A 50,486-nucleotide genomic window follows, 5' to 3' on the forward strand; every position below is an offset into this window, starting at 1 on the left:
AGGCTGAACCAATACAATTCACCCCATCTCTGGTGCTTGAAACTTGCCAGAGAGAGGTGTCCAAAGGCCATCTAGCAAGAGAAAAATCTGGGGTTGGTAGGATGGATATAGTTCTTAGACGAGAACTTACTCCTGTCTGCTATTGTTGAAGAGTAGCTTGAAATGATCACATTCACAGGCAGTGGAATGAGAGAATGAAACCAAGAACCAAAATGAAGCAAATGGTTTTGCTTGCCATAGGAAAGAGAAATTTTCTGATTAATGAGAGAATATGTGAGATGAGAAAGGTGAAATCCAATACTATTTATACTTAAGAAAGCTGGTCTGAATCTGTCTCCTCACTTTTGGCACCTTTTAACTAAGTGTTAGGTGAAAAACACCAAAAGCGTTGCTCATTCTGAAACTCTTTATTACCTTCCTTTACCGTTTCACTTATTTGATACAATATCGGTGAAACTAACACATTTTTTTTATTTAATCCTTTTATTTTTTAATCTACACTAAAAAATATGTTCACCCAATTAATCTCGCTTATAAAATTTAAAAATTTTATTATAGTATGATAATTTTTTTTTATTTAATAAGTCCATTCATTCTAAAAGCTTCCATTTTTATAGATCCAAACTAGCATAGCTAATTATACATTATTCATGTTTGGATTAACATGATATATTTAAAAAAAAAAAAAGCTATTTAATAATTTTAACCCTTACATATCATTTTTAGATAAAGCTCATTTATAATCATAGCAAAACAACAAAATCAAACAGGAAATGGTAAAAAGTGAAGGAAGAAGCTCTGACCCTCGTTTTTACCCGATTTGGTTCAGCAACTTGACCCGACTCGACCACTTCAGCAGACCCTTATGGATCCAATTTGAGCGGTAAACAAACCTGGTTTTTGGGCTTTTTAGATCCTTAACTTTGGGCCTTATTCAAAAGGCCTAGTGAGATGTATTTTTTTTTTATTATTTTGTTCTATGTTTATTTATTTATTTAATATGTCAAGTTAATTAAAAGTTTTTTAGGTAGTAAGTGAATTCATTGGTAGATTTTTTTTTTATACAATTATGGTATAAAATTTATGATTATTTAAGAAATACTTTTAAAAGGAATATTTAGAAAAAAAGTTGAAAATACCATTTTTTCTAATTTTCTAGATAAATTGGTTAGTTAATTTTTACCAAAAATGCCGGAGATTTTAGAAATTATTTTTACATAAAAATTTATTTTTAAATAGACATGAAATTATGATTTTAAAAAATAAAATAAAAAAATCAACTATCATTTGAATCAGTTGACATATCATTAAAGCTAGTATTAGGAGATTACAAATTTAAAAGAATTTAAACAAGTAATATTTTTTTAATTAAATATATAGTTGGATAAAAAGTTTAACGGTAAATTAAAATTTTAAAAAATAAATAAAAATAAAAAATAGCATGCGAAAATAAAATTACAAAAATTGAATCATGTGCACATTTTTTGCTTGCATCCATGTGCATTTATTAAAGTAAAATTTCGTCTTTCAATGATGAAATTATTAGAAAGTTGTAACTAATAATTTTTTTGAAAATTTTTAAATAAATATTTTTTAATTGAACCGAATAATTTTTTTTAAAAAGACTTATTATTTCAAACTATAGGCAAAGTTGACTCCACAATTCTTAATATTCAATAATATATATATTAAAAAAGCTAACAATAAAGAAAAATAAAATTATACAATTGTATTCTCTCAAAAAAATACAAATTTAATTATCTAAACAGAAAGAATAATTATTAAAGAACTATGTAAAAGAATAATTTTAATCCTTACTTATGATTTTTTTAAAATACATTCACTTATAATTTTAAATCATTGCAAGAACAATAAACCAAATTGAGGAAAATTTTTTTAAAATGTTAAATAATTTTAATAGTTACATATCATCTTTAAAGGTATATTTGGATGAAATTTTTTTAAATTTTAAAAAAATTTAAAAATACTAGCATTTTCAAATACATAATTCCAAATAATAAAATTTATAATTGCATTATTTGAATAATTATTTTTTAGAAAGAAATTTTAAAAATTAGAATTTGATAATATAAAAATTAATTATAACAAATAATGATATTAGAGAAAGAAAAAAATATATATGCAATATGTGTATCATTAGATTTATAAAAATGTGTAGATAATACCAATAATATGAAAAATTAAAAAAATAAATTTTATAATGAATTTTTGTAATTAAAATTAAAGAAAGCACAAATTATTTTAAAAAAATGAAACATAATAAATATTGAGATTTTGACTATTCAAAACTCTTAGTTCAAATTCCAAGAACTTTGACAATTCCAATTTTACTTTGCCAAATAAATCAATTTCATTTTAAAATTTTAAAAATCTTGTTACAAATGAAATTCCTTTTTAAAATCCATCATCCAAACATGCCCTAAGAGAAAAACTTACTTATAATCATAGCAGAACAATAATCGACGTAGCAAAACATAAACGGTAACAAATTAATTGTTTCAAACATCTTTTAAAAAACTTAATCATGATTTCAAATCACAGTAAATCCAAAGTCAAACATAATCACTCCTAATAAGGAATATGTTTAAAAAAAACTAAACTAAATATTTAATTTAAGATTTAACATTTAGTCGAATTCTTATTAAGGATATAGCATTTAATTTAATTTAAATCAAGATCAAATATTTTAAAAATTATTTAATTAATGATTTACGGAAATGAATAACACGCGCATGAGAATCGAGTGATATCTCAAAATATTGGTGGTCGGGGGTAAAAACATCTAATCTTTAACTCACTTCTTCGGTGTTCCGCTTTTATACTCGACCCTTACCTTAACGTCGCTTCTCCCTCTGAACCTATCGCACCGTCGTTTACCATCACAGGCGTCAGTGTTGCTCTTCGAGTCCCATCAACCTCAGCGTAGCAAATTTTAACACCGTCAATTTTCAAATCGAAAACCCTATGCCCAATTTCAAACCCTGACCATACACATTAATTTCCATTCTTTTAATTCAAATTTCTATAATTTTTCTAGTCCTTCCTTGTTAATGTTGTCTTAAATCATCAATACCAATAGCATCACAATCTCGGCCTCAGATGACAAATCCAATGAACTCGATCGAATGCGAGTTCTAGTTTGAAAGTCCTGTTAGAAACATGGTCACCACCAAGTCAGGACCGAGTTGACTCAACGACTCATCTGTTGGTTCGTCAAATATTGGACACCCCTCAGATTCCCTCCAACTGCTGTGTTGTAAAATTTCGAGGCCACCAACCCTTGAATTCCTTAAGTTGATTTCTAAAGCACTTTGCCTCTGGTAGGGCTCTTCCCTAACTGCCAAAGTGACTTTCACTACTAGGGTTCTTGAATCCCTAAGCTAAAGCTAAGACCTTTGCATTTAATAGAATTATAGATATTCCGCTTGTGATAGTCTTGTTTATGCTATAAGGTTTGGATTTTGTTTGAATTTTTAGAGCTAGTGTTTTTTTTTTTTTGGCTTTCAGACACTTCAAAGCTTTTAAGTTGTTCAAAGGTTTCCTGGCTATCATGAAGGACATACATAAATTAAGATTTTTTTTGCAAAAGTTTTAGACTTAACGGCGCCGTTAGAAAGTCCTGCTTTGATAACATTCTAAAGTTTTAAATCCTTAATTGAATCAAATTAAAAATTATTACCTTCAATTGAGAAAATAGTTAAATCTTAGGTTCTAAATTAGAAATTTAACCAAAAAACTATAATAAAGGAAAATAAAATATAAAAATGTTTATGTCAATAAAATATACAATTATATGGTATGTTAATAAAATGTTAAATTTTTAATTTTAATGATAAAAAAATAACAAAAATGATTGACAAAAAAAATAAAATTAATACCAAAATAATTTTAACAATAAGATATTGTCCTTCAAAAACTTACAATCATAGTAAAACAATAATATTATCATGATAAAATGTACAAAATAACAAATTAATTGTATTAAGGAAGTATATCACCTACAAATTTTTTTATTATAATACTATATTATATAATTAGAATAAAAAATTATGTAAAAATTCATCATTTATAAATGTAAATTTCACATAAATTTTTTATCAATTTTATATAATTTTAAATTATAATTGATTAATTATACTAAATGAAATGCTCTCTTGTACGGTGCACCTAAAAAAAAAAAAAACTTATATCAAACACTTAAAAAAATTACTAACCCATTATTTCAAATTACAAAAAAAAAAAAAAAATTGACCTCTCTACTACTACTCAAAAATATATGTAGCCAACTATATATATATATATATATACACACCTAAACAAGAGCTATAAACTAAAGGAAAATAAATATTAATACAAATATGTCCTCTGAAAAATATACAAATGTAATTATCTATTGAAGAATTACATACAAAAACTATAAATGTAATTAATAATTAATGAAAAATACTCATAAAATCATTTTAAATAATGTAAGAAAATTAGCTTTTTTATTAAATCATTTCCATAATTGACTAATTGAGAATAAGGTTGAAGAATTGCATAAAAAACTATAAATGTAATTAATAATTATTGAAAAAAACTCATAAAATAATTTTAAATAATTAAAGAAAATTAGTGTTTTATTGTTAAATCATATCCATAATTGACTAATGCCCCATTTGGACTCAAATGTAATTCCAGTAAAAATACATTTTCATGAAAAATTATGCATGCATGCATGCAGTCGGTAAACAACATATCCCCTTTTTTCCACTGCCCATTCCTTCAGTGAAAAATTCTTATTCCCACCATATTTTCCTTTCTTTTAATATTCTTACCCTTTTTTTTTTTTTTTTTATCTTACTTATCCCTCAAACAATAGTGAAGGAATAAAAATGTTCCTTACACTTAGTAGCTTTTAGTTTTTTATTTTTATTTTTATTGTTTGTTATTTTATATAAAAATAATATATATAAAAATAATTTTTAAATATTTAATAATAAAATATTATTCTATATAAAAATAATTTTAGTAATTTTTAATTTATTAATAAAAATATTACTTGATATAAAATAATTTTAATAAATTTTAATAATTTATTAATTTCACAAATATTAAATATATATTATAAATTTAACATCTTTAATGATCATTTTATCTTATTATAAAAATTTATTTTGTTTCTATTATTATTTTTATATTTAAATATATATTTCATCATTAACTTTAATATCATTACCATAATAATCAATCTACCTTTATATTTAAATATATATTTTATTATTAATTTTAATTTTGTTACTATATAATCAATCTTATAATTATAATAATAAATTTCACCTTTTACCACTATTTGATATTAATATCAAATAAGCGAATCTCACCGTCATCTATGGAATTGAGACCAATAAAAGAATATTAAACATGAAACGCACTTCCTATGATGCTTTATAGTTGGGAGCAAGACATTTCTGTTGATTCCACACTCCACCAACCCCCCTCTTCATCACCTAACTCACCCACCACGGGAAAGTGCGAACCAATCTTTTTTTTTTTTTTTTTTTAAATTTTGCTCTATATGTTCCCTTTGTTTTTTTTCATTGACTCAGTGTGTTTCAAAAGCTTCAAACTTTTGCTTCTTTTTTCTGTTTTTCTTTCCAAAAAGTCTTGTCTTTTTCTCTTCATCTTTGAGATCAATGGAGGCTAAGCTGTTAAGTGCTTCTTCTCCAGCCTTACCTGCTGTTAATGGCACTACCAAGTTTTTAAAACCTAGTTGCCTTTTACCCTTGCAAGCCAGGAAATTTCCCAGGTTTAAGTTTGATTGCTCTGCAAGGTTGTCAAAGAAAGACATTCAATCTGTTCATGCTTCCACCAACTCTGTCGGGTATAAAACAATCAACCCTTTTGGGCGTTTTTGTTGTTTACCACAATTATGCTTTTAGGTTGTTGAAAACAGAGTCTTTCCTTCATTGTTTCTTTGAAAAAAAAAAGCTTTGGTTTTTTACTTTGGCTGTATTTGAAAATGGGTAGTTTATTACTGGATTAGCTCAATCTGCCTTAATTTTGAATGCCCTATCTTTGATTTTCCTGCATGTTATTAATTCGGGTTTATTCTATGCTTCAGTTGCGATAATTCCATTGCTAGATTGCTTAGAATCTGGGGTTTTAATTGTTTTCTTGGTGTTTTTCAAAAAATAATAATAATAATAATTTGAATTCCTTTTTCTCACTTTTTTTCTTAAATTTTGGAATGGATTTTGCTTCCTTTAATATTTCACTGCTGGAGTTCTATTGGAATTTAGTACCGAGTATTAGTTGCTTTTTTCTCTTCTTTTTTTTTTCCTTATGGAAAACACCAATTTGAGTGCAGCAGCCTACACGTTACCCTTTTTGTCGGCTTCTTTAACTGAATGCATTGATTTCTGTAATTTTTAACTTCGTTCTGCTACTTATGCACAGGAATGCAAATAATTGTCTTCTCTAATTTTGTTCCTGTCTGTGGAATCTGGAAACATAAACCTTGAAATGATCATGATATGGAAAATTGAATGATTCTTCTTAACATGCCTTTTTGTAATTGTACTTTTTTTTTAAACAAATCATTGATTCTTGAACACATGTGAAAATCTTATAAATGAAAGAATATCTTACCAGCATGTATAAGCATAAAGAGAAAAGACTATGGCTGTCGCTATGGTACTAGAATGAACTGTAATAGCTCATAAATCATATTCAGAAAGATGTTAGGATGACTAAATTGAACTTTTACCGGCCCTTGTTGGAAAATCTTCGGCAATTTTTTTTTCTGTGGTATTATTGTGCTGCAGTAGCTGATTTCTTTTTGACATCTGATGGAGGCTTTTCATAATTTAATGTTTTGGTAACATCTCTATAGACAAATAAAGCAAAGGGTGGATGAAAGCGAGAACTTGACCCTGGAGGCCGTGAGGTGTTCGTTAATTCGACAGGAGGACAGCATAATATTTAGCCTTCTGGAGAGAGCTCAATATTGTTATAATGCGGATACATATGACCCTGATGCCTTTTCAGTGGATGGGTTCCATGGCTCTTTGGTGGAGTATATGCTCAGAGAAACTGAAAAGCTTCATTCAAAGGTGTGTTATATTCAATAGTCTAGTTGGGAAAGTGATAATTCAAGTAGAGAGAAAAAGGAAAGAGGTACAGCAAAATCAGTGCTGGTTTTCTGATAAACCTTTAATTGCACATTAGGTTGGCAGATACAAAAGCCCAGATGAACATCCTTTCTTCCCAGATGAATTACCTGACCCGATGTTGCCACCTTTGCAATATCCACAGGTAAGATAGTGGGATGCAATAGGAATATATTTGTTGCTTTTTGTGCAGCGAGCTTGGACTTATGATTCATTGCTATATATGTGAACAATTTCACTTATACGTGAAATATTTGGCCAATTACTTGTTTTATTGGAATTTTAAGTACTTGTTACTGCCATCACTCTAGTTGTAAGGGGATGGGGAACGTTGAGGTAGGTCTTTGATTCAAATCTAATGTTGTAAAATGAGAAATCAGGGGAAAACATAGTCCTCTGCTAGGAAATCAGTATAAGATAGCCTCCGGAATGACTTGGGGAGTACTTTTCTCTAACACCTCATACCTTTTTGGTGATGAGTGATGCTCTTCATGCCAATGCAACATATAAACATAACTTATCTGTGAGTGACAGTTCAGTTTTATACTTTCTTTTTTTTTTTATCATCATGAGAATATAACATTTAAATTGTTACGGAGAGGAATGCTATCTTCTGATTTAGTATGTTACTATATGGCAGTCTATTCAAAGAATTTATGTGGACATTCGGATTTTCTTATTTTGGTGCTAAGTTTTAACTTCTTATTGGAGCCTTTTTCTGCCAATCAAACAGGTACTACATCCCATTGCTGATTCAATAAATATAAATAACCAAGTCTGGGAATTGTACTTCAGAAATCTTATTCCAAGATTGGTAAAGAAAGGAGATGATGGCAATTGTGGATCTACTGCTGTTTGTGACACAATGTGTTTGCAGGTAAATGTTTTAACTGATGTCTTTATTTGGACAGACTAGTTACAAACTAGTCAAAGCATATTTAATGTTTTGTCCTTTGGATAAGTCTTACGGTCATTTCTACTTCAGTTTGTGCTTTGTTGCACACACACCCATAATATGTTCCTTACATTCCTTTTGTCTAAAATGCTGATTGACTGGTTGTAGTAAATGTTGCTTCTGTCTTCTTTCCCTTCTATGTACTTTTAATTTAGATTTATTATGTGCATGATGTCTATTGTTGTTGTTTTCAAAACTTCCTCTAGCAGAATGGGCAGCAGAAGTTTAGTAGACTTTCTGGAAATAGGTAGTTCATCCCTTGGTATTTGAAGGGGTTAAGACTTTCTAGATGCTGATAACATATGGTCACAGATGCCTAATAGTAGATGGGTGCAGGTGGCAAAGCAAAAAATCATTTGCACTTATTGTCTAGAACCTTTTCTAGCACTCAGTGCACTTTGTAACATCACTTTAGGAGACGGGTACAGGTGCAAAGCAAAAAATCATCTGCACTTATTGTCTAGAACCTTTTCTAGCACTCAGTGCACTTTGTAACATTGCTTCTTCGTTGGTTTGGTTTTCTTGAATTTGACAGCAGACCAGTATGCTAATTCACCTGCCAAACTAGTCTTCTTGATTCATTACAGACTATATAGGACAGTAATTCATGGAGAGTTGAATATCACGGTAACATCATCTTTTAGTAAGAGGTCCCTTACTGTGGAAAGTTACTTCATTTGGATTTTCTAAGTGTGAACCAAATTTTGGAAATCGATGATGAGTTAGTAATGGTAAGTGTCTTTTGATCCACAGAAAATTTTGAATATACTAAACTGGATTTATCTAGAGTAACAGGTAACTGCATTGTTGTTTAGCATACGTCTATACTTTAATCCATGTATCCATTCCAACCATTTATGCTACAATTTCTTGACCTTCCTGGATCCCACTCAAAATCTTGGAGAGGGATTGTTGGTTGTATAAGGTTTTCTTGGCATGCATGTTCAGTTTGTTCGTCTAACTGGTGATGTGTAAACATTTATGTGTCTCTGCAGGCTCTTTCAAAGAGAGTTCATTATGGAAAATTTGTGGCAGAGTGTAAATTTCAGGCATCTCCAGATGCCTATAGAATTGCCATTAGAGAACAGGTATCATTTCTTAGTTTCATTCCAAGTACAGTTTGTTGAAGGATCTGTTAGGTTGTGTTTCATTATTTGGTCTTGAATTTGCAGGACAGGAAATGGTTGATGGAATTGCTCACATATCCCTTAGTTGAAGAGTCAATCAAGAAAAGAGTCGAAATGAAAGCCAGAACTTACGGGGAAGTAGTGTCTGCTAATATAAACCGAGATGGTGGCGATCCGATTTACAAAATAAACCCAAGCTTGGTAGCTGACTTGTATGGTGACTGGATCATGCCATTGACAAAGGAAGTCCAAGTTGAATACCTGTTGAGAAGGTTGGACGGATTGGAAGAGAATATACATTAGCTGTTTATGATAAAATAGAAATCTTGAGATATGGAGCAAAATAATTGCTAAGGGGTAGTTGTAAGTTAATCAAAAGAAAATACAAAAAGGCTCATTTGGAACTTCTATCATGCCATTTGCCCCTAATATTTTTTCTCCATATAACTTTTATATTTTCTTTGTCCATATAGATATTGGCTTTTTTTTTTATTTGAGATTATCAAAATTTAAATTCTGATCAACTATAGATTTCGCGACAGGTGGTGGATATTGGCTTGATAATACCGATGTTTTTTATGTTTATGCGTGTAATAAGACTAAAAGATGTATTGTTATTATATGTCACCATAATGTAAAGGGATTTATAGGCTTTTTTTGTGTGTTTTATCAAACCATGCCAATATGATCATGATTCTGGAAAACCAATGTTCATGAACAAAGAATATGCTTCCACAATTGCTAAGCGGTGAGGGCTATGCTCATGTCCCGTTGAGCCTTGGTTGATGAATTATTCCAAACCCTATCGCTCAGATGGCTAACTATTTAAAGTTGGGCTTAAAATGAACCAGGCTTCTAGAATTACAACAATCTGCCATCAGGCCCTGGCCTGAAATTCTTCGACTTACGTTGAGTTTTGGCCACTTTCTCGGCTAATAAAATTGTATGACTCAATAGTAAATGATTCTCGGTTCGAGTTTCATTAATGTCTTCAAGATTTTTCGATGAAAAATACATAAAGATCTGTTACTTAAAAAAAAAACACAAAAATTAAAGACAAGATTTTACCAATCCTTTTGTTAATTTATTTTGCTTTGTCATAGGTCAATAGAAATATATATATATATTATAATGTTTGAATTTGAAGAATTTTTTCTAATAAATTTATCATGTTTGTACTTTGTATTTGTAATATATAATTTTAATATGAATTATTGTGAATTTGGACTGTAATTAAAATTTTTATTTATAATATTGGAAAAATATTATTTATTTTATTTATTTTAAAACATTTTTAGGATCTAAAGTTTACCTTGGACCCACCAGTTCGATTTTGTAAGATGCTTCACACATGGATCAATCAATGATCCAAAAATTTCAAAATCGATCCTGTATGAATGATCCATAATCTTAGTTTCACACTGTCCATCTAGATCATATTCACCCCTAATCGGATCTCTTTTTTTTGAAGAACAAGATTGACGGATATAAAAAAGATCAAAGCAACTTTTTTTTGGTAAATCAATATGGTTAAAGAAATATAACTTTAATTATACTTACTAATATGATGATCCTACAACCATAATCATTATGATGAACACATGGGGAAGATCTACTTGATTTTTTTTTTTTTGTTTTTTTTTGGGGCAAATTTATAGCATTTATTTTCTTTCAAAATTTCCAGGGGAAATCATGTTTCTATTCTACAAGCAAACATCAAATTATTATACAATTCATCTACCCCACTAAGGATTTGAAAATGACATGAATTTTGTCAGATTGGGTTATGGGCAAAAATATATTTATCATTATCAATGTTAATTAAGGGATATCTTTTAAGGGTAAGCCAAGTGGGCAAGTACAAGTGTTTAAGGGGCCATTCCTCAATTCATGGCCATTTCAATTGTCCTATATATTATATTTTTGTCTTTTTATTCAAAACTAATATTTAAAATATATATATAGTAGCTTATTTTTAAGTGACTGACTCCCATAATTTCTTTGTCTTATAACTAAAATCCTAAAATTTCAAGCTATTTTTCAAGGTCATTGTTATTTTGGGTCTCAATTCTAAAAACTTGTCTATGTTCTCAATAATGCATGTTTTAAATGCAATATATCTTTTTTTTAATACCAAAAAATCTCAATCTAAAAATAAGATAAATACTTACAAATATTATAATTTAAAATTTAAATATGTTAGATGTTATTTTTAAATATAAATGTATAAATTAATTGAATTAAATTATGTTTATCAATAATATTTTTTAATTAATTCAAGAAAGACTTTAAAAATATTTGATTTGAAATATAAAATTTGGGTTAATTAATTATAAACTACAAAAAAAAATTCACCAAAAAAAAATGCAATTAAAAACCAAAAGAGAGTCAGTGAAACTGTCCTCCCTGATGAAGATCAATAAAGATTCTTATAGAATAATTTAACCTTAAGATTCTCTAAAAAGTGTAAAAAGAAAACTGTAGATAAGAGTGCCTGGGTGTGGTAAACTGAGAAAGTGAAAAAGCAAAGCAAAAATAACAGTTAAAAGAATCCAAATAAACTTAACTGAAAGTTAAAAAGGAGGTGCATAAAAAAAAAAAAAGCAGAAGACAGATCTCGGAACAGCGGTTGAATTGTTGAACTTTTGTCTGCAACGGTAATGACCAAGACAAAACAACACAGTGAAGTTGAAGCAAAATTGTTTTTCAAACTTGTGAACATAAAATAAGGATTTTGTTTTAACCCATGTTACCCCTGCAAATAAAAAATCATTGGCAGTTGTGGATCTAGAAACTACTCAAAAGTAAAGAAAGAAAGAAACCCTCTTTATTGATAAGCCTTAGCTGGCTATATAGCTTATAAACCAAACCCAAACTAGAAAAATTAAAACCAACCCAAAGTAAAGCAAAGAAAAACTCGGCTGAGAGAGCAATGGAGAGAAGCAAAGCGATGATGGTGGTAGTGGCAGCTATGGCATTTGCCTTAGTGATGGTGGTGCCAAGGGCTGATGCTACAAGGTTTATTGTGGGAGCAAACATGGGGTGGACTACTAATGTGAATTACACTATCTGGGCTCAAGGCAAGCACTTTTACAATGGAGACTGGCTCTGTAAGTTCTTCTCTCTTGTTTGGATTAATTTATCTTTAGATCTACTTTCTGTAGCTTTTCATTGTTTTTTTTCTTTCTTATACTGTTTTCATTGCTCTTTTAGCGGTGGGTTCCTTATTTGCTTCAAAATTTCAGCTTGCTTTTGGCTTATATGATTGCTAAATGCATAGATCTGAACTTGTGTAGTTGAATGAATTGATAGTCTCAAATCTTGAGCTTTGTCTTGGTTTCCTGAAAAGCTACGGTTTGCCAGCTGTTTTTTAGTAAGCTACTGGATGGTTACTTTAGTTTTTTTCTGTTACTCACTTTGTTGAGTGAAAAAAAGGGAAACTTTAATCTAGATTTAAAAGAACAAAGTTTTAATTTTTCTGTATTTATTGGTCTACAAGGCTTATGTTCAGGCTCATTCATTTGCTTCCCAGAAAATCCAGGAAGAATAAAGGAGAGTGAGAAAGGCTTAACTTTTTTGCTTTGTTTTTTATGTGATGCTGGAAAAAGATTTTATAACATAATCGGAGTAATGGTTTCTGAATATGATAGTCCTGGTCATACCAGATCTGAAACCTTTGCTTAGTATCTGGTGGTATAGTCTTCAGTGTCAAAATGAAATCTTTTCAGTCTTTAAATCCCTCTACATAAAAGAAAGGAAAAGTTTGAGGAGAGGCTGTCTTGAATCCTTTTTCACCTTACCCCGCATTTGGTCAAAAGACAGGCCCCGCCGTTCCATCTACCACAAGGAGGGCGCTGACTTCTGCTCTGTGTTTTAATTATGGCTGAGTGAACAATTCTAACCACTATCTACTTTGTTGCATACACAAGAACTGGATACTAGGTAAAACACTTTCTGCAATCTGTCAAATATATTACTATTAACCAATGGATGGTAGGCTTAAATGGCAAACAGAGTGCTCCTTCTTTTGTTGTCTGGGTTTTAATCGGCTGGGACGCTGCAAAAAGATACTTTCTCAAAAATTCGCTAGATCTAGCGTGAACAAACCTGCTTGGACTGGTCTGGAAGGGGATATTAGCTTTCAAGGATGAGACTTTATTTTGACGTAACCAGAGACCATTAATCCCATTTAATTGCTGCTTGCCATTGTATTGTAAACCTGAATTTTGAATCACAACTGATTCAAATTATAGAACTTTGCTTCAAACCTGGCTATTAGTTTAATATCTGCTCGTATGTGTTTGTTGTTTTTTCCCAGTTTTCGTGTACGATAGAAACCAGATGAATGTGCTAGAGGTGAACAAGACAGACTATGAGTCATGCAATTCTGATCATCCACTTCACAACTGGACGACAGGAGCTGGAAGGGATGTGGTTCCACTAAACGTGACTCGCCACTACTATTTCATTAGTGGCAAAGGGTTCTGTTTTGGGGGCATGAAGCTAGCAGTCTTGGTCGAAAACCCCCCTCCACCTCCCACATCCAGTCCATTAAACGAAAAGAGTGGCTCACCAAGTTCTATTTACAGGGGACAGATTGTTTTACCAGCTGTTTTCGCCATTGGTGCACTGTGGGATGCATTTGTCCGCGTCTGGTAGTAAAATCCAGTCCAGCAATTGTGAAAGAAATTGAGTGATATTCCCATTTTCTTCTTAAATTATTGGTGCAATTTTTCATTTTTTTTCCCTCCCATTTCATGTTAGTTGACTGAACTAGCTAGGGGGTGTTGTGAAATCTTTAGGGTAGTGAATGGTGTTTGAATTTGGTGATGTGTTGGGGTGTGCTGACAGAGAAGCATTTGATGCTTTAGTTGTGGCAAAATGCAATGATATTGAGATTTGGAAATGAAATTAAACTCATGCGGTCCAATGTAGCATGTGGTAGGTCAGTTTGTCAAATGCTTTTCCATCCCAAAATGGCCACTGATTTCGGAACTTTTCTTTATTTATTTTATGATTTCCATTCTCTATGCATAAAGAAAAGAAACTTTGTGCTAAAAAGGCTACATGACACTACAATCTTTGGTCCACAACAATTTTTTTGGTACAGGTAAATGGAATTAGCCGCTTCATGTTTCCTTAACAAGAACCAAAATGATATTATATTAACTCAGATCTTAGCTCGATTTATGCAATCGAAATCATATATAACATATCTAAAATTTAAATTTCAACATATATAAATATAATCCATACTTTTATTTTTATACTATGATATTCTTTACCTTCATACATACCTCTCTCCCTTGTATACATTTCAATTACAACATAAAATAATGAATGAGCTTAATCATGGGGATGTAATAATACAAACAAATTAGACATTTCTTTTTTTTTTTTTTTAAAGTAACTGGAATATTAAACAACAAAACTTTTTAGCATTTATCTTTTACAAAATCTATTTACCAACCAAAAATAAACCGTTCATCACTCATCATTTTGCGTAACTGCTCTTAAAATTCTCATCATAAACAAAAAACAGATAACAGCCAAGCACGTTTTGCCATGTCAAACAATCCCCCTATTTCTTTTCCCACTTTGACCTTCACTGTACACGTGGAGGGTGACTAGGCAGGAAGTTGAACATCAACCATGTCACTTTAGCACTGTCACCTTTAAGTACGTTACTCTTAACTTGTACAACTCATCAATATTTGACTACTCCAACAAGACAAAACTGTTTACATACGACTGTTTCAGCTATAAGTGAACTGTGAAGTCAGTTGTGTTTGGGTACGAGGTTTTCTGCAGCTGCCTAGGTTGATTTTCTCAGAAAATTTTGATAGAGAAAATTTTAAGCAAGATCATGATTGGAAAGAAATTGTCGCTAGTTAAGTTAATGTTGATGTTGACGCTGATGATTATGGTGTTGGAGTTCGGAATGGGGAAATTGCATCGGGTGGGAGACAAGTTTGGTTGGAACCCTAATGTTAACTATTCGGAATGGTCCACCCATGAGCAATTCTATGTCGGTGATTGGCTACGTAAGTAATCTTTCTTTATATCTCTCTAGAAATTTTTTTTTTCGTATATTTTATACGAGAAGAGATCCCTTACATTACTGTAATTCTTATAATTTTTTTTTTGAATTTTTGGATCTAAATTATTAAATTTAAAAATATTATTTTAATTTAAATGAATTATTGATTTAATTTTAATCCAAAATTTTTAAAAATTATAAGAATTACACTAATATAAATGAATTCTTACTTATTATATATATATATTTATATTTATATATCATTTAAGTTTTGAATCTTTCAATTGTATAAATTTTTTTAATTTGTATTAATAAAAGAATGAATACATTTATATAATAATTTACAGATATTTTAACATGATATTCTTTTCATTAAAAGAAAAAAAAAACATGATAGGCATTTTTTTTGTCTTGTTTTTTTAGATTTTTGTTTGATTTTGGAATTAAAAGGGTATTGAAAATTGTTTTTTTTTTCATATATAAATTTAAATGCTAATGAATATATTGGTTGCACTTAGTTTTAATCAATTTCTTTTATGCATTTCTGCTAGTTTAAATTAGAATATTTTTGGCTATCAAATGATTAATTGAAAGCTGTTGTTAGTAGTTTTTTTTTTTTTTTTTTTCATCTAGGTTGTTTCATTAATAGAGTTTTTTTTTTCCTAAAAGGAAAGCATAAAATTTATTTTTTTTCTTTAATTAAGTTAAACAAAATGCGATTTGATTAACTATAAAATCAATAGTATTTATATAAAGAATAGAGGTGTGCATAATTCAATTTTAACTAAATTAATTGATTGAATCAATTTAATTTGATTAATTAATTAATCATCGAATTCATTTTGATCAGCTAACAAAAATTATTTTTAAAAAAATTTGGTTTTTGATTAATTCGGTTTGAAAATCAAATTAATCGAATTAACTGAAATTTTAACCTAAATATAAAATAAAAAATACATGAAATAAATCATTTAATTTCATAATTTGTTAGAGTTTTTAACATAATATTTTGATATTTGAATATTTTGTTGAATAATTTTATTTAATTTGTTTAAAATATGAGAAATTAAGAGTTTAAAATATAATTTAACTTAAATAAATTTATTATTCAGTTAACTAAAAAAATTTATCGAACCGACTGAATTAAATTTTATCAATTAATTTTTGAAATTCATAAATTTAATTTAATTAATGAAAATAAAATAATATAATTAAGTTAATTCAATTTTAGATAATTTAATTTGAAATTAATCAAATCGACCGAATGGATACCGCTAATAAAAAATTAATTTTATCATGAATCGATGACATTCTATCAATACATAAATGAATTGACGTGTGTCATACTATACATTTGGATAGCTTAATTTAAGTTATATCCAATTAAAATATAATCAGATCAAATTACTTAAAAATGTAGTTCAAAAGTTTTTGACCAAAAAACTTATAAACATATTCTCTAAAATATTTTAAACTTAAAAATGTTATTTTTAGTTATTAAATTAAGATGAAAAATACAAAAAATAAATTCAAAATATATACTAACGAGCATGTTGAGAATTTAAAAAATAATCATATTTTCTATTTATGTCACATAATCACTCAATCTTATCCATATGTATAATATATATTTTTTTGTTATTTTACATGTCATTTATAAATAATTATAAAATTATTCACCTTATCTTACAATACTCAATTCTCAAAAATAAGATTTCCAAGTATCTCTTTAACAACTATGGACTTCAAAAAGTATATATAAATATATATATATATATATATATATATATATATATGAAAAACACTTTTAATATACTCTTTCTTCTCTTTTCCTTTTTCTTCCATTTTTTTTCTATTAAATGACCCAAAACCAAAGTGTAAATGATTTGTAAGTTTATCACCATCTCCTCTAACTTCATCTAGCAATTCATCATTAATTCTGTGCAAATTTTGGCAAGTCAATGATATTTTCTTTCCACATCTTAGCTGTTACTTGCAATTTTTGGAGAACTTTTGAAAATATGGAAGGAGAATCATCCCACAATATGAAGGTATCTTTTATCTTTATCTTCTATCTAAAAATGGTATACTTGCTGCCATTCACCTTATCTTATAAGGTGCTAAATAAATTTGTAATTTGTATATTAATATCGTGTTTATTTCGTATTTAACACGTGTAAAATATAAAAAATATCGTATCACAATTTGTATAGATACATTAAATATGAAACATATTTTTTTTAATTTTACCAAACTCATATATGATTTTTATCAAAATTAACTGAGTCGCTTTATGTATTTTATTGTATTGTCTTTGTCTCATGTCATGGATTAATGTCTAAAATGATCATGTCTAATGCTAAGCTTCTGAATTGTGCTAAAGCAAACTGCTGCATTAGATTCTTCAGATTGGTTCTATAAATTCTGTGCTAACTTGCTCAAGTTCTTGCTCTTGGTTTAGTCTTTAACTTTGACAGGCACTACTTCAATGTTCTGGAGGTGAACAAGACAAGTTATGACAACTGCAATGATCAAGGTTTCATACAGAACATTACTCGTGGTGGCCGGGATGTGATTGAACTGACAGAGGCAAGGCCATATTACTTCCTTAGCAGTGGAGGATACTGCTTTAATGGGATGAAAGTAGTTGTAAACGTTGAAATACCTCAAGCTCCAGCAGCAGCCCCTGCCAAAAATGGTTCCCCCGGCCCGTGGAATGCTGGCACCTATATCGTTTTACTCATTTTGATTTCCATTTCTGTGGCATATTTGATCTTTTAATTTTAAATCAGACAGTTGATTGAGATAAAGCAGCACCCAAAAGTTTTTGTCTACAAGAAATCCTATCATAAATCTCTCTAGGCTGAATACGGAGTTTATAGTTGAGGTGATATTTAATACGTCCGAAGATCAATTTTTAATACCTGCAATCCTTTTTCTCTATCACTAAACTATGACAAAAAAAAATAATCTCTCTAAGTTATAAGCTAGAAGCTACTGGTGACATCAAATATTGAATATGACCGAAATAGAAACCTGAAATTTTCCTAACAAAAGAAGGCATCCATAATTGTCCCAAAGAATACTAAATTCAGTTTCCAGTTATTAAAGATTTCAAAAACCTGAGAGAAGTATAGCTGCTAAATGCTTTAAACTACGAAACAAGACCAAAATTCCTGAACTAATAAAGACCATCAGCATAAGTTTACCTGCAATGTAAGTATATAAAGACCATCAGCACAAGTTTACCTGCAATGTAAGTATATAACCTAGCAAATATTCTTTCCTTGCTTTTTAATGCATCTCATCACCAGAATTTCGCTTCATCATGCTTTTATATATGCCTAGAGCCTGTGCTACCATGCCGGCAGGATTCGCAACATCGGTTGGAAGCAAAGATGTGGTGCTCTTCTTTGCTATCTCACTAAATGCTTCAATGTACTGCTCTGCAGCCCACATTGCTGTCGCTTCCTTTCCCCTGGATGAGCTTATGGCAAGCGAAACATCCCTTATCCCCTTTGCGGTAGCATTTGCATTTGCAAGTATAGCCTCTGCTTCACCTGTTGCTCTATTGACCTGACTTATTTTTTCAGCTTCAGATTCCAAAATCACCGAACTCCTCCTTCCGTCAGCAATATTAATACTTGCTTGTCTTTCACCCTCAGACTTGAGAATATGAGCACGTTTCTTGCGTTCTGCTTCTGCTTGACGATCCATGGCTATTTTTACACCTTGAGGTGGGGATATATCCTTGATCTCATACCGCAAACACTCTACTCCCCAATCTGTTTTCAAAGGCCAGTAGTTAATAGCATCAAGAATGTTTTTGTTGAGTCTGTCACGCTCTTCAAAAGTCTTGTCAAGCGTGATCTTCCCGAGCTCACTTCGCATTGTTGTTTGAGCTAATTGGACGACTGCAAATATAGGATCTGCAATGCCATAAGATGCCAACAAAGGATCCACAATCTTTATATAAAGCACTCCATCAATGGCTATAGGAACATTGTCCTTTGTTATAGCAGTTTGGTCTGATATGGGGATTGCTTTTTCCTTAAGGGAATGCACATACCTGATTCTATCCACAATTGGTATCAAGAAGTTAAGGCCCGGATCCAGAGTTTTCAAATATTTTCCCAATCTTTCAACAACGTATGCTCGTTTTTCCGGGACAAAATGAATACCCCAATTGATGGGGGCTCTTATTTTGAATGAATCTGTTGAGAAGTTACGGGCTGATGAACCAATTTGAGATGGGATTGTGTAATGGGGTGCTCTGAGCATCAAATAACTCAAACCATAAGAGGCTCTGGAATTGCGAAGGTTTTTCAAGTATTTAATGGTGTTGAGGGAGCTAGTTCTCAAGGGATTCATGGTGTATTGGTGATTATAGCGGTTTGATGCTAATTTCTGCTGGTTTGTGAGAGTTGAAATATTGAAGCTGGGACTTGTTTTTGTGCCTTGCGTAATGGAAAACTAAGGAGGTTTTAATCTTTATATGATAAACCCTAGTAAAACCCTAATCACAACTTGGTCGCCAAGTTTTCTTTTATTTAATTAATGTGATAATAATATTATCCTTTATATGATCCATTTGCATATAAATATAAATATAAATATATAATAATTATATAAAATTTGTCCTTTCCTTCATCAGAATCTAATAAGTTTTATCATCCTTTATATTTATTTATTAATGCATGTTACAAGAAAAAAGAATTATTTCAACTCCAAAACTTATCTTCAAGGGATGTTTCATAGTAAAAAAAAAAAAAAGAAAAATACTCGTGTAGAAATAGGTCTTCGGTTAAAACAGTTTGATAGCACACTCATCCGGCGTTTTTACGTCAAAGATGAATGGAGTCACAGAGTCATGCGATCATGAAGTGGAAACTGATTTATATAATCTCCTTGACTGCATTTAAGATGACACAAGGGATAGTTTGTTCACATGAAGTTAGTGATGACACAGAAACATCTTGGTTTCGTTATTATTATTATTTTTTTTTTATGGCTTAATGACGGAAAATTCTGTCTTCAATTTTTCTAAGGGCCACTAGCTTCATGCCCAAATTGTGCAGGTGGATAGTTTATGTACTGCTTTTGTATGCGGTAATACTCATTACAGTTGGTTTTGTTATTATCAAAATTAGATGTATAAATGATATATTAGTATTTATAAGTTATTCGAATTTGATTCAAAAAAAATTTGAATTTCACTCAATCATTGTCGAGCTAAGTTTGAACTCGGACAACTCGATTTATCTAACGAGTTGAGTTCGAACATTTCAACATCTGACTCGAGTGACTTGCGAGTCTATTCGAGTTTTTTTATTTTAACATATATTTTTATTATTTTAATTATAAAATTACATTTTTACCTTTAAAACTATATGTACCCAATAAAAACCCTAAATCTAAATTAAAATTAGCCTCACTCCCATTCTATCTCATGCCACTCATCACTTTCTCCCACTCTGTCTAAAACCCTCACTCTATCACCTATTTCATCTCTCTTTCCTTTCCTTTGTCAGTCTCAATTAGCCTTTTCAGTCTTTTTCACTTTTTAGCAGCCCTTACTTTTAGCCTTCATCACTGCAATCGTATTTTTTAGTCTTCTTCACCAACACATACTCTCAACCTTCGTTACTACAAACCCCAACAATTCGACAAGAGATGTGTGAAGTGATTTGAGTTTGCTGTTATTGGGATTTTCGCAAAGCCCCTTACACTTACCATATCTTTGTTTTTCATTACACTTTATTTTATTTATTTTTATTTATATCATTACCTTAGCATGCGATTTGTGTGCTTTTTCTTTTTTAGAATGAAGCATGGACAATGTTAGGATTTTCTTCTTTTTGTTTTGCTATTAGCTAGGTGTTTGCATGTCTTATGAGTTTACATTTCATGGGTTAGATGGTTTTTATTTGTAAAGATTTAAGTTCTGTTAGCTACAACAGGTTATATTAAACCAATCATCTGTTGTTTTTACAAGTTAACAAACTATATTTTAGTGAATTTAAAGGAGGTAATTGGTCTAATTGTTTTTTTAGCCATCCTGCAAAGATATTTTTTTAAATCTTATTCATTTTGGTTTATTAATTTCTTTTCTTTTTATCTGATTGAATTTTGTTATGTAACATATTAATTAAAATTTAAAAATTTTTATTATGATTTGACTCAATCGAGTTTGACCTTGGCTCGAAATAAATCTCGAGTTGAGCTCGAGCTTGAAAAATATAACTTGATTGAGTTTGAGTCGAGTTTGAAACTTCGATTTTTGAGTCAAACTCAAGCTTGAACATGTGAGTATATTGGCTCGACTTGACTCAATTACACCCCTAATCAAGACTCTTGGTCATTTTTTATTTTTCTCCTTGTTTCCACATATATAAGCAGGATGGGTATGATCTCAAATAACTTGGTTGAATTCTGTTAAGTATCCAACTTAAAATTAATTGGCTATAAGTGGAGGGATCCAACCTGAATATAAGACTATAAGAAATTAGATATTTATTAGATGTAGGATAACACCACACTAATAGGCCCCTATCATGTGTAAGTGGAGATAAAAAAAAGTCTACCATGTGACAGATTTGAAAAGGATAACAGAAAGAAATCTTGGCTCTGATATCATGTTAAGCATTTAACTTAAAACCAATTGATAGTAAGTGGAGAGGCCCAACTTAAGTATAAGACTACATGAAATTAGATATTCATTAGATGTAGGATACCACCACATTAGCAGGACCCCATCATGAATAGACGGAGATAGAAAAAACTTATCATGTGATAGATTTAGAAAGGGCAATGAAAAAAAATCCTAGCTCTAATACCATATTAAGTATCTAACTTAAAACCAATTAACTATAAATGAAAGAACTTGTTTGGGGCATTTAATGGTCGAAAGAGCATGGTGATCTTTTTTTTCTTAAAAGCATTCAACAGACAATTAGGGGTATTTTTGTCATTTATGCTGACTTGACATAAAACTTATCATGTGATAGATTTAGAAAGGGTAATGAAAAGAAATCCTGGCTCTAATACCATATTAAGCATTCAATTTAGAACCAATTGGCTATAAGTGAGAACTTGTTAGGGGCATTTAATGTTCAAAAGGGCATGGTGGTTTTTTTCTTTCTTAAAAGCATTCAGCAGACAACTAGGATATTTTTGTCATTTATGTCGACTTGACATATGAGATTGGTCTGACATGTTCAGTGTCACATTAGCTCGACACTGTTCCTATTGTCTTATGATGGTCCTCTATTGCTCACATATAAATATGAAGGTCCAAGCACCACTAAAGTAAGTAGATCTTAAACCTATATCATTCTTCTTACTTTTTTTTGACCTTATTCTGTTTGACTTGAGCATCGGAGTGCAAATACAGGGAACACACCCTGCTTTTACCTCTCGTCATCTTTCTCTTCTATTTTTTTAGGAAAACCCTGTGGTAAGAGTTTGGCTCAAATATTTGGCGTATCAGGTAGAACTTTTTTTTCACTTATTAGTTGAGCATAAAACGATGGCACCAAGGAAAAAAACTTTAGAAAAAGGAAAAATGATCGTCATGGCTAGAACATAAACCTATTATAGGCAACATTCCATTCGACTTGCCCAACCATGGTGGAACCGACCATAGAACAATTTCAAGCCTTGATTGAACAGATACAGGCCTTCAAGTAAATGTTACAAACTATAACCCCATCGTAAATTTTGAAAGTGCTTGACCTAATCACCTTTGGTCGAAGAACCACTATGAAACAACCAAGCTATAAAGAGGTAGAAGCCTCATTGGCCTCTAGAGAAGAGGAGCACACCACTCTAGTCCACCAATACCCTAACCATAATTCATCACATGCTATAACCCAAAAATTCAAACAAACAAATCCTAAATCCCAACCAAACAGAGATTTAGAAGCTCGGATGTAGGCCATAGAAAAAGAGCTAAAATTGAAAGTAATAGTATTTGAGGATGAGCTCAAGTTTTTGAAGACCTCACCATTCACCGAAAAAATCGATAATGACATGTCTCCTAAAGGGTTTAAAATGCTTACCTTAAAAACTTATGTTAGTACTTCTAACCCCCTTCGATCATTTAAAATTTTATAAAACTAATATGATGATTTAGAAGGTAGATAAGGCTTTAATGTGCAAAAGCCTAACTATTACACTGAAAGGCATAACTTGGAATTGAGATCAATCATGACATTTAAAGAGTCAGCATTCTTTTCTATCTCAAATTGTTAGTAGTAGAGGAGCGAATAAGACTACTTTGAACTTGATATCGATTCACCAAGATTAAAATAAATCTCTAAAGAGCTACGTTACGTATTTTAATGTGAAAGCTCTGCAGGTTAAAGACCTGAAGCAAACTGTTGCTGTGGCTACCATGACAAGTGGACTTAATGACAAAGAATATCACCTAAAGTTAACTTTGTTGTTAGAACCACCCAAAACTCTTACTGATATCTTATTGATAGTTAAAAAGTACATAAATGCTGATGTTACAATAAAAACTAACCAAGATGAGAGAGGCTTATATTGCCTCTTTGGTCTTAAAAAAAGTAAAAAATTTTATATTTTTTTTTCAAGAAGAAAATAACATAGGGTTAAAAGTCCCAGTGGAGAAAGAAGTTACACTACACTGAATACTTTTTGAAAGAGGATTCTGATACAAATTGAAAGAAATCTCAACCTCAGATGGCCAAAACCAGTAAAATAAAACACAAAGAGAGATTCGACCAAAAGATATGCCTTTTATAGGGCATATGCCATAACATTGAAGATTGTGTTGACCTAAAAAATAAAATTGAAGCCTTTATAAAAAGAGGTCAACTGAGAAAATTTATAGAGTAGCAAAAACAAGGCTAGATTAGAACAGATTATAGATAATATCGAAAAGAGCTCACCTAAGGCAGAGAAGAAAAGTCAAAAAAAAAAAAGAAAAAAAGACTAAAAAGATGAGGGCAAATAAGAAGAAAGCCAAACTGATAATAATAGGTCAATCATTGGAGTAATTAATGTGATCATTAAAGATAGCTTTATCTTTACCAAAAAAAAATTCAACCTAGGCATGATCATGGTAATAGGCACCATAACAAAAAAAAAAGATTAAAAAGATAAGCCGATCTCATTCAACATGAAAGACTTTGAATGAATTTAATACCCCCACAATGACGTTATAGTGATTATAGCCATAATGTATAACTATATAGTCAAGAGAATCTTGTTCAATAATGGGAACTCAACTAACGTCATGTACTATGGCACCATGAAAAAGATGGGATTGATGAAGATTGGTTACAACCAATCACCATAACATTGGTAGGGTTCGAGAATGAATAGGTGCTTGTGAAAGGAGCAATCAAACTATAGATCTCCTGAGGGATAAAACCTAGGATAATCAATTTGGTCATAGAATTTATGATGGTGAAAATCCAATTGACCTACAACATGATATTGGATCGACCTAACCAGTTTGTTATGTGGCTTATAAGCTCAGCTTTCTATCTAAAAGTAAAATTTTCAACACCAATTAGAGATGTTATGGGAGACTACTCCACGGCATGTCAGTGTTATGTCATAATAATAAAAGGAAAGAATGAAAGTAGACTAGTAGTTTGGTTGAGAATAAAAGAACCAAGAAGGGGCAAACAATAAAAGTTGACAAAAAGTAGGAAACCATAAGTAAGAGCATAGAACGTAAGATCGACCTAATAGAAATGCACTCTTAAGTCGCTTTGAGCTCTTACTCAAACAAAAAAAAAATTTTATTCTATTTTTTGAATTTTTTAAGATAACTCCAAAAACGATCGAGCTTTTAAGCCAACGTGAGCAACCATATGTCATTTGGAGCTAGCTAATATGCTGACCAAAAATACAATATAAAATGAAAATTACATACCAATTTCACTATATACATATTTAACAAGTTATCCATAATATACTAATAATCACGTCGTGATCTATTTTCGCAAGAAATGATCCTGGCCTAATTGTACAAAAAAAGATAATTGATCAAAGACCAGATTCGAATGAAACTCGACTTGAGCTAGTCAAGGATCTTGTAACAATTTCGTTTTAGGATAGTATCCTCGAAAAACATATGTAAATCAAAACCAAACTTTAACATAAAGATCAGTTAATTTAACTCCTAAAAGATAATATCAACTTGTTTGCCTGGACACTATCTGATATGCCCAAGATTAATACTTAGGTGATCGTTCATAGGTTGTATACTAATTTCAAGGTAAAATCAGTTTGACAAAAGAAGAGAATCTTTACCCCAAAAAGATAACAAACTATAAAAAAAAAGGTCGATAAATTATTACAAGCAGGCTTTATCATGGAGGTTTACTACTCCAAATGGATAGCTAATACGATCATGGTAAAAAAACACAGCAAAAAATAAAGGATGTTCGTTAACTTTACCAACCTAAACAAAACTTGCCTGAAAGATAGCTTTTCTCTCATTAGCATAGATCGGCTGGTAGACAATAACGTCGAGCATGGCCTCTTCAATTTTATGAATGTTTATTTTAGCTACAACCAAATCAAAATCCTAGAGAACAATGAGGAAAAAATAGCCTTTATTACTAAGAAAGGCTTTTACTGTTATAAAGTAATGTCTTTCGAATTAAAGAATGTAGAGGAGACCTATTAAAAGTTGATAAATAAGGAGTTTAAAAATCAGACCGACCATAACATGAAAGTCTATGTGAATAACATGATAGTCAAAAGCAAGACTCAATCGAGCACCTAAAAGACTTCAGAAAGACCTTCAATACCTTGAAAAAGTGTAATATAAGGCTTAACCTAAACAAATATGCTTTTAGGGTCATATCGAGTAAGTTTCTCGATCATGATCAATAAAAAAGAGATAGAAGCAAACCCAAAAAAAGTTCAAGTGATCTTGAACATGAAGGTATTAACCTCAACAAAAAAAAGTACAGAGATTAACTGGCATAATAACTATCTTAAGTTGATTCATGTCTAAATCGACAGAATGATGTTTGTTATTCTTCAAAATTTTTAAAAATATTTTTGATTTCAGGGAGACCCTTTGTGTCAAAAAGCTTTTGAAAAACTTAAAGAGTTTTTATCCTCTCTATCCATCCTATCTAAAGTCGAGGTCCGACGAATCTTGTTTTTATACTTGGCTACCATAAACCAAGCCATCAACTTGACTTTGGTTTGAGAAGAGAAGAAAAAGCAAAAACCAGTGTATTTTATGAGCAAAGTATTAACAGGGCTAGAAATTAACTATAGTGGTATAAAAAAGTTAGCTTATATAGTTGTTACTTCGATCAAAAAATTCAGGCCATATTTTTAAGCCCATGTGATCCATGTATTGACTGATCAATCACTAAAAAAGGTTTTACAGAAGCTTGAAATATCGAGTAGGCTAATCAAATAGGTAATAAAGCTTAATGAATTTGACCTGCACACTTTATCCAAGTCGACAATGAAATCTCAAGTATTGGCAGATTTCGTCATAAAGCTCACCTTAAGCCACCTTGAAAGATAACTTGAGAAAGAAACAGATACCTCAGATAAAAAAATTAAAAGCTTTTTATTGATGGATTGGCCATAGGCCATAACAGAGAAGTTGATCTTATCCTGATCAGCCCAGAAAGATTGCACTACTTTATGCCTTGAAATTCAAGTTTAGAGCTTTTAATAATGAAGTGAAATATAAGGCATTGATAGCTGGTTTAAGGTTGACCACCGAGCTCAACGATGAATATATAATTACATTTAACGACTCCCAGCTAGTAGCCAACCAAATAAATAGAGAGTTCGAAGCTCGAAAGGATGAAATTAAAAAATATCTGGATAAGGCGCTAGCCTTAGTGGTTGGTTTCAAGAAAATTAAGGTGAAAAAAATACTGAGGTTCAAAAAATTGTTAGCAAACTTCTTATCTAAGTTGGCCTCAAGAATAATAATAAAAAGCTCAAACCAAGTCTTAGTAGAAGAGTTGACATATAAGAGCACCAAGGATAAGCTCATAGGATAGATCATAGAAAAAAAAATCTGAATAACATTGATCAAAGCATATCTAACTATAAGAAAGTTACCAGAAGATAGAATCCGAGCTAAAGCACTGATAAAGAAGGCTTTTCGATACATAATGATTAAAGAAAAATTATATAAAAGGTTTTTTAGCTTGCTTTATCTAAGATGTGTTGATGAGAAAAAGGCAAACTACCTCTTGTGAAAAATTTATGAAAGAATATATGGAAACCACCTTGGACCTCGACCATTAGCATTCAAAGTGCTTAAACAAGGCTACTATTGGCCCATTATCAAAAAAGACGCAATCGAATTGGTAAAAATATATGATAAATATCAGAGGTTTACTCACATGCAATATCTTTCCTCGACCAAGCTCACCCTTATCATTAGCCTATGGCTCTTCATGCAATAGAGAATGAACGTCCTCGAACCGTTCACCTTGATTATAGGCCAGAGGAGATTTATCTTAGTAGTAATAAACTATTTCATAGAATGGCTAGAAACAGAGGCCTTGGCCACTACTACAAAAGTTTAAGTCAAGAAATTTGTGTGAAAGAATATAGTCTGCAGATTTAGCTTATCTTGGTCTATAATAACAGACAATGATAGATAATTTAAAAACTTGAGGTTCAAGAAATGGTGTTCAAACCTTCACATCGACCTCAGGTACACGTCAGTTGCTCATCCTCAATCAAATGGGTAGGCTGAATCTATGAACAAGATAATATTGAAAGCCCTAAAGAAAAAAACTCAATGCAGTAAAGGAAAAATAAATCGATGAGCTACCAGAGGTGCTATGGGCCCTGAGGACAACCATAAAAGTACCAACTGGTGAAACCTCGTTTCACTTAGTATTTGGAACAAAGGTTATAGTACCAGTTGAGGTTGACCTTCCAAGTTTAAGAGTTGAATTAGGATTAAAAAAAAGAAATGAGTAAGTGTTTAGGGCCAACCTAGACCTCGTTGAAGAATAAAGAGACATAACCCTAACACAGATAGTAGCTTATCAATAAAATGTGATCAGTTATTATAATAAAAGGGTTAAATATAAGTACATTGAAAAAGAACGACCTAGTATTTAGAAAAGTTAAAGCCTTAATAGTAGATGATCAAGGTAAAAAATTAGCCTCGACCTAGAAAAGACCATATATAATCAAAGAAATCATTTATGACGTGACCTATAAGCTACAGTATACGAACAGTGACATCATTCCAAAGATATGAAATACAGATAATTTAAAGGTCTACTTTCAATAACTCGATCTAAATCATGCTCACACTTGTATATTGTACTCAAATGCAAGAATCTAATTATACTCAATGAGCTTACGCCCAATCGATCTAATAAAATTTGACCTGGAACTTAGATGGATTTTTAAGTTAATTTAATCTAAATAATTATGTAAATCTTTAGTTCAATCAAATTTCTTTAATTAACTGTGCTTGAACTTAAACATAAATAAAGAAAAAGTTATAACAAAACCAAGCTGAAATTTGAGCCAAATTGAACAAAAAATTATCTATTTCATTTATGTTAAATATAAAAATTATTAGACAAGTCACCAAATTTTGAGGTCATTACAAAAATTGACCTCACATATAACCAAAAAATTTACAAAAGTCAAAAATAAAAAAAATCATATGTCAGCAGCAGCAATAGTAGCATCTTTATCAGCAGAGGTAGCAACGACGATGTCAGCTTCCCTAACCTCCTTCACCTCATCCTTAGCACCCAAAATGGCCTCCATCATCCTTTTCTTCCTCTTTTTTCTCTTGTTCCTTTTCGGGATGATTTGAAAGAGTTCTTGATCTGATATTATTGATATCAATATCAATGATATCAAGGTTGAAGGCGAAGAATTTAAACAGTATCTCATTCTTGGCCAGTTAGAAGTCACATAGTATATTTTTTCTGGAGAACTCCATTTTTATTTGGAGGTACTCATTGGAAACCTTAAACTTTTCCATAGCCTTCATCTTCAGCTCTTCCTTCATTTTTTCCTTGGCGTCTAACTCAGACCTCAGCTTTGCTATCTTAGCCTAAGCATCATTGAGCTTAAGATTGGCTTACTCTTTTATGGACTCAACTGAGTCTTATCAATTGAGACGACCTTCAAGTTTGTTGTTAGCTCATCGTTCTTTTTTCTTAGCTTAGCTTTTCTTTTGTGGGATGCGTTGACATTGCCCAACCCATTTAAGCTCTTTTTATGCTCTTCGACTAGGCAACCATGTCTTTTTTTACCTTCAACAGGTGGCATATGGCTAGGTAGGCATATGGCTAGGTAGGCTTGTTGGTGTTTTCCAAAAGTGAGAACTTTTGTTAGACAATATGAAAAGAACTCAGAGATAGAAAAATAAAAAATGATAAGAAATAGAGCTGATGTTTGGTAGTACTCACCAAGAAGAGAGACCACAATCTTGCAAAACCTCTTTGCCACGTTGAGGTTTGTGGTAAAGTCATTAATTAGAGCATACTCCAACCTCATCAAGATCTTTTTTGAGTTGAGCCTTAATACCCTAGCTTTAGGGTTTTAAAAGGTGAAAGAGGAGACCTCTACTTGTGATTTTTTAGCAGGAAGAGAAGGTGTTGGTGCTGACATTGAGGACAGATCTCGGCTAGCCTTAATTTTTATTTTTCAAGCTCTGGAAGACTAATACAGTGAGATATTAACGACCTTCTTTTCTCCATAAGATGGGACCCTAAGTTAAATTTTTTATTATCCCTTCTTAGGCCTGTGAGCCTATTGGCATAACTCGAAGTCAAAGTCATTGTTACTAGCCATCTTTACAAAACTGAGCTAATAGTTAGATAAAATCAAGTTAAAATAAAATTTTTGAGGTTACCTTAACCTACCATAGTGCTTCATCTTATTTATTACATTGGAAGAGATTAGCTTATGGACATCAATGATGAGCTATCTTTACGAGTATACTCTAAAATATTATCTCAATCTGATAAATCCAAGACAAAAAGAGCCACCAATGCATCCACAAAAGCATCAGGCCTACTTCTTATCTCTCAGGCCTTAACTTCAGGAACAGCCTCAACCCTTAGTTCATCATCTTTATTTATTTATTTGTTTCTCAAGGCAAATAAAGAGTAGCTTTTAAATTTTATTAAGTTCAGGCACTTGACAAATAATTTTTTATTAGGTTGAGCTGTTATGTAGTACCACCTACTATCGTTAAAGTACTTTTTAAGAGAAAAGAGTTTCTTGAATAAGGAAAGAGAAGGAAAAATGTTTAAATACTAACAAAAAATGATGAAAGTAACTATATACTATATAAAGTTTGGAGTGAACTAAGAGATAGTTAAATTATAAGAATTAAAATCAAAACAGATAAAAATGAAGTGGAAACCTCAAATCGGCTACAAAAGAATCCCAATATACATAGGGTCAATATGGTTCAAGTCTATCAATGACCTGATCTGAGGAGTTCGTCATTATTATATTGTACCTTTCTAAGAAAAAAAAAAGTCATTCTTAAAAAACAGACATGATGAGTTGAACACATGTTCGTATAGCCTTCAGGATTTACCTTACCTTTTAGTTTACTCATCAATTCTTTGAGGATCATACCAAGGTCATAGAAAGTATATATAGAGATCTCGATTAGTTTGTCCTGTTTCACATAACTCCTTTCCTTATCGCCTATTTTTTTAGTTGAGGTACTTCCTTCCTCTTATTTTTTTTTTTGGAACCATTTTCCTCAAAATCTTCATCGTCAAAAGACTTTGACTCGTGAGAAGGATCAAGATTTAGAGATAGAATTATAGCTAAGAACAATTTAATTCCAAGGGAAAAGGGAAAGGGTGGAGACCCTTCAGGAGAAGAAAAGATCTTAACAAGAATTGATTAGGGTAGAATAGAAGTAACAAATGGAAGTATTAATGGGGGGAAGAGTAGAAGTAAAAGAAAATTAATGTGATCGAATCCCCAAAAGGAGAATAACCAAAGATGAAGAAAAGTCGGCCATAGAAAATGGATCGACCTAAGAGATAAGGAAAGATGGTGGATTTTGTAGGTCAAAGTCTATCTGAGCGCGTTGCTCTTCCGTGCTTAAGACATGTTCCCCTCTTGCCCAAGCATTTTTTTCATTTCACTGTTGCCCTTTCTCAAACATTGGATTAAATCAGAAGGCCATCTTTTCACAATTACGGTTCTTGATGAATGGTGGAATCAAATCGTCATCATCTTGCCCACATTGAACTTATCTAGGTTATACTCGATAACTTTCGACCTTCTTAGAACTTACACTAAAAGACATAGTTAACAATACGTATCGAAAAAAGTGTAGAAAAACTCTAAGATTGAAAAACTTTTAAAAATGAAAAGTTCAGATTGAGTCGAGGGCAAAGAAAGTAAAAATTTAGAAATTGGAGCCCCAACATCTCTTTATATAGCCATGAGATAGATCAGAGAAACAACACAGATCATGCCATGTGTCAGAGTGAAAACAGGTAGATGTCTCTCCATCTTCCCTATCCGAATTTTTTCATTCAAACTATCTCTTTTCTCATTTAATGCTATTAGACCAGCCAGACCAGACAAACTTTAACATGGATAGGCTAGATCGAACAACTCTTTAGAATAGACCGGATGCCTAACTTGTTGCTAGAATTCGAAGTAAAGGCCCAAACTCAAACCCCTAAAATAAAGCACAAGTCTTACATCAACTAGACGATCTTCACCACTAATTTTGAATCACTTCGAATAATTTACACCTCGACAACCTTCAAGCTGGCCATGCACCCAACTTAAGGCATAAGCGCAAGATCAAATCCTCACTAAATTAGACCATGGCTTAAGATTATTTATCTTCGGTATTGACCTCTTTCGTGATGTTGGCCTCGAAGAATCGAATTTCAATTTATTTTTTTTTTCACAAATCTTACATCAGATGCATTGATTAAACATCCAGTAGCCTGATACTCAGACTGCTTGGCAAAGAGACAAAATGTTAGGAGCATTTGATGGTAAAAAGGGCATGGTGGTCTTTTTCTTTCTTAGAAGCCTTTAGCAAACAAGTAAGGGTATTTCTATCATTTGTACTAACTTAACATGTCAAATCGGTCTGATATGCTCAATGTCATATCAATTCCATACTGTTTTTATTGTCCCCTGATGGTCTCATATTACTCACCTATAAATATAAAGCTCTAGGCACCACTAAAGTAAGTTGATCCTAGACCTATTTTTTTCTTTCTACTTTCTTCCTAACCTCATTCTATCTGACTTATGCGTTGGAGTGCAAATATAAGGAGCACATCTTACTGTTGCCTCTTACCGTCCTTTTTTGTTTTTTCAAAAACATCATGAGGTCGGAGCTCAACACAAATAAAACTTAATTTTAATATAAGATTACAAAATATTTGATATTTATTAGATGGAGATAACACCGTACTAACAAATTCGAAGAGGCATATCAGCCGACATTATTACCTATAGGATACCTTTCTAATATTACAAAAAGTGTGGCTGAATCTAGGTCATTCCATTTAGGGTTCTCTTAGCCAGAGGCACCTAGTAAGAGAGATACTCTGGTTCCTACTTATGATTCAGAGGGGTTGGATGTCTCGTCAACTTATTTTTCTGAGGTTAAAGTGTGAGCCCCTCCTACATCACTACCCATGAATCCAATTCTTTCAGCTGAATGTAGAATCCTTCTCCAGTGACATTCCTTGTAATGAAGTTAGGGTTTTGAGTTGATATAAATGAAAATACGAGAAGAGAGGTGCATTGTTGTGGCTGGTAGGATAGGTGAATATTTTTTCCTAATACATGCCCTATTCATTGTAATGTTGTGTTGGTGAAAGCATCAAGTTTCTATTATTTCTCTCTCTAATCATTAAATCTAAACCTATATTCATTCTGGCCGTGGCAGGGATTTGCTGCTCTGTTTTGGATTGAATATTGTTCAGTCCCGTAAGAAAAAAGCTGAGTGTGAATAATCAAAGATATCTCTCTGAAAGTTCTCCCATTATTTTTTTTTCTTTATTTTTTTTCAATACAAATCAATGAAAACCATCTCAAATTTAGAATCAAATTCTGGGTTGTCAACATAAAGCAAATAAAATAAGCAAAATCAAACTTCTTTAAGACGTTTTAGTTACCTAGCTAGTGAGTCTTGCAGAGCCTGGCATGAAGAAAAGATGAAGGCAGTAATCTCAGAGAATAGAAAGTTTTTTTTTTTTTTGAGTTTCACGGTTTACAATCCCCATTTTCTCAAATATTCGAGCTGATTTAACACATAAAACCAGGGGAGAAGAATCCTACCAGCACTTGATATAACTATAGAAAGATTGCAACCAAAAAAAAAATGTTCCATGCATTTTCCTTATTAAAATGGTTATTTCATTTTTTTTTTCCGAATACTTACATATTGCACATATATTATATAATGTAATAATTCACTTTCTCAAAATATGATATAAATATCATCTTCCTGCTATACTTTCATTTATTTATTTTTTTATTTTGTCAATGTTAAGGACACTTGTTGATATTGATTAAGATGCTCTTTTAATTAATACTTTTCTTTTTTTAAAAACAATTCAATCAGTGTTGACAACTTGAAAAAAAACTCTTTTTTTTGAAGAATTAAGAAAATAATTACCATTTATAATTTTTTTGTCTATAGATTTATTATTTGGATTTAAACTCAAAACTTTTAGTTTTGAAGCTAGACTCAAGTAACATTGAACTATCTACTCATTGATAATTATATGGCTAAAATAATTATAAACAATTTTAAATCTTATACCCTTATTTGAATAAATTTTTATATTTTTATTGTACGTAAATAAGTTTTTAACATTTACTTTAAATCCAAACAAGAGTATAAATTATACATCAGTATTTGTAAGCTATTTGACTCAATCATTGTCGAGTCGAGTTAGAGCTTAAACTCAAACACAAATATTCAAGTTTGAAGTCAAGAATAAAAATCAAACTCTTTTTTTATATGATAAATAAACTTAATTTAGCAAACTTGACTTGTTAAATTTTTATTTCAAGTCAAACTTAAAATTTCAAATTCAATCAAATTTGAATTGAGTTTTAAGTAACGAATTTTAAGTCGAGTTTAAGTTCGAATTTTTCGTTGCATCAACTTAACTCGACTCAATTATATCTTTACACCCAAATAAACTCTTAAACTCTAAATTATATCCAAATAACCTTTTACTTTTTAATTTATACTTAAATAATTGTTAACATAAATTAATTTTTTATTTCAAATAAAGACATACTTGGATACAAATTAAAAAATAAAAAATTTATTTTGATACAATAAAAATATATTAACTTACTTAACTAAAGTGATAAAATTCATCTACTCTTTTAATATTTTAGACTAATTGCATTCCTAATTCAATAAAACTTAGATAATAACATTTTTAATAATATTATGTCATTAAGGATCTAATTATTCATTAATTATTTAGAATAATAAATAATAATTTTATGAGTATTTATTTATTTTTATAAGCATTTTATATAAGTTAAAAAAACTTATCACACATCTTATTAGATATATTTAAAATAATTATAAAATAAAACAAAATAAAAACAACACAAAACAATATTTTAATAAATTCAAAAACTAAACTATAAAATAATAATTTTTAAATATATTTAGCGGCTAACTTTTTCATGGCAAGGATACAAAGGTCAATTTAAAAAAGAATGATGGTAAAAATGGAAAAGCGAAAAGTACGGTTAGGGTTTGAAGGATTACATGTATATAAAGGGAAGAAGACGAGAAAAGAAGGAAAGGGCGCCTAAGGCCGAGCGCTTCCCTCGCGAAAGAAGGGGTGGCGTGGTATTCCACGGAGAGAGGTTCTTTATACATCGTGGCGCACGCTAGTGCGATAGGCGCATATTAACACAATTTTTTTTTTGTGGGGGATGCCATGGCCGCTTTGCTGCTTTAGTTCTTGTAGCCAAAGCGAAGGTATAGCCCTACATTTCTTTTTTTTTTCCTATTCTTTTTCATTTTTTTGATTTTATTAACCAAAATCAAATTTCTTTTTGTTTTATGGCCATTTGGGTACTTTTTAAAAAAAAAAAAAAATCTTTTATCTTGTTTTGAGGAATTATTTGATAATTTAATGGGTTTTTTTTGGGGTGTGTTGGGGATATTAGTTAAAAAGTAATTATGTGATTTGTTCTTTCGTTGATTTTTTTTTGGATCCATTTTTATGCATACTTGACTTTTTAAGGGAAAATAAATTTTGCTTAAAACTGCAAAATTATGGGGTTTTTTTTTTTTTTTTTTAAATCATAGCTCTGTATTGAATATATTTAAAATTTTCTTTTGATACAATTTATTTTGAGCTCATAATGTGGGCTAAAAATGCAAGACAAAGATAGCAAAGAATATGTGTTGTTTGAACTTAGTGTTAAGAACAGGACAATGAATTTTATGTTCATTGTTTCCTTCATTGAAAGCCTGTATAAATAATTTCCTGCTTTGCATCTCAGCTATGCCAAAGGATTTTCCTCTTCTAGAGAGAAACCCTTGCTTGAATTCTCTGCCAAAAAAAAAAATTTTTCATCACTTTTCCTGGTGATTAGCCATAACAATTGGAATGCAGAAACTTGGCTTTGCCATACCTTTATGAAAACCTTGATCTTCGAGCTACTTGCCGGATATGATTTTCATTCCATTGCAGGAGTTCATCGACTTTATCTGATTCCGTGACTAATGGTCCTGAATAACCAACTTTTCCCTGATGGTTGAAAACCAAGATAAATTGTAGTAGTAAGCAAAAGAAGATGGCCATGAGTGAAAACTAAGAAAAAACTGATGAGAATTACAGATGCTGAAGGTGATCTTACCATGTTATTATTTGTGGCAGTTACATCTTCCTGATGGAACACATCACTTGTATAAAAAATATCTGACCTATCAAACTTGTTTTGCACCAGTTGGTTCAATCCGGTTATCTGCTGTTTCTGCTCCCTGGGAGCATCGGTAGAAACACCTTCAGGAACATCTTGATTCTCATGTTTTATTAAGTTAAGGATGTTAGTATTTGAAAAGGTGAAGCTGGATGAATCTGCATCACTAAGCTGATACAATGAAGAAGGCTGATTGTAAGAAAGTGTAGATGTTGTGGAATCTTTTCTCTTCTTTGCCCAGGAAAAGCTGCTTGATCCTGCCACTGGTGGTGGAGCTGTGAAAATATCACCTTGAGATACAGTTGTAACTTGAGAAGTCTCTGACCTTGTATCAAACGACAAATTCAGCTGCCCTCTATGAGCAGTACCTTCTCTTCCCTTTGGATTGTTTGCATTAAAACCATGGTTCTTACCAGCAAATTGAGTGTTGTCTAGCAGTTCCTGCATAGATATGAAAGTCCCTAATCGTTAGCTCATTCTGTCAAACACCACATATGAACACGTACATGCTGAGAGAGAGAGAGAGAGAGACCTCTTTTGGCACTGTTTTACCGAAATTGTTAGCTTCCTGCAAAGATTTACGAGATCTTCTTGTTTTTCTTGGTACTCCAGAATCTCGGATTCTAGATCCGTATTTCTTCCTGAATTATAATAATAAAGATACATATAGAGGGAATCATTCTAATCAAGTATCCAAGCATCCTGTTTTTCATAATTGCTTGGTTCATAGATATAGATATATATATATATATATATATATATATAAAAGATATTGCATCCAGGGTTCAAGCATAACCATTCAATGGTAGGACTAATAACGCAAGAGATTAGTGTCACAAATAATTTTTAAATTATTGTGAAACATTTAACGTGATACTTAAATTTTAAAAATTATTAATATGATATTTGAACATTTTGTTAATTAATATGGTGTTCATCTTTTAAATGATGACATTAGATAAATAATCATTTAATAATTATATTAATTAATATATTTATAATTTAAATATCACATTAAAAGTTTTTACAGTTTTTAAGTATTAAATTAAAGATTTTATTATAATTCAATTTCAATTCAAGGGCATTCATGACATTGTCTTAATTCTGACTTCTTTGTTATTCTCCAACAGAGAAAAAAATATTGATCATCCTTATGGGATCAAAAACATGGATATATCATTACAGCTCGAGAATATTGTGCTACATATGAACAAATTTCAGAACTTATAACAACCTATGGATAAGTTGAGTCTCAAAAGTTCCATTGTTCCTGATAGTATTTAGTAATTATAAGTATATAATTTTTTATACTTAAAGTTATCAAAATTTAAATTCTAATTGTTAGAATTAAAAATTTAGTATTTTATTCATAGATCACACAGCTTGGACTCATTCAAAACAAGGAGTGAGAATTTTACCTTCGCAAGTCATCGCGCAGTTTAGCATCAATTTCTTTGCTAGGTGAATACTTTGGCAAGCTTGACGGATCGCAGGCATAGGGTTTTGTGTGGAAATACTGCGAGAGGTAACAGATAAACATGGAATCAGGAAACTAAGCTCATACTAAAATTTTTGAACAGTGATAGAATCATGTCATAATGTAAGAATTTTCATTCATATTTTGGAAAAAATTGCTGCATCCTGAACTGAAGTGCAGTCAGTTTAGTGGCATTACCTCAGACATCAGTGATGAAGAGGCAGTCCCACGTTTGTGAGGTTCTACAGAAAGAAGAGCTTCTAACAAGTTCATTGCACTTGCACTTATATCTTTACACCTTTCTTGGAGAGAACTTTCATAAGGATGCTGAGGTTTAAACATGGTTGAATGAGGAAGCCTAATCTTTTTCCAGTAATCATCAGGTGGGGAGCCACATAGCTTAAAAATTTTATGCAGTTGTTCAACCTGCCAAATGGAGGAGAAACCAATCTACTTCAGCTACCTAACAAGTAAATATAAGTGTAAGGCAATTAATAAACAATGAAAACCAATATGAATTTCTGTTTCACTGCTTATCTGAATAGTTCAGCATAACAAAAATAAAAGTTTGCCTAATATAATGTGATGTCAAATAATTCACATAACATAAATCCAAAGCTTAGCTTAGTTGATTTATGTAGTTTTAGCTTAAGCAATGGCACCTAGCAGATCTGGATTCAAATCCGGGTACCTGCAATCTTTTCTCTTATCTTCAGACTGTGGCTTTTTTTTTTTTAATAAAAAAAAATAATAATTGGGATAATATAAGAGGGTAATGCAACATGACAAAACAATCACCTCAGTTCTCCCTTTAAGGATAGGCTTTCCCATAAGAAGTTCTGCAAAAACACAGCCTACACTCCATAGATCCACTGAGACTTCATAACTTGTTGATCCCATCAAAAGTTCAGGAGGGCGATACCATAGAGTTACTACTCGACTAGTTAATTGTTGCCTGTTCCTTGAAGTAAGGATGTTTGCCAATCCGAAATCCCCCAATTTCAGAATTCCTTGATTGTTTACCAAAATGTTAGATGCTTTAATATCTCGATGCATTATGCCTCGCAAATGGCAATGCTCAAGTCCCAATAATAGCTGCTTCATATAGCACTTGACCTACAAATGAAGGTGAACCTAAACTGAACTCAAACATCCAAGAATTGAAGAAAAGATCATATCATGATCAAACAACATAATATTATGCTTTGGCTGTCAACTACAACCAAAATGTATGTTTTTCCAAACTTGATCGTAAGATACAGAACAAACCTGTGCCTCACTGAACTTGACATCAGGAGAAGAAGATAGGCCAGCAAGATCATGCTCCATGTACTCAAATACAAGGTATACAGTACTTGAAAACCGAGATGTGATTACCCCGTCCAATTTCATGATGTTTGGATGATCAAGCCTGCGTAGAATTGTTATTTCTCGAGCCATAAACCTAATGCTTTCTGGTTGAAAGTTGTCAAACCGCACCTTCTTCAAGGCAACCATCCTCCCAGTTTCAACTTCGCGTGCTTGGAATACGCTACTGTATGTACCTTGTCCAATCTAAATGAATATTTTAGGGATTGAAAAGAATTCTTGTCAAAATCAGGATTGACACAATGACCAACTTATGACACCACTTAACCACCTAGTTTCGAAAACTAAGAAAAGAGAAACAATCATCCTCAGAAAAAAAAAAGGATACAAAGTGTATAATTGACTTCAAATTTTGGAAGCAGTTGACAATTAAACATATCAATTTCAAATAACATAATGCACTTCATTTGAAACCATGATTAAAAAAATCTCATTTTGACGGGAAAAAGTTATGAATTTTAAAAATCTTGGTTACCTTGTCCAGTTTCTCAAAGGCATCAGCCTGCAGAGGCACCCAACCATGTACAGCTTCACCAGCAGCTGAGCTAAGCCAAGCAGGCCACCCGGCTGCAACCTGTTCCGCCTCCACAAACCTATGAGAAAAGCCTAATTTGAAGCTAAAAGAGCCATTCTTCCTACTAGAACTCCCCCTCTTTGATTTCCTCAACTCTCGGCTTCTCTTAGGATGATCATGGTTAATAGCTTTGCCATTTTCATCCAATTTCTCATCATCTCTATCAATCTCTATCCTCCCAGATTGTTGTTTTAATGATGTAGAAGAAGCAAATATCAAACCATGGCTATTGTTGTGAACCACTGAAACAGGGGAGGCTGCCACCACATTGCCACCATGTTTGGAGGGAACACAACCCATTTATCTGGAAACCAAGATTGACCCAGATCAGAGAAAAAGGTCTGGGTCAAAAATGGGAAATCATCCCCACATCATACCAAAATGGTAAGCAATCAATCTGGGAAAGAAGAGAGAAACATAGAGAAAGAAAGAGAAACAGGACAAAAACAGATTTGAAGGGAAGAAGAAAACAGAGGAGAAACAGGGGAAAGAAAAAACAGAGTTTATTTTGTCTGTCCGTCTTGGTGTTTGTTTGCGAGATCTGTGGAGGGAACAGAGGGATACCAAAGGAAGAGAAAGAAAGAAAAGAGAGAGAGAGATTCGTTGGGTCCATAGTGGCACGTCTTTTGTTGTTAGAATAGAGGCTTCTTGTTTTTGCAAAAGGTTAAAAACGTGACCGTTGGGGAGTTTCTTGTTTTTCTATTTTATCATTTTTCTGTTTGTTTGAATTTGGTTTTCATTGAAATACATCAAATTAAAAAAAAAAAAAAAGAATTTTGGGAAATTTTATTAAATATATACCCTTTTATCTCATTTTTGATAAATCCTGCAAATCAAAATGTATGATTTTTTTAATACATTTGACAAATCAACATATGTGACATCTTTTAATAGATTCAATAAATCAAAATGTCTTATATGATATTTTTTTAATATACTTGGTAAATCAAAATGTATGACATCTTTTAATAGATTTGACAAATCAAGATGTGTTACTATATTTATAATTATGTGTTACATGTGATTTTGTTAGACCTGTGGTGGACATGATAAAAATCTATTTATTTTGAAGCTTCTTGTTGTGGTGGCTGTAGGCCAACTGTTCCCAACAGCTCCACTGCAAATGCCATCCTGTTAAGAAATATGGTTTGGTTTTGATGATTGGTTGATTAATCTTTGAATCATTTATGATGAATAAGTGGTGATAATTAGTAATTATTATATTTAAGTAAATTAAAGGGTGCCTTGGAGTCTGTTTTAAAGTAAATGATGATTTTTTTTTTTTGGAAAGGAAGTAAATGAAGGATTTGTTTTTACATCTTTTAATGGTTCCATACTTTATTCTAAAGAAACTATCACTAAAATATTGAGGAAAGCATTTAAACAATTTTGCAGCATTCTATGTATCATTTAATACTTAAAAATTTTGAAGGATTTTGCTTCAAAATCCTTAGTTATAGTATTTGGTATACTTCATTCAAAAAACTAATCTATGGAATACAAAACTTGGCATAAATTTCTTGTATCTTTAAATGTTTAGAATTAGGTATACATAAAATCGAACATTTGATTTAATGATTGATATATGTATATTATAATTAAAAAAAATTCGAATCTTTTTTTAACTTAAATATAGATGTTACGAGTTATTAATTTATATAAAAAATTTTGATAAAGAAAGGTCTAAAAAGGAATGCCATCCAGCTGAATCAAAAGCAAAGGCTAGACCTAAAAGTTTGAACATTATGGAAGAAGAAATGGTTGAAACCATCTTTCTTAAGAGGGGGTTATGTTCTATCAAAATATATATATATATATATATAGTGGGTTATGATCTTATTTCCACATTATGTGAGGAGAAAGCAACAATCAATTTGTTTGTTGAAGTAGGGGTGGAAACAATAGCCACCTCTTGGTATCTTTCGAGTGAAATCATGGGCTTCTTGGACCAAACTTGGCACATTGTGGTCGCACCAGAAACATTCTTTCACAAAGATCTTCCAACTTGGATACCTAAAATTCTTACCAAATTGTTTATATTACCTAAAAAAGAATGTTTTAATTTTCAATTTAATAGATTTGATAATTCGTATATTTTATCTTGTCTTTTTCATATTAAACATATATAAAATATGAAAATTATCAAATTATAATTCTCGTTGATATACTAAAAATGAAATTTTTTTTTTGTTTTTATCTAATCCATATACAATTTTTATTAAAATTTTAAACTGTATTATTTTTTTTTATATTGTTTTTATATCATGTCTAAAATTATTAAATTTCAAGTAAAAAATCATATTTTAATGGCATCATATAACTTGTAGGTAAAATTCATATCATATATTTATATTGTATTTTACATAAAAATTATATATCATAATTTGTGTTCACATAAAATTATAAATCGTTTTGACTTTGGTAGTTCTTTTTTAATAACATATTCGTGTCATATTACAAAATCATATTTTAGATTGTCAAGTTAATCTCTAATGCTATCTTAAAAGGCCATTATACCGATCAAAAGTGCCCTTGGTCAATAAAATAGGTTAGCGTGACAGAAAAGAAAAGGTTAAAAAGCATGGCAAAGTAACCATTATCTGATCTGAAACACATTTATGTAATGTCTAAGGTAATGGAAAACAAAATTTCCTGAGCTGCCACCGACATTCCCATGTTAAAAACAAACGTGAAGAATTGGATAATGTCCAAATAAAAAGTATTGCCATAAACCTCCAAGAAAACCTGGCCATTGACAGATAACAGGGACCCTGGTTTTGAATTGGTTACTTGGCCTCTAGATCAAAATGATCATTGCCATTACCTGAATTTGCAAAGTGTAAATCAATGCCGGCAGCAACAAGCCTGGCAACTTGAACAACACCCAACATATGTTACCTTCTCCAAAAGTGTGTAAACAAGTATACAAAATTGGTTCAGTCAGAGCACTCCTAGTTAATCAGATTATGGTTCAGCAGCTACTATCATTTGAATTTTATAGTATTTGTTTTACCCTTTTTGTCATATACAAAGTATTATATATATATATATATATATATATAAGTTTAGGATGAGGAGAGATTTTCTCATTTCAAGATTAAGACAAACCGTAAGCTTTAGACAGTATGTACATTGAATTTACAGATTATCCATTAAAAAAAATTATTGGCAGTGAAATTCGAATTTAAGTTTTAAAAGTAAAATATTCAAACCTTATAATTCAACCAACGCTATACAAAATATTTTCCTTTGGTCTTTTTCTATTTTTATCTGCTAGGTTATCATAATGAAAAGATGACGATACTGCTAAAATTTTGTCGCAAATGTGCAAATTTTTTTTTGTACTAGTAGGGATTGAATTTTTATTAAAATTAAAAATTTAATATTCTATCAACAAATCTCATTATTATTGGCCGCAGAGATGCAAGAGTTGAGTTAGTGAAAGTAAATACTAGGATTTATCATTCACATTTCTTTCTTTGCTAAATTGGTTTATCATCTCACTTGTACATTGAGCTTATGTAGTATTTTCTTTATAGAAAACGTGTAATCTAAAGTTACTAATATAACATGTATCGTCGTCGTGATTTTAGATTCAAAAGTGAAAAGAAGAAAATAAACGAGGAAGAGTGCAAATTGTCAGTACTTTATTTTATTTTTATGATTTATGAGACAAACTTGGGCCTTCAGGTTTTCCAGCTTTTTTAAACTTTGATGACTGATCTGGGCTGTCAGGCGGTGCATTAACACAGACCTGGAGAAGCTACGCTGAATTTGTATAAACAAAATTAAAATGGGATTTCCCCTGGTTTATTGGTTTGATCAGAATGACTGTTTCAGTCCATGAAGGTTTATTAAGGTTTGGAGGCTAAGTTGCTTATCGAAATATTACTTATCAGAGATTTACATGAGTTAGTTTATATAATCGCTCAGATGGAATTGATCACGTTTGGAATTCAAATTATAGCTTATTACACATACAATTCCTTCTTTTATTTTCAGATTACGATTTTTTTTAATAAAAATAATAATCATAAAAGCAAAATATTTTGCCTGACTGCAACTATTAATTCATTCCCTTGTAATACAATTTGATATCTGTTTTCAAAAGTGCAAAAACATTCCTATACATGTTAGTTCCCTGACAAAGGCTGCAACCCTTTGAAGATGGGAACTTTAACCAACTCAAGGACACAACAGCAACCTTCTTTAGACTAGCTGGTTTCATTACTTTGTTTTCTCATGCTGAATTACCTAGCTGTAATTGCCTTTGCCTGATGATGTTGGAGATCTCATTCATCAAAAGACTCTCTTACATGGACAAGTTCAATATCATAGCAATTTCCATGAATTTGACTTGCCATAGAATTTGATTCACAACTCTTGTAAAACAGGCAACAGATGACTGTGTCAAGAACAATAACGAGAGAATATAAATAAGCAATCAGTAACCCTTCCAGAGCCATGGAAGAATTAAGCCTTCCCAAAACCTGGTAAACTCTTATCACCCTGAATTGAAACAAGGCTTCAATCGAAACAAGACCCAAATTTGTTGGGAGAAACAACAAGAGAGCCATAGAATTTTTACCTTTTCTTATGAAACAAGCCTTATAGATTGCTACATGTCCTTTACAAGTTCCCATCCCTGCCACAACCAAAGCTAAGTTGCTAACCATAACTGTGTTGGCCAAGAAAGAGTAAAAAACAGCTCCAAAAGCAGGTATAATCAGGCTGATATATGGTAACCGAAATGGTTTCAGAGAGTTCAGGGAAATGAAAAGGAGAGAAAAGATGGCTGAGTTGATGCCAATGATCAGGACTAAGCTGCAAAGCTGTGTTAAGAGTAGAGGTTTATAAAGTGATATGAAACTGAAAAGGGGAGCTTGAAGAGATGGTTTATGGTGATTCAAGGCTTGAATTATAGACGCTTTTGCCATGGTGAATGACGAAAGTGCAAAAGGAAGAGTAAAAACAAAGGGAAAAATAGTTTGGGATTTGAGTTGAGACCAGAAGGAAAACCCTGCAAGATCAAAAATGGAATCAAATTGAACATCGATGGTTTCAGAAAATGGTGAATAGTATTTGAAAAATGCTTGTGAAAGGAGGACAGAAGCCGAGAAAGGGAACAAAAGGAGAACTGGGATGGTTGTGAAGTAGTGAAAATATTTGAGGAAGGTATGGATTGAATTTCTGATAATTTTTTCTGTACAACCCATTAGAACAGATGGGGTTTCTTCCATTCTATTGGGGTGATGAGGGGTTCATTCCCCAAGTGAAATTGTATAAGGAAAAAAGAAGAAAAAATCAAAGGCAAGAGAGAGACATTGATATTTGCTTCTTTTTTCTAGATTTGTTTAACCTGCTGGGTTACTTTTCTTACATCTCTTTCCAACCATCAGAAACTGACATATAACTGCCATGGTAGAGGTCTTTCTTTGGTATACTTACTTAAGGCTGATAATATTACCTAAATTTTGACTTTAAACTCTTATTTTGTGAAGCAATTAAGAATTTGAATTTAGTTCAATTAATTTAAACTGTCAAGTATTTAATAAATTTTAAATTCAAATTTCAACATCTATAATTTTTTTTATATAAAAAAATTAAAAAATTATACTCTACATTCTATTATATTTAAAAAAAAAAAAAAACCTTATAAATATCAATCTATGAATGATAATTTAGAACTATTAATTTAACATTAAAACAAGTCGTATTGAAATCAAGTTTAACCCAGTTCAATAGAATCATGGATTAAACATATCTGTAACATATTGAAATTTTTAGTAAAATTTTTTGCAAGAACACCATTTTTTGCATTGATGGTGATTGAAAATGTTATTGTCACCACAATTGAAATAGAAATGGAGATGAAAGGTTGAAATTCTGTTTGGGGGTGAAGGATGAGACATAGCTATCTGTACTTTGTATAGAGAGTAGCAAACACTATTAGAGTTACTACGATGATGAAAGGGAATCCTAGCTGTACAGTTTGGGATAAAGCTAAATGGGCAAATGGCATGCCTTGTTGTCTACAATCCCACCAATATCTATCCTTTTTAGTGGCAACATGCACAAAAATTAGGATAAAATTTATGGTGGTGTTTATCATGTTTTGGTTGAAGGCCATTCACTCACGAGACTAGAAAACTTATTAAAGAAGAAACCCTCATTGGTAGGGCCTGAGAATGGTCATGCTCCTACATATAATTATTAATAAAAATTGAAGAATTTTATATGGTTCATGTATTGTACTAATTAATGACTAACCAGAGTAAAACTTGGCTGCTGCAATTCTTAAAATTGCTCTCCCACAAGAATAGTTTATCAAAAAAAAATTTTCTCTTCGTCTTAAAATTTGAATTCGAAACTTTTGAAATTTAATTTTAAGTTTCAATCATTAAATTTTTTTTTTCTTTAATGAAATTCATAAACTATTAAAATGGTAAAAAAAAAAAAAGAACAAATGATATACAATCTCTTAAATTGTGATGTTTTTCTCTCATATTCAAAATAAAAAAGTTGCTCCATTCCATTCGGTTCAATCAGGCGAGTTTTATTAACATGAAAAATTTTTGAATTTAACTTAATTTATATAATTTAAATAATAATAATAATAATAATAAAATAAAAAGATTATTTTTAAAAAAAATTATATTTTATTTATTCAAGTAAGTAGAATTTTGCTACAAAAATAATTGTTTTATTGTTATTTATTCTATCAATGTAACATTTAGATTCTAGGTAGTTATTTGTTTATTGTGTTTATAGTAGGAATGTAATCGATCGAATTTAAAATGATATAATATTAAGTTTAAGTTTAAATTAAATTCAAATTTTGAAACTCAAAACTTAGATCGAATTCGTTCGAGTTTTATTTTTCTATTTCGAGTTCGACTTGATATAGAAATCGAGTTATTCGAACTCGTTCAATTAAACTCAATTAATATATAAAAATAAATTCGATTCTTATATTCAACAAAAGTTCGATTATTTATGCTCGAATTCGAGATATTTTATTAATTAAAATAATAAAAATATATTTAAATATAAAAATTCGATTAAACTTGCGAGTTATTTAAATCAGTATAAAAATATTCGAATTCGATCGATAAGTCGAATCACTCGAACTCAAGTTCGTTTCGATAATAATCAAGTCAAATTTAAGTTTTATTTGAATTGAACTCGAATAACTTACAAATAATAATATATTATTTATACATTTAGTCTACAGTTATATATCACATTAAAAATCATCTTTGATTATGTAATTGTGATGTTGTCTTTTGCTTTTTAGTGAAGAGATTAAGGATCAAAATATAATAATTAAAAAATTAAACATCAAAATGGAATAAAAATAAAGATAATGAAATTTATGTTAAACTTTTTCCATTCCAAAATATTTGTTTTATTAAATTCACAACACTCTCCAATTTCACCTGAATGCCTAATTTGGCCCCCACTAATCAACAAAATCTACATTTCATCCAATTGGGATTTGACAACAATTAAATAAATGTTAAGGGTATTTACGTCATATCATGTTAAAAATGGAAAATTCCAAAATCTCTTCCCTGATTATTTGCTTTGAAGTTTCAACAACTCTGATTCTACTTCATTCCTACCCTGTGCAGATTTACTATCAAAATTCTCCTTCTTTCCTCCGTAAGTTCATTTCTCTCGCTTTTATACGATTTTTTTTTGTATATTTTTGTTTTGTTTTCGTTTTTTTTTAATAATAAGATCTGTTTGCAACTAGGGTTCTTGAGAATTGAAATATATTGGGATTTTAGTTTCTGGGTCATTTAAATTGCAAAATTTTCTTGTATTTAATAATCACCCAGTTTAATATATGGCTCAAAGATGGGTTGTTTACTGCTAGAACTCTGAAAAAAAAAAAGAGAAATTTTGGTTGTTTGATGATTTTATCTTGGCTGATTAATTATCCATGAAGAAAAACTGCAACTTTGACGTTAATTGCTCTGATTTTTATTGAAATAATGTAAATCAAACTGCTAAATTTTATGTTTTTTAAACCTTTTTCTTTGCTTTTGGATGTTAAGAGGTGATCAGGTTGACTGGCATTTAGTAGTAAATGCTATTTATTGGTGTATTTCTTACATAACTTCTTTATTTGATATCTGACTGAGCAAATTTTTGTCTTTTTGTGTTTGGACAAGTCAGGTTTATCTGCAAAGAACCCTAGGGAGATAGTTAAGAGTTTAACTATTATGTCATCTAGGCGTCACGTTCGTTACAGTCCTTTAGCCACGGATGAAGATGATGGGAATGATGGAAGGCGTTATGACCCGAGGTTTGATTATTCACCAAATGCCTTTGATAGAGTCCCGTGGAAGTCCATTGCCCTTGCAGTCTTTTTGCTTTGTCTTGGATGCTTGCTTCTTTTTCTTTCGTTTTTCATCCTCACTGGGCATATGGGAGGAGAGAAATCACAGGCCTATGGCCTTTTAGTCCTTGGAATTCTTACTTTCCTTCCAGGTATTAACTGACTCAACAGTAAATGCTTTAACGGAATGGTGTAGAAAGTATGTGTACTTATGTTTTGCTCTATCCTTTAAATTGGGGCTTTCATTTAACAATTTAAAGCATTTTTCTTAGTTAGGTTTAATTCACTTGTTTTCGTGTTTAATGAATAATATTTTGCTAAGTAGACATGAAATGGCAAGTCGGGGTTCTTGTTGTTAAGAGTCCTTGGACAATAATTGAATGTTGTAGTATAGTGTTGCTCTGAAATCACCGTTTTCATTGTTTAAAGTAAACTGTTTGATGTTAAGGACTTGGGTAGATCAATTCCCAAAAAAATGCTTAGGAAGTATTATGAAATTGCGAAAGCATCTGATGGTTAAGTGTTGATCCTTATATTGCATTATTGCTGCACTTTGGGAAGTTTAGGTTGAAGATGACATTAACCCCTCTGTTTGGATGGAGGGAGAGGATATATGAGAGTAGTGGAGAAGGGGTTTGACTGAGTGCTCTCCTCTTAGTAGGGGCAGAAGGTTGATCCTTATATTGCACTAGTGCTGCACTTTGGGAAGTTTAGGTTGAAGATGACATTAACCCCTCTGTTTGGATGGAGGGAGAGGATATATGAGAGTAGTGGAGAAGGGGTTTGACTGAGTGCTCTCCTCTTAGTAGGGGCAGAAGGTCTCCCTTAAAGGCCTTTTTTTTCCCTAATTCCTTGAATTTGGGAATTTTATTTGGTCAAAATTGATATATGAGAGTAGTGGAGAAGGGGTTTGACTGAGTGCTCTCCTCTTAGTAGGGGCAGAAGGTCTCCCTTAAAGGCCATATTTTTCCCTAATTCCTTGAATTTGGGAATTTTATTTGGTCAAAATTCTTCGTTCCATGGAACTTTTGAATTTTTATATTTTTAAGATGAATTTGCTTTTGGACTTTCAGTTTTATCCCTAATAATTAAACTGTTTTCTCTGAAATACTAAGGACATTGTAGTTAAAGAGATGCTCTTCTGCCTTACTCTTTTTTAGTTTCCCATCGTTTTCATACATTATTTTTCTTCTACCTTCCTAATATACTGTGAGTCTTGAAGCTTTTCTTTTTTTGGCTAAAATAACAAAAAAGCTCCTGAATTTTACCACTTTACTTAGATAATCCCTTATACTTTTATTGTACCCTAATATGCTCTTAACCTTTAAAATTGTACCCTAATATGCTCATAACCTTTAATTTGTATTCAAATAAACCCTTAATCTTTAATTTGTACCTAAATAAGCTCTTAACATAAATTAATCTTTCATTTGAAGTAAGGCCTTATCTAAATACAAATTAAAAGATAAGGGCTTAATTGAATACAAATTAAAGATTAAGTGTTTTTTTTTTAAATAAAATAGGTAAGGAGTTTTTTTAGTATTTTAGAACTTTTTTTTCTCTTTTTGTTATGTTATAGAGGGACTTAACCATTTGTCTGGGAAGCAATAACAAGAAAATTCTATTTGCATTTGAATTGATCACACACTCTACATATTTCATCAGGCCCTGCATTGACGCCAACATTCCTGCAATAGGCATTACATACCAAAAAATGCATGAAGATAGAAGCGACGGCATATCATATGACACGACATACCAGTTTTTCTACATTGTAGGACACATAACTATTCAAAAATATTCTAGAATAATTTATCAAACTCCATTCTGACGTTTCTTTAAGGCTTCTAGTGATCTGCATTGAAGTTATCTTTAGCTATTGTCAAACTTGCGAAGAGCTTGACCAAACACATTTTATTGATCGGAACTTACACGTTGCAGGTTTTTACGAGACTCGGATAGCTTATTACTCTTGGAGGGGTGCTGCAGGATATCGCTTTGCTTCCATTCCTGATTATTAAGATATGTTCCTTGAGTTGATTTGTGCCCCGCCTCTCTCACATGAACTTTCTCGCTCCATTGCACTTAAAGAGCTTTGTCTACAAAAACCATTCAAGTCTGTAAATTGTTTAGTTTTGAATGTAATCTGTTTGTTATTTTAAGCAAGAGGCAGAAAACATCATTTAGTTTTTTAACTTCCTTTTTCTTAGAGAATAGGCTTTGTCATAAACCAGAAGCATCTATGGTGGTTTTTTTTGGATGAAAGGAGATTATGAAAATTGCTCCATTCTGAGCCATTCAGTGTTGAAATTATTATTATTATTTTTTTTTGCACAAATCTAATCGTAAAATTTAATTCAATTTATTTATATAATCATCCGTAAAAATTTAAAAAGTTTAAAATTTAAAATTTAACATTTATAATTTTATTTTTATTTTTGGATTATGAAAAAAAATTACATTTTATAAATGTTCAAGATCGAGTTATTCGCCGAAAC

At 31.2% G+C, this 50,486-nt stretch overlaps 6 protein-coding genes, 1 long non-coding RNA gene and 1 pseudogene across 9 annotated transcripts; 5 read left to right on the forward strand and 3 right to left on the reverse strand.

Moving 5' to 3' along the window:
- The first annotated feature begins 5,385 nt into the window (after nucleotides 1-5,385).
- On the forward strand, nucleotides 5,386-9,908 carry LOC111293069 (chorismate mutase 1, chloroplastic-like). 2 transcript variants are annotated; one of them, XM_022885784.2, is made up of 6 exons: nucleotides 5,386-5,884; nucleotides 6,896-7,115; nucleotides 7,231-7,317; nucleotides 7,906-8,049; nucleotides 9,123-9,215; nucleotides 9,300-9,908. In XM_022885784.2, the coding sequence occupies exons 1-6, from the start codon at nucleotides 5,697-5,699 to the stop codon at nucleotides 9,555-9,557; spliced, it is 990 nt and encodes a 329-aa protein (XP_022741519.2). In that variant the 5' UTR covers nucleotides 5,386-5,696; the 3' UTR covers nucleotides 9,558-9,908. The 2 variants fall into 2 exon arrangements, with proteins under 2 accessions (XP_022741519.2, XP_022741520.2); XM_022885785.2 differs by having other exon boundaries at nucleotides 5,429-5,532.
- Nucleotides 9,909-12,055: 2,147 nt separating this feature from the next.
- LOC111292672 (early nodulin-like protein 17) lies at nucleotides 12,056-14,213 on the forward strand. Its single transcript, XM_022885165.2, has 2 exons — nucleotides 12,056-12,364; nucleotides 13,573-14,213. The coding sequence occupies exons 1-2, from the start codon at nucleotides 12,187-12,189 to the stop codon at nucleotides 13,911-13,913; spliced, it is 519 nt and encodes a 172-aa protein (XP_022740900.1). The 5' UTR covers nucleotides 12,056-12,186; the 3' UTR covers nucleotides 13,914-14,213.
- Nucleotides 14,214-15,006: 793 nt separating this feature from the next.
- On the forward strand, nucleotides 15,007-18,351 carry LOC111292748 (early nodulin-like protein 20). Its single transcript, XM_022885279.2, has 2 exons — nucleotides 15,007-15,298; nucleotides 17,756-18,351. Exons 1-2 carry the CDS (start codon nucleotides 15,121-15,123, stop codon nucleotides 18,073-18,075), a joined length of 498 nt encoding a protein of 165 aa, XP_022741014.2. The 5' UTR covers nucleotides 15,007-15,120; the 3' UTR covers nucleotides 18,076-18,351.
- On the reverse strand, nucleotides 18,350-19,780 carry LOC111293374 (uncharacterized; annotated as a pseudogene).
- A 15,191-nt stretch (nucleotides 19,781-34,971) lies between these two features.
- On the forward strand, nucleotides 34,972-36,911 carry LOC149516549 (uncharacterized). Of its 2 annotated transcripts, XR_016345843.1 has the most exons (3): nucleotides 35,070-35,272; nucleotides 35,994-36,149; nucleotides 36,250-36,911. It is a non-coding gene; the product is annotated as an uncharacterized LOC149516549 (long non-coding RNA). The 2 variants fall into 2 exon arrangements; XR_016345842.1 differs by having other exon boundaries at nucleotides 34,972-35,272; nucleotides 35,994-36,911.
- Nucleotides 35,286-40,202, reverse strand: LOC111292775 (cyclin-dependent kinase C-2 C-like). The gene is made up of 9 exons (XM_089766958.1): nucleotides 39,543-40,202; nucleotides 38,969-39,253; nucleotides 38,498-38,815; nucleotides 37,898-38,125; nucleotides 37,641-37,738; nucleotides 36,755-36,863; nucleotides 36,160-36,663; nucleotides 35,935-36,050; nucleotides 35,286-35,852 (listed from the first exon to the last, which is right to left on the reverse strand). The coding sequence occupies exons 1-8, from the start codon at nucleotides 39,939-39,941 to the stop codon at nucleotides 35,937-35,939; spliced, it is 2,055 nt and encodes a 684-aa protein (XP_089623084.1). The 5' UTR covers nucleotides 39,942-40,202; the 3' UTR covers nucleotides 35,286-35,852; nucleotides 35,935-35,936.
- Nucleotides 40,203-43,672: 3,470 nt separating this feature from the next.
- LOC111292525 (uncharacterized) lies at nucleotides 43,673-45,002 on the reverse strand. The gene has a single exon (XM_089767300.1). The coding sequence runs from the start codon at nucleotides 44,879-44,881 to the stop codon at nucleotides 43,934-43,936; it is 948 nt and encodes a 315-aa protein (XP_089623426.1). The 5' UTR covers nucleotides 44,882-45,002; the 3' UTR covers nucleotides 43,673-43,933.
- Nucleotides 45,003-47,176: 2,174 nt separating this feature from the next.
- On the forward strand, nucleotides 47,177-50,285 carry LOC111292092 (uncharacterized). The gene is made up of 3 exons (XM_022884308.2): nucleotides 47,177-47,306; nucleotides 47,826-48,140; nucleotides 49,930-50,285. Exons 1-3 carry the CDS (start codon nucleotides 47,183-47,185, stop codon nucleotides 50,007-50,009), a joined length of 519 nt encoding a protein of 172 aa, XP_022740043.2. The 5' UTR covers nucleotides 47,177-47,182; the 3' UTR covers nucleotides 50,010-50,285.
- Nucleotides 50,286-50,486: the final 201 nt, after the last annotated feature.

Source organism: Durio zibethinus, chromosome 10, assembly GCF_047325235.1.
Source record: "Durio zibethinus cultivar Kanyao isolate XHJ-2024 chromosome 10, ASM4732523v1, whole genome shotgun sequence".
Classification (NCBI taxonomy): Eukaryota; Viridiplantae; Streptophyta; class Magnoliopsida; order Malvales; family Malvaceae; genus Durio; species Durio zibethinus.

Excerpts from the sequence above, each read along its gene's own strand:
- LOC111293069 (XM_022885784.2), top strand. The coding sequence starts at position 5,697 with ATGGAGGCTAAGCTGTTAAGTGCTTCTTCTCCAGCCTTACCTGCTGTT. Across the intron at positions 7,318-7,905 it reads CACCTTTGCAATATCCACAG|GTACTACATCCCATTGCTGA; the intron begins GTAAGATAGTGG and ends CCAATCAAACAG. Across the intron at positions 9,216-9,299 it reads GAATTGCCATTAGAGAACAG|GACAGGAAATGGTTGATGGA; the intron begins GTATCATTTCTT and ends TTGAATTTGCAG.
- LOC111292672 (XM_022885165.2), top strand. The coding sequence starts at position 12,187 with ATGGAGAGAAGCAAAGCGATGATGGTGGTAGTGGCAGCTATGGCATTT. Across the intron at positions 12,365-13,572 it reads TTACAATGGAGACTGGCTCT|TTTTCGTGTACGATAGAAAC; the intron begins GTAAGTTCTTCT and ends GTTTTTTCCCAG.
- LOC111292748 (XM_022885279.2), top strand. The coding sequence starts at position 15,121 with ATGATTGGAAAGAAATTGTCGCTAGTTAAGTTAATGTTGATGTTGACG. Across the intron at positions 15,299-17,755 it reads CTATGTCGGTGATTGGCTAC|TCTTTAACTTTGACAGGCAC; the intron begins GTAAGTAATCTT and ends CTCTTGGTTTAG.
- LOC111292775 (XM_089766958.1), bottom strand. The coding sequence starts at position 39,941 with ATGGGTTGTGTTCCCTCCAAACATGGTGGCAATGTGGTGGCAGCCTCC. Across the intron at positions 37,739-37,897 it reads CTTCATCACTGATGTCTGAG|TATTTCCACACAAAACCCTA; the intron begins GTAATGCCACTA and ends TACCTCTCGCAG. Across the intron at positions 36,051-36,159 it reads CTGCCACAAATAATAACATG|GGAAAAGTTGGTTATTCAGG; the intron begins GTAAGATCACCT and ends TTCAACCATCAG.
- LOC111292525 (XM_089767300.1), bottom strand. The coding sequence starts at position 44,881 with ATGGAAGAAACCCCATCTGTTCTAATGGGTTGTACAGAAAAAATTATC.
- LOC111292092 (XM_022884308.2), top strand. The coding sequence starts at position 47,183 with ATGTTAAAAATGGAAAATTCCAAAATCTCTTCCCTGATTATTTGCTTT. Across the intron at positions 47,307-47,825 it reads AAATTCTCCTTCTTTCCTCC|GTTTATCTGCAAAGAACCCT; the intron begins GTAAGTTCATTT and ends TGGACAAGTCAG. Across the intron at positions 48,141-49,929 it reads AATTCTTACTTTCCTTCCAG|GTTTTTACGAGACTCGGATA; the intron begins GTATTAACTGAC and ends TACACGTTGCAG.